Source organism: Pelophylax lessonae, assembly GCF_965119305.1.
Source record: "Pelophylax lessonae genome assembly, chromosome: 1".
In the NCBI taxonomy this organism is placed as follows: Eukaryota; Metazoa; Chordata; class Amphibia; order Anura; family Ranidae; genus Pelophylax; species Pelophylax lessonae.
The window spans coordinates 774,309,989-774,382,077 of NC_138768.1; the positions used below are offsets into that span (position 1 = coordinate 774,309,989).

The 72,089-nt window shown below is 45.7% G+C and overlaps 1 pseudogene across 1 annotated transcript; it reads right to left on the reverse strand.

The window, feature by feature from the left end:
• Positions 1-2,633: 2,633 nt before the first annotated feature.
• On the reverse strand, positions 2,634-30,503 carry LOC309544781 (annotated as a pseudogene). Its single transcript has 2 exons — positions 30,383-30,503; positions 2,634-3,213 (listed from the first exon to the last, which is right to left on the reverse strand). The product of its transcript is annotated as an uncharacterized misc_RNA (transcript).
• Positions 30,504-72,089: the final 41,586 nt, after the last annotated feature.

The window sequence follows — 72,089 nt, forward strand, 5'->3', positions numbered from 1 at the left end:
ACCCAGCTTTAAATTATTATTATTATAAAGGATTTATATAGCACTAACAATTTATACAGCGTTTTACAACATGAGGGCAGACAGTACAATTACAATACAATTCAATACAGGAGGAATCAGAGGACCCTCTAAGGGACAATACAATCAGTTTCTTCAGTAAAGAGTGCAAAGAGCAATTAGAAATGTAAGAAGGGTGGTAAGCCATAGCAAGTAGGCTTCTATTGGAGTAGGATAAGCTATTTCTGGTTGATATGGGTTACTACAGTTTGCACAGTATGTGACTTCTTAGGTAATCTTCCCAGATGCTTCTTCTCTTCAATGAAAGTCCTACAGAGGTAATCTGGGATGGTGGGAATTATATTTCCTAGGACATTTACTAGTGAGCCAAGGATAAGGAAAGTAATATATCTCAGAGACATTTTTCTGGGATTGAGTGGATAGTGGTATTTACAGGGTAAATAGTAACTCATGCATAGGATGACATTTCCTAGGTAGTGCACACTGCTGAATCAGGTTAGGAAGAGAAATATTTCTAGGTATAGTGTACTGCTATAATATTAGGGCACCGTTGGGGGCACTGTGTTGACGAGCTGTAAAGGGGGCATATGTATTTGTGGGGAAATCATTAAGAGATAGGGCACACCAGGGGTGTGGGCACAGGTAAATTCCCAGGAACCACTGTAAGGCATTATACTCTGTATCGGCACTGTACTCTTTATCTTGTAAAAATCTAAAAATCCCTCAGTCTGCTTTGTCTTCTGTAAAATAAGTGGGGGCTTTTAGAGGACTTATACAGGACTACTGCTGCAAACACCCCCCTGAATGAAATTTCGCTGATGACACCACCATGCAGCTCCAAGACCAACAGCATAAATTACACGTTTAGAGAAATTTTATTGATATGCATGGTGATCCATTGTGTCCCACTTCACCTCTTTTTATCAATTTGCTGTGACTTGGTACAAGATGGCTGATATTCTACTCCATACACAATAGGAAGGGATCTGAACTGCATATTAATACTTGTATTTAATAAGCATTCTTCCTCATGGGAATCATATAGAGTAGGCTGCAGAGACACTCAAATGTTTCATACTCATTTACAGGAATGGATGCACACTGTAGCATTATAAAAATGCTGCATTCTAGTGTACTTTAATGCATGTTTTACTGCATTTTAGCTTCTTTAAACACTCTAAAATGCATAAATGCATAAAGGCATGCTACAAGACAGCATTTTCCAAACAATACAGTATGCATCTAGCCTCAGTGATGTTAGTAGCTGCAGCGCCAATTACTGAATTCATACATTTCAATGTATGCATTTTAATACCTGCGGTGGTGCTTGGTAATCCAGATTGTTATACATGAATGTGCATTTTTTATGTGTTCATAGGTGTATTTGCATGTGTTTTAACACACAAGTAGAACACACTAAAGCGCTGATGATCTCCCTTTGTGAGATCATATCAGTCTATTAAGCATGACTGAGGGACCTGCAGAATGCCGAGGCTCCAGTTATCTATAAAACATTAAACACTTGACTCATCCCAACCTTCCTAAATGACCAGATGACACATTTTATTTGGAGTTGAATGGCCATAGCAGCCTTTTTATTACAAACCAATAAATACGACATTCACAAGAAAACAAGTTTAATGCATATGATACAGTCAATGCATACCAAATTAACAAACCTCAGCTTATGCCTGGTCCAAGGTCTTTGAAGGCCTATATACTCATGATTACCCGGGGTTGTATCTGCTACCCTATCAAAGGCCCCCAGCCGCAACTATACTGGCTCAGGGACAATAAACTACTTACGTACTACCAGATACAACCTAATTAATACCCCAATGTTACCATCGTATTGTTAGGAAGGGATACCCATACTTCAGATGGGCCCAACCCACAATTTTCCACAAACATTTACCCAGCACAGTTTTCAAAGACTCAATAGACCCCCTGCCTGCTACAACAAGAAAATAAAAGGACCAAAAAATGAAATGGCAAGCTAACAACATAAGAACCGAAAACCCACTAACAAATACCCCAGTACCTTAAGAGAGTAGGAGGCTCCTCCAACCCAAACCAAACAAGGGAGGGAGGGTGGGAGAAAACTTGACTGGGGTATTGCCCAATGTTTTCGGCTGCCCGGGCTAACACCCAACAACCCACACCTCCCTGTGTCCCAATAACTGACACACACACCTGGTATGGTTTAAAACAGCCAAGGCAGCCTATTTATTAACAAACATAAATAATAACCACATTTTATTACACCATTTTAAATATAAAACATCCAAAAACCAGCCTGACAACAAAACTACCTGCTCTCCCAATAGGTCTCCAGATTTTAGAAGGCACCCTTAAACTGACAAACCGGCTGTATCTGTCACCACCTTAGTGTCACCATAGGCCCCCAGACGCAATTACACCGACTCGGGGACAAACACTTGTAACTCCTCCCACCGATACAGCCAGTTTCCAACTTTGATTCTTAACACCACCACTTCTTAGGGCAGGTACACCCATACCAACGATGGGCCCAGACCCTATCTCTCCAAAGAGCGTACCAATCCCCTGCCCTCAAAAACCCAGAGACCTCTGCCACAGACGCCCAGCGTGAAACCTTACGCCTGGGCGTCCCCCCACACCCGCACAGCTCTGCGTAAACCCTCCTGCAAACCCAAGCACCACAAATCGATGCCCACCGCATTAAGGTGAACACAATCCCCCCGTAAAAACAAACCCACATCCCGCTCCTGCTCCACGTGCCAAACTACCAGGCCCCCATTACGGACCACAAATCTGGACACCTCCTTGTTGACCTTGATGCGGGCCTTGTTGAGCCTGTGCACCGACCTGGCCAAAAGCCACGGGGTTCGGGCCACTATGTCCGACCACACCACCACCGTGTCAGGAAAGAGGGTGCGCAAACGCAGGAAGTCGAACTTAATGTCCCGGATCAGCTCCCTCATGGAACGAAACCCCAGGTCATTCCCCCCCACATGCAACAGGAGCACGTCCGGAGGCCTGTCCAGCCTGGAGCAGCGGTGCACCTCAGGCAACACTCGGGACCACAGCATGCCCGGGACCCCAATCCATTTAACCCTGGCCTCCCTCCTAGAGAAACCCAACTGTCGACCTTCGCCCGTTTTGCCCCCCAGAACAAGTAAGAGTGCCCCAGGATCCACACCAAGCATTCAGAACCTGCAAAACACCAGAGAGGACAATAGCCACCAAGGGAACCACTCCCGCAGACAGAACAACGAACAGGACGGAAAGAGAAAACACACGGAACCCGAGGAGTCCACATACAAACACAACATAAGACGACACGAAAGAGACAAGACCCCCCCCATGACTCCCCAGGAAGGACACCCAGCACCCACCGACACCCTCCGGTCTCACAACAAATGCGGTCGGACATACAGCCGGAACCGCCCTGACTCCCAACGGCCAATCTTCTGAACCACTCGATCATCCAGACCCCATTGAGCTGCTTCCGTAGCCGCCCCAATGTGGAAGGAATGCGAGGAAAAGTTGGCCGTCTACAAACCGGCAGCCGCCAAGGACTTCCGGAAAATCGACACAAACTGGAAGCGGGATAAAGCCGATCCATCAGCATGCCGAAGCAAGGGCCCTGGTCCCGAGGGCCGTACGAGCAACCACTCCCGGACAGCCCGCACCGGGCACACCCGGGAGCCAGGAACCTCACCCAAGTCAATCCACCGTCCCACCCCTAGCTGATCCGTTTTGGACCGACGGACCTGCAAGGACACCCCGGCCCCCTTGAAAGATACATCCGATACATCCAGACCACCACCCCCCTTTCGGGACTGACACACCAACTCACCCACCCTAAAAGCCCCGAAGAAGGCCAACACGAAAGCCGTACGAAAGAGGGTTGCTTCAAATGGCGAGGAACAGACCCCACCTAAACACCCCACAATGGCCCCCAACATAGCAAAAGATACCGGGCGGCGTGAGTCTGGAGCCACCTTACCCCGCTTGAAGCCCCGTGCCGCCCGCCTTACCATAAAATCCTTGGTCACATCTCTGACTCCCGATAACTGAAAAAGAAACGCCAGAGCCGCCAATTTCCTGCTCAAAACCGAAACGGACGTGCCCTTTTCCACCTGCAGCTCGAGAAAACACAACACCGCACCCAAGCGATCTCCATCCGAGAAGCAGCCCCCAAGGTCACTCACCAGCCCATGCCACTCACTCCAAACCTTCTCATAAGCCGAACATGTAGACGGGCACACCGAGTTCCTGACCAACCCAGGTATCCAGCGAAGGCGATGCTCCACAAGTGTTCCGGACAGGGTAGCCCGTTCCGCTCCGCTTCCGGTGCCAAGACGCGAAACTTCTCCCACTGAAAACGAGACAGAGCATCAGCCACCGTATTCTCAACACCCGGCACATGCACCGCACAAACATAACAGTTCAGACACAGACAACGCAAGACCAAATGCCGGAGAAAACGCACCACCGGGGGAGAGGAGGCCGACGTATTATTGATGGCCTGGACCACCCCCATATTGTCACAATGGAAGCGGACCCGCCGGTTCTGCAAAGCCTCCCCCCACAGTTCCACCGCCAACACTATCGGGAACAACTCAAGAAGCACCAGATTGCCCAGTAACGCGGCCTCCCGCCACGAAGCCGGCCAAACCCCCGCACTCCACTGCCCCCGAAAGAACGCCCCGTAACCAACTGACCCAGCCGCATCCGTGAACAGATCCAACTCACCCTGAGACACCATGCCGTCCATCCAGAGCGACCGACCATTGTACAGCTCCAGGAACGAACGCCACACCAGAAGATCCGCCCTATGGTCCGGGGACAACCGCACAAAGTGATGAGGGGCCCATACCCCTGCCGTCGCCGCCGCCAGCCGGCGGCAAAAAATGCGACCCTTCGGCATAATGCGACAAGCAAAATTAAGCTTCCCCAACAGTGACTGAAGCGCCCGCAACTGAATCTTGCGACTCCCGAGCGCGGCAGCCACCGACGCGCGCAGGTCACTCAGTTTATCCAGAGGCAAGCGACACTCCATCGCCCCCGTGTCAATGACAATCCCCAAGAACTGCAAAGTGGTAGTCGGCCCTTCCATTTTGTCCGCTGCCAACGGGACCCCAAAAGACCCAAAGACATGCTGAATCGTGGATAACAGAATCCGACACACCGGGGAATCGGCCGGGCCCATCACCAAAAAATCGTCCAAGTAATGAATGATGGAAGACAACCCAGAAACGTCCTTCACCACCCACTCCAAAAAGGAACTAAAGGCCTCAAACAAAGAACACGAAATGGCACAACCCATGGGCAAACAGAGGTCAACAAAAAACTGACCCTCCCAAACGCAACCCAACAGATGAACACTGCTAGGGTGTACCGGCAACAATCGAAAGGCGGATTCAATGTCAGTCTTGGCCAAAAGGGGCCCCTGCCCCCAACTTGCGAACCCACGCAACCGCCCTATCGAAGGAGGCATAGGACACCGTACAAAGGTCCGGATCAATCGCATCATTCACCGAAACCCCTTTTGGGAACGAAAGATGGTGAATCATCCGAAATTTTGTGGGTTTCTTCTTAGGAACCACCCCCAATGGGGACACCACCAGGCCCCCCATCGGCGGGGATGAAAAGGGACCCGCCATCCTGCCCAGGGAAACCTCCTTGGCCAATTTATCGGATACCACCGCCGCATGCAGCTTGGCAGACCGTAAATTATCAGGCACCGGGGGGACACTCTCAAGCGCACTCGGAATCACGAACCCCTCGGAAAAACCCCGAAACAATAGGCGCGCCGCGGCCCGATCCGGATACCTACCTAAGAACGGCGCCATTTTTTCCACCCGAACTGGGGTCCTCCCCCTTTCCAGCTTCAGAGGGCTTCCCCTTTCCTTGCCGGAAGCACTTAGACCCAGGGTGCGTGCCCCCGCAACTGGAGCACTCGTGCCTGAAACGGCAAGAGCCCCCGAACTTGCAGGTCCCCTCGTTGAACTGCCAGCAGAACCCCTTGCGCTTGGAGGCCGACGGTGCAGAGGTAGAAACGCCACCCCCGCCCCCCCGGAAAAGGGGGCGCTAGAGCCCCGCGCCTGCGTCATAAGTTTCATCCACAGGCCGATATCCTTGTGGTCCCAATGCAACTCAGGGCGAACTGCCTTCCGTTGCCGGAACTGTTCGTCGTACCCCAACCAGGCCACGCCCCCATACACCCGCATCGCCTCCCCGATAGAATCGAGGTAACAAAAAAGCGCCGAACAACACTCAGGAGACTTTTCCCCGATGACGCAGGCCAAAATGTTAAACGCCTGCAGCCAATTCCCGAAAGTCCTCGGGATCAGACGATAACGCCGCTTCTCTTCCTCCTCCTTCTTGCTCTCCTCCGGCTTAAACTTATCCAGGTTAAATTTTTCCAGGGGGAGCAAGGAGAAAATCTCCACATACTCACCCTTCCAGATGCGTTCCTTCACTTCCGGCTTGAGATGAGCACCCAAGGGGCCCTCAAAACACACATAAACTTCGCAACGCGCCGCGTCTGCCAGACGCACGCTGTCACCGTCCCCCGCCGTCTTCTTGGGTTCAGCCACAGCCGGCGCCGCGGGAGGGACCGGACCCGAAACCTGGCTTCCGCCCGCCAAAACGGACCCCGAGCCAGTCGCCGCCCCTGGAAGCACGGGCGGCGGGGAGGGCCCGCCCGGCCCCCCAACCGCTGTCCCCAAAACACTCCCCCCCGGTCCATGCCGGCACCGGGGAACCCGCCAACGCCTGAGACCCACCATCCCCACAGCGCGACAGCACCGCGCTGAATCCAGACATAAAGGCTTGCAGGACATTAGCCACAAGCCCCTCCCCCCCACAGCAGGAGCACCCGACAGGGACCCCCCCCACCAACCACCCCGGGAACCCCCCCCAAGGCACACGGACCCCCCAACACAGAAACCCCAGACTGCACAGACGGAGAGACAACAAGAGAGCTGCCAGAGGCAGACTTACCAGGCTGTTCCGAGGCCCCCGGCCTCACAGCCACCGATCCCGATCCCTGCAGCTGACTCCGATCCTCCTGCTGGACATCTTGACCCGCCGACAGCTCACCATCTTCAGACCCGGTCAGCTCTCCCTCCGAACGGTCGTCCGCTGCAGCGCCACCGCCATCCAGCAAAGGGAGCTCCAGGCGCCGGCCAAAGACGTCATCCGCAGCTCCACCGCGATCTCCCGCCACTTTTCTCCTCCTCAACACCCGCTGGGCACTCTGTACTTGGGAAGCAGCCGCCGCAGTCCGCTCCGGATCCCCAGACGAGACGCCGCTCGCTCCACAAAAGGTACCTCCGCTTCTGTCCCTGGAAGTCCCGGCCGCCATGGCAGCAAGGCCGCAACCCGATGCCGAACTCCTCCCACGCCGAGCTCCGCTCCTAGCTGGCCGACCGCCAGCGGAGCAGGCCGCAACCGCACTTCCACGATGAAAGGGGGGAGGGGAGCGCGACACCGACCTCGCTCTCCCTCCAGGGGCCCGCCGGTGACGGGGATTCCTCCCAGCCCCCCCGGGAGAAGAGGCAGGCATCCTCTTTGCCGCAGGGGCTGAAGGGTCCCGAAAGGGGCTCCCAATGCGGCGCCCACCCCTAGGGGTCACCTCCGGACTCAAGCGCTCAGGGGGCCTTGACCGCCTAGCGCGCACTCTGTGGGGCACGGGCACAGCAGGTGCCCGGCCCGACCCCTGAAGCACCTCTGGCATCTGGGCACGTAGCCACTGAGGTCCGTTCGCCATCGCAGCAGCCCTAACGCTGGCCAACATGCTTTCCAAGTCCTCCATCTTGATTTGTGTCTCTTTTCACAGGAGAGATTCTCACCCTGCGCTGTCCCTTGCTGGAATGAAGCTACAAGCAATACTCCCCCAGAAGACCCTCTTGAGACCACACCCTGCCCCACCCTGACCTCCACCAATAAGGTAAGTCCTTTATTTACTTAAAAACTCCTGAACTTAATTAACCCTTAGTTCCGTGGCCTGTAAGTCCAAACCCCAGTCATGCAGGCCTTCTGCCTAGGCTGCGCCTCAGCTCCTGGCCTATTCCTGTCTGATGCTGTGATGAGCTCCGACTGAGTTTTGACTTGATTCCCTTCTCCTCTCTACCCACTACAAGACACATCCTCTGCCCTGAACCCTTCGATCTGGTAAACAGAATGCATCATTCTACATCACCCCACTAATACTCTGCCTCTTCTGCAGACCCCAGTCATGCTGGCCTTCTTCCTAGTTTCACTTAGCTCCAGGCCATATACTGCCTCTTTGGCTTAGGGAGCACGTCTGTGGCACTGCAGCACCTGTAATTTTTTATTTGAGCACAGAGCACTTTTTGTTTTAGCACCTAGATGAACTTTTTTTGAGTTATGAACTTTTTTACTTTAAAAATATGGACTGATATTCAGTTATTTTCATTTACATATTCCTGATTGTTTTGCACTTTGCACTTTCACTTTGTTTTTGGACACTTGATTTTCCAGTTTGTGTACATATAAATTGGTAATTGATCAGCACCTTATCACTTTGTATAGCTATTTTGCACATCATCTGAGATATTTTTGGATATTGCATGTCACTTGAATGTAAATTACTCACTAGTTGTAATACGTGATATTTAGGCTTCATGCACACTGGTTTAAAAATCGCTACTTCTACAGGAGTTTTGTGTTTTGCCTGTAGAAGCAGCTGAATGTTATCCTTTGCGTAAATGCACATTAAGATAATTAAAGGCATACTTTAAGCGCAACGTTTAGAGGCAGAAGAAAAAAACATTCTGGTTTGTGTTTCTGATTGGAGATTTCTGGCAGAAAAAATGCAAAACTCTCCTAATCTTGTCTAAACTCTGTACAAAAAATGCTCTATATGAGCATTTTTTTCTGCTAAGGGAACTGAAGTTTATTTAAGCCCACTGTGCATGGAGCCTTAAAGTGATTGTAAAGTCTCCATTTGTTTTTTCATTAAAATAACAAACATGTTATACTTAACTCCTCTGTGCAGTAGTTTTGCACAGAGCAGTCCGGATCCTCCTCTTCTCGGGCCCCTGGGTGGAGCTCCTAGCACCTCGCTCCTGTTGGGTGCCCCCACAGCAAGCAGCTTGCTATGGGGGCACCTGAGCTAAGCCGTTGCACCGTGTATCTATTCAGACACGGAACTGCAGTTCAGCCCTACCCCCTCTCTCTCCTCATTGGCTAACTGAGTTTGATTAACAGCAGCAGGAGCAAATGGCACTGCTGCTGTGTCTCAGCCAATCAGGAGGGAGAATCCCGAGGCATTCACAGACATGGCTGGATTGAGAGGGGGCTCAGGTAAGTATTATGGGGGGGGGGGCTGAAGGGGGCTGCAGCACACAGAAGGCTTTTTATCCTAATGAATAGAATGCATTAGGATAAAAAAACCTTCTGACTTTACAACTACTTTAAAGAGACAGCGCATTCCTTTTTTAAGTTAAGTTTATGTAGGTCAGGACTTTGTTCAGCAGCCCCGCTCCATTGGTGGCTTAGTGCAAGTTCAAAATTTTATATATAAACATCATACCTATCTATCTGATCCATTCTATCCAAGGACAATCCCACATTTTGAAGATTTTTCTTTAGAATATTTGAGCATTGGCGTTATAATGTTTCTGTTTTACACTTTTCACTGTGCTGTTTGGTCAGTACTTCACAGTTTTCCACTCTCCACACTGAGGTTGATTTACTAAAACCAGAGAGTGCAAAATCTGGTGCAGCTGTGCATGATAGCCAATCATCTTCTAACTTCAGCTTTGTTCAATTAAGTTTTGACAAAAAAAACCTGGAAGCTGATTGGTTTTTACACAGAGCTGCACCAGATTTTGCACTCTCCAATTCTAGTACATGAACACCACTGTGCTGTATATTCTGTTCTCAACACACCTTCACCATACCTCCCAACTTTCTGAGATGGGAATGAGGAAAACCTATTAGTAAAAGTATGTAGGCATAGGGCACAAATCCTGCCATGCCCCACTTATAGGAGAATCGTACATCTCTTTTTGATAGAGAAGTAGTGCATTTTATATATAACTATATATATCAGACCAAAATGAGGGACGAATGAGAAGGAAAGTGGGACAGAGGGATTTTGTTCTAAATGAGGGACAGTCCCTCGAAATCAGGGACAGCTGGGAGCTATTCACCTTCCCTATGTACCATGTGCTGTATGGTCATTATCCCACACTTTTCCAATATGTATATTATATGTATATCATACTTTAGATTTTATATGTCACACTGTTCTGCTCTGTGTGCTGATATTACATTCTACGTACTCTGCACACTGTACATTGCTTTTTTACATTTTATATTGAAAATCACTCCATTCTATACACCGTGCTGTATAATCTGTATTGTACACTTCTCCCTTCTGTACACTCTGCTGTGATTCACACCAATCTATTCTATACACTGTGCAGTACGCTATATATTCCACATCGTTACACTCTATACACAATGCTGTATATTGTATAATACACCTTACTCCACTTTGTACAATGTGCTGCAGAACTACCAGGCTGAGCAAGCCTACAGCTTGTCAACTTCCACATATACAACTTATTAGCTTTTACCAACCTTTTTCTCTCACAGACAGAAGGTGTCTGATTTCCCAGGATGAGAGCACTGACTGTCTGCTGTCTCAGGTGAGTTTAAATTAGCTCTGCTACATATTCCCCCCCCCGCTTCAACCCCAGGGTTGGAACACGGGACAGGACATCTACATTCCCCATCTCAACACCTGGCCTGTGTTTTACTGTGAAGGACTAATCCTGTAGAGCCAAAAAACACTGGTTCACCCGTCTATTAGTCTCCTTCTTTTGGGCCATCCATTTCAGTGGAGCATGGTCAGAGATGTATAGTAACTAAGTAAAACTACTTCACTACTGTACTTAAGTACCGAAAGGCGGTATCTGTACTTTCCTAGAGTAGAATTTTTTTCTCCTACTTCCACTTTTACTTCACTACATTTTTTCAATGATTTCAATACTTCTACGCCAATATTTATTTTTTCTGCTGCATAGTTAACTACTCGTTACAATTATAAAAATGACCACTACCAGAACAGTAGATGGCAGGTTTCATGAAGCTCAAAACATGTGTATTATCAGCGCATACGAAAATAAATGCTACTGTATGTATAAATAAAAGCTGCATTTGAAATAATAAAAAACAATATGATGTTCAAACTTTTGACTTCTTTCTTTAATAACTACATAACACAGTATATAATATGACAGCTTAAATGCCCACCGAAAACCAAATAAAGGTATAAGCTATCCCAAGCGCTTAAAATGAGGACCACTCACCAAAAAAATATATTGGCTATGCAGCTACTTAACTAAAACATATGGAAAAAGATATATAATAGATAGATACTCAACAATATCCCTATATATATATAGTAGCGCAAACTTATCAAGAAGCAAGTGCCAAAAAATACTGTGCCCACTGCACAAAAGTCCGAAATGCAATAAAAGTCACATAGGCAGCAGGAAAAGTTCAGAAATGACTCAAACAGTCCATATTCCTTCACTCTATCTCCTGGGATGATAATGTACAAAGAAGTGTTTCTCAAAAGGATCACCACCACCACCGTGCTCCAAGGGGGGAGGAGAATTGCTCACTCACCAGATGCTGTGGCCCAACCCACTTTCGTGTTTGAGCATTCAGGCTTATAATGATGGTAACTGGTCCAGAGTATCCACAACGGGAATCACACCAGCACAGTCAGAAAAAGCTCAGCAGCATATGGGGAAGAGAGAACATATTCCCAATAGCGTGATACCGTTTAAAAGGGTTTTATTAAATAAAAAAAAAAAACATAAGGTAGCACACTCACATGTCTTGTATGTCCTCAAACGCAAAAAACAGTCACAAATAGGAGAGGGATGCCCTTCGGGAGATGATGTCCAGGCTCCACGCTGTGGACGCCGCGCCTTCTGGGTAATCCGAACTCCTCTTACACAGCCTGGTTACACCGCCTGGTCACGCCCCGACGCGTTTCGTGATTTCCACTTCTTCCCCGGGACCGTGACCGCGGCGGCTTGGCGGTAACCTTAAATACCCATGCCCATCAACCCGCAGGGCGGGGCCAGGGTTGACATCATCGGCCATTGGTGGTTGCTCAGGTGTGTCTACCAATCACAGACTAGTTTTACAGGATCACTTCCTCTTAATTGACTAATCTCTATGGTACATTACCCTCTAACCCGGAAGTAGGGTGGAGCCGAGGTCCACACCATCGGTTATTGGTGGATGCCTGTAGAATACTGGCCAATAGCGGGCTAAGACAGCACAGTAACCCTCTATCTCGCCGCTATTCACTGCAATGGGCCGTCCTACGACCCGGAAGTATAACACACCGGAAGTTAATTGCACCCTTATGCTGAAAGCAAAAAAAAAAAAAAAAACACCAACCACTCAACCACCAATGGGCCAATGGTATACATACAAAATCCAAAGTGTATATACATAATAAAAACGCTGTAAATCACATCACTTTCCATTGGTAGTGACGATCGTGCTCTGACCAATCATAGTGATTGAGCTTTACGCCCAATCAGCTAAACTTCCTCCTTAGTTAACATATGACCCGGAACAATAATAGCACGGATTCCCGGCCGGATGTATGGACTTCATGACCCGGAACAATAATAACATAGAGTCCCGGCCGGATGTATGGACTCCACCCACCAGGAAGACCAAGAAGTTAATTATGTGTACTCAGTACACACTGCACAACAGCGCCATCTACCAATGGAAGTGTAACAGTGTAAGGAAAATTTGTATGGAAGTTTAATCCATATACCAAAAATATCATAATAATAGACAAAAACATGTCACACCAGAAAAAAGAACACGAATCTATTGGAAACTAATAGGCAAAACTAAATATATAAATATAAATATAAACATAAATAAGTAAAATCATTAAAATAACCCTAAGCCCATAACCAATGCTAGACAGCATGAGTCACAAGCCTAGGGACATTTGTGTGTGCGGACACTTTGGGGGATCACAGTCCTCCCAACGCACATCATCCAAAGATGAAAGATCAAATATAAAAGATCAAGTATAAAATAATATAGAATTGGAAACTAAAATCAATAATCACTAATAAAACAATTTAAATCCAACTCTATATTTAATCCTACAGGGCTCAAAGATTGGGTCTGGAATATCCATTTCGTTTCGCACTTTGATAGTTCCCTAACCCAATTGGCACCCCTCCACGGGGGTGTCACCCGCTCGACACCCCAGAATTGTAGACAACTGGGGTCCCGTTGGTGATGTGAGCGGAAATGGGCTGGGACACTGTGCTCTGTTTTGCCCTTAATAATATTGCTGATGTGCTCCCCAACTCTAATTGTCAAAGTGCGTTTAGTTCGTCCTATGTAAATGATTTTGCAGGGACACATTAAAGCATACACCACATGCGTGGTATCACATGTGATGAAATGCCTAATGTCAAAACTCTTGTCAATTGCTGCAACATAAAAGGACTCACGTCTCCTCTGATTTTGGGGGGTGTACGAACATGACTTACATCTTCCACATTTGTGAAACCCTCGTCTACCCGGAAAGAAAGAAGTATCCGGGGGGTTAAGGATCTTCTTCACCACCCTGTCCCCAAAGTTCGGGGCCCTACGGTAAATGAAGGATGGGACATCAGGCAACACAGGTCCCAATACGGCATCCATCTGCAAGATGTTCCAATGGGTTTTGAAGATGGCTTCTACTTTTTTGTGGTCCTCACAGTAATCAGACAAAAAACTCCATTGTTTATCGTCAGATCCATTTGTGGGTCTCGTCACATTCTGCAAGCATGCAGCTCGAGGGATATCCAGAATATTTTCAATCTCTTTCTCAAGAGATTGTTCGTCATATCCCTTTTGGATAAACCTCTCCTTAAGAACATTGGTTTGGGCGATATAGTCTTCAAATGTACAGTTCCGTCGTACTCGCATGAACTGGCCACGCGGTATATTACGCAGCCAGTTCGGGTGATGTCCACTTTGAATAGACAGGTAACTGTTTCTATCTGTAGACTTGAAGAAGACAGACGTAGTTAATCTGCCCAAACCCTTCTTTATGTTTACGTCCAAGAAGTGGATATCCGTTAAACTCCAATTGAACTCAAGTTTGATGTTATTTGTATTAGTATTCAAATAGCTCATGAAGTTCAATAATGAGGACTCTGTGTCGTTTCATACAAAAATAATATCGTCTATGAATCGACGATAGAAAAGAAGTTCTGGTCTCTCCCTACAAAATACATGTTTGTCCTCCCACTCTGCCATAAAAAGGTTGGCAAGACTGGGAGCGAATTTCGCTCCCATTGCCACACCTTTCTTCTGGCTGTAGAAGGACTGATTATACCAGAAATAGTTATGCCCTAGACAAAAGTCCAGGGCATTCCGGATAAACAATTTCTGGTTATGTGGTAAATCATCCCTCTTACTCAGGGCCCAATTAAGGGCCAATAGAGCATCATCATGTTGGATGATGGTGTAGAGGGATGACACGTCCGCCGTCACTAAGAAAGCGGACGAGTCATCCCCAAAGACCACATCATCCAACGATATGAGCAGGTCCTTAGTGTCTTTAAGGTATGCCCTTGTAGTTACGACACTGGGTTGGAGGAAGGTTTCCAAATATTGGCCCAACCTAGCGCACACCGACCAAATCCCGTTAACTATCGGGCGGGGCGGTGGGCAATTCGGATCCTTGTGGACCTTAGGTAGCGTGTACACTATCGGTATTCTGCATGCACTCGGGACCAGGTATTGTTTCTCTTTTTTTGTTAGCACATGGTTTTTGTACCCCTGGTCTACCAAAACTCTAAGGTCACTTTTGAAGTCACTAGTTGGATCCTTTGACAACAGTACATACGTGGTTTCATCTGCCAACATACCCTGTAATTGTTGGTGATAAAACTCTGGATCCATTATCACCACTCCCCCACCCTTGTCGGCGGGTCGGACGATAATGTCTATCCTTTGTTCAAGGGATTCCAACCCCTCCTGTATGTGTCTACTATTATTCTTAACAGAATGATCAATCGGTAGGTACTGGAGGTCTTTCAGAACTAAACTTTTGAATATTTCAACTGCCTGGTTATTTCTAACCGGGGGGTTCCATATGGACTTGTTTCTCAGACCACTATTCACCGCCATACCAGAATGAGTATTACTCACGGAATTAATGGGGTTACTAATAAGGTATTTCTTGATGTTAAATTTGCGTATGTACTTATGTGTGTCAATGTAAGTACTAAATTTGTTAAGGGTCCGTTTAGGGGCACACTTCAGACCCTGGTCCAGTATATGGAGTTCTTTGTCTGTTAGAGTGACAGAGCTAATATTGTAAATGCCCTGTCCTCTCATTCCCTCCTTCTTTTTCTGGCGTTGTATTCGCCGTCCCGCTCTGACTCCTCGTTGTTGCTTGGATACTGATTTGGGTTGGGGTTTGGGTTTCCCCAATATTCCCCTTGACGTCCCTGGGGTTGGGGTCGACTCTTCCCCCTCCCCCTGCCCCTGCCTCTCCCTAAAAAAGGTTGTCGGCGTGGGGTCCCATCTCCAGTTGCATCCTGTCCCACTAATGGTTGGTAGTAATTGTGGGTGTTCACATAATTAGGCTGGGGATAGCCTCTAGTGCCTCCCCTTTGGTTTCCAAGGGACCTACCACGTTGTTTATGGTGTCCCCTCCTTGGGGGTCCCGTCCACTGAGATGTTTCAAACGGGGTTTGGGGTCTAGTTGGAAACCTATTCATCACATTCGGTGTCCTGGGTTCATCTCCCTGTCCCATTGTTCCCGATGGAGCTCCGGATGCTTCCACTTCGGGGACTATGGGAGCTGGCGGAACTGTTCCATATAAAGAGGGTTCAGCCTTAACCCCCCGGATACTTCTTTCTTTCCGGGTAGACGAGGGTTTCACAAATGTGGAAGATGTAAGTCATGTTCGTACACCCCCCAAAATCAGAGGAGACGTGAGTCCTTTTATGTTGCAGCAATTGACAAGAGTTTTGACATTAGGCATTTCATCACATGTGATACCATGCATGTGGTGTATGCTTTAATGTGTCCCTGCAAAATCATTTACATAGGACGAACTAAACGCACTTTGACAATTAGAGTTGGGGAGCACATCAGCAATATTATTAAGGGCAAAACAGAGCACAGTGTCCCAGCCCATTTCCGCTCACATCACCAACGAGACCCCAGTTGTCTACAATTCTGGGGTGTCGAGCGGGTGACACCCCCGTGGAGGGGTGCCAATTGGGTTAGGGAACTATCAAAGTGCGAAACGAAATGGATATTCCAGACCCAATCTTTGAGCCCTGTAGGATTAAATATAGAGTTGGATTTAAATTGTTTTATTAGTGATTATTGATTTTAGTTTCCAATTCTATATTATTTTATACTTGATCTTTTATATTTGATCTTTCATCTTTGGATGATGTGCATTGGGAGGACTGTGATCCCCCAAAGTGTCCGCACACACAAATGTCCCTAGGCTTGTGACTCATGCTGTCTAGCATTGGTTATGGGCTTAGGGTTATTTTAATGATTTTACTTATTTATGTTTATATTTATATTTATATATTTAGTTTTGCCTATTAGTTTCCAATAGATTCGTGTTCTTTTTTCTGGTGTGACATGTTTTTGTCTATTATTATGATATTTTTGGTATATGGATTAAACTTCCATACAAATTTTCCTTACACTGTTACACTTCCATTGGTAGATGGCGCTGTTGTGCAGAGTGTACTGAGTACACATAATTAACTTCTTGGTCTTCCTGGTGGGTGGAGTCCATACATCCGGCCGGGACTCTATGTTATTATTGTTCCGGGTCATGAAGTCCATACATCCGGCCGGGAATCCGTGCTATTATTGTTCCGGGTAATATGTTAACTAAGGAGGAAGTTTAGCTGATTGGGCGTAAAGCTCAATCACTATGATTGGTCAGAGCACGATCGTCACTACCAATGGAAAGTGATGTGATTTACAGCGTTTTTATTATGTATATACACTTTGGATTTTGTATGTATACCATCGGCCCATTGGTGGTTGAGTGGTTGGTGTTTTTTTTTTTTTTTTGCTTTCAGCATAAGGGTGCAATTAACTTCCGGTGTGTTATACTTCCGGGTCGTAGGACGGCCCATTGCAGTGAATAGCGGCGAGATAGAGGGTTACTGTGCTGTCTTAGCCCGCTATTGGCCAGTATTCTACAGGCATCCACCAATAACCGATGGTGTGGACCTCGGCTCCACCCTACTTCCGGGTTAGAGGGTAATGTACCATAGAGATTAGTCAATTGAGAGGAAGTGATCCTGTAAATCTAGTCTGTGATTGGTAGACACACCTGAGCAACCACCAATGGCCGATGATGTCAACCCTGGCCCCGCCCTGCGGGTTGATGGGCATGGGTATTTAAGGTTACCGCCAAGCCGCCGCAGTCACGCTCCCGGGGAAGAAGTGGAAATCACGAAATGCGTCGGGGCGTGACCAGGCGGTGTAACCAGGCTGTGTAAGAGGAGTTCGGATTACCCAGAAGGCGCGGCGTCCACGGCGTGGAGCCTGGACATCATCTCCCGAAGGGCATCCCTCTCCTATTTGTGACTGTTTTTTGCGTTTGATGACATACAAGACATGTGAGTGTGCTACCTTATGTTTTATTTTTTTATTTAATAAAACCCTTTTAAACGGTATCACGCTATTGGGAATATGTTCTCTCGTCCCCATATGCTGCTGAGCTTTTTCTGACTGTGCTGGTGTGATTCCCGTTGTGGATACTCTGGACCAGTTACCATCATTATAAGCCTGAATGCTCAAACACGAAAGTGGGTTGGGCCACAGCATCTGGTGAGTGGGCAATTCTCTTCCCCCCTTGGAGCACGGTGGTGGTGGTGATCCTTTTGAGAAACACGTCTTTGTACATTATCATCCCAGGAGATAGAGTGAAGGAATATGGACTGTTTGAGTCATTTCTGAACTTTTCCTGCTGCCTATGTGACTTTTATTGCATTTCGGACTTTTGTGCAGTGGGCACAGTATTTTTTGGCACTTGCTTCTTGACAAGTTTGCGCTACTATATATATATAGGGATATTGTTGAGTACATAACACAGTACTTGTACTTTTACTTTCAGTACTTGAGTAGCAATTTTTTTTTCAAAACTACTGGTACTTTTACTTTCAGTACTTGAGTAGCAAAATTAAAAAAAAAAACTACTTGCAATACTTAAGTACAAAAAATGTTGAATACTTTAGTACTTCTACTCAAGTCACTTTTTGATCGAGCACTTCCACTTCTACTCAAGTCACTTTTTGATCGAGCACTTGTACTTTTACTCAAGTATGGGTTTCGAGTACTTTATACAACTCTGAGCATGGTCAGTTATTAAATCAAACTGGCGCCCTAACTAACAGTACATTAGTGCATCCATGGAACACTTTATGGCTAAACATTTCTTTTCAACTCAGGTACACCACAGGGTGTTCTTCCCCATTGTGTAACTGCGACAATACTGCCCCTACTGTATGCCTACATCAGACGCATCTGTCTGAACCAAATAATCCTTGGAGAAATCTGGGGAGTATATCACTGGCTGTGCACAAAGAGCATTCTTCAGGACTTGGAAAGACTGCTCTGCTACTGGGGACCATTTCATGATTACTGAGTCTTTCCCTTTTGTAAAGTCAGTTAGTGAGGCAGCTAGAGTTGCAAAATTCAGGATAAACACAGGGCTAAGCGTAGGCGTAGGCGTAGGCCCAGGGCTAGTGAGACTCCCAGTCAGTGCTATGTATCACTATATCGTCCAGATAGGCTGCTGCATTCTGTCGGTGAAGTCTTAAGGCCCGTACACACGTACCGATCGTCGGCATACAAACGTCGGTGGACGAAGGATCTGCCGATTGTACGCGTGTTAGTATGGTGCCTCCGACAGATGTCTGCGCACAATCCGCGGACAAAAGTCTTTCTTGCAAACATGAAAATATTTGTATGCCGACACCAGAACGGACGATTGTTCGCCTGTCAGTACACAATTCTGCCGACACACAGCTACAAATCCCAACACGCATGATCAAACCAAATGAGTTCCCGGAAGAATTTTCTCTAGTAAACTCAACATTTTATTCAGAAAGAACTTTCGGCTCGCGGAAGTCCAAGAAATAGGTGAAATGCGGAGCACATGCTCATCTTGATAAATGTGAGAAGAAGGAAGATGCTGCTCATAATGCCATACTTTTCTAATAAAAAGGCATGTGTTCTGTTATGATGAAGATAATGTTTGTCTATTCTATCTGTTCTATCAAATTTTAGAATTAAATAATTTGAACTCTTCACCATTATTTTTGTATTTTCACACCAAAGATCTAACTATTGATATGACCCTTTATTCTTTTATGAATTAATGTCTAAAACATATTTTTCAGGTTATGCACAATATTAAACATGTTAACAAATTCAGATAGGCCATTTTTTATTTTAAATTTTCTTTATTTTTTGGATCTCAGCAAAAAAAAAACAAAGCAAACATCAATACTTTCCGTATAACTAAACATAAAAAAGGTCCATTTGGACAAAATTAAACTAGAAACTGGCAAACAGGGGTAAAATAAATAATAGGGGGTTACAAAAATTAAAGTTGCTGGTAACTGAAATCAGGTTGCCATGAGGGCAGGTTTGGATCCTGCTGGCCATATTGCCACTGGCCATGTGGCATTTGGCGAGGTGGTGGGTGTTGTGGAGGTGGAGGTGGAGGTGGAGGTGGAGGGCACGGGTGCTCCTGGCATGCGTGGCTGTGCTCAGTAAGTATGCCGTTTTCTGCGTTTTGCAGCACATCCAGAATAATTTTTCTGGCATACTGACACTGCCTGAGGTCCACCTTATCCAGGATTTTGGCAGTCATATTCCTGAAGGACTCATTGGCCTCCGGTTTCCGACGTAGGGCTATGGTGGCCTCCTGGATAAACTCGTCGGTGATGTCATCCACGTGCTTCCTCTTTTGCCTCCGTTTGGCAGGAGGAGGTGGTGGTGGAAAGAGTTCCGCAGGCTCCTCAGGCTCCACAGGCTCCCCAGGCTCCTGGCTGCAACCTGGCTCCTCCTCAGTGACACTTCCCTGTTGATGAAATGAACAATTGATTAGAATGTTATAGTGTATATAAAAATGCATGTTTGTTATATTATTGTGAACAAATAGCAGACTTTACATACAGTGGCATATCTAGGGTCTCCAGTGCCCTTGTTGAGGAGCTGTATTTGGCAACAACCCCCCCCCCCCCCAAGATCAATGTAAAACTGTAACCCACCCCCCCCAAAAAAAATTAAAGGGCATTAAAAGTTTCTAATTTGCCCCTTGTTTGCCCAGTGTAGAGCTCTCTAGTGGGCAATCATTGTCTCAGGTGTGAAAAAGAAAGAGAGGGTTGAGAGCTAGAGAGAGGGAGAGAAAGAGGGGGTGTGAGAGAGAGAGGAGGGGGTTGCAGAGAGAGAGGGGCCTGAACTTGCAGAGGACTTGATGTAGGGCATTGAGGGTGAAGCAGTGCAGGGAAACAGGAATAAGGAAGCCACCTGCCTTGCTGACCCAGAGTGAGAGACCAGAGACATGGAAGCAAGGATGGATGGATCATTTGCAGGAGCTGTTAGTTTTGTATTAAAAAAGGTTGAGCCAGAGGAATGCTGAGGCTACAGCAGTGTTTGTTAGGACCAGAGGTGTGCTGGGGATGCAGCAGTGTTTGTAAGACCAGAGGTGTGCTGGGGATGCAGTGAGAGGCAGTCTCAGTCTCCTGGTCTTTTGGCTCAGCTGCTCTCAATGTTTTACACCTGCATGAAGCTGCTCTCAATGTTTTACACCTGCATGAATCCGCCTGCAAACTGGGGGTTCTGGGGTGTGCAGGCTGAGTGGATTGTTAAAATAAACAATAAAACAATGCCAATGTTTTTGTGACCCACCCCCCTTGGCCTGCGCCCCTGGCGGTTGCCTGTCATGCCAACCCCTTGCTATGCCCGTTTACCTAAAGGGTCAATTATGGTTTAGCTTATAATTTTGTTACATGATTACATTTTAGCAGACAATATATTGTGAAATGCCATACCTGAGTAAAACTCTCCTCCAGGAAATCCTCATCCTGGCTTGGATCTACCGACACTGAGCCCTCTGCCGAAGTAGAAGGCAGTGTTGAAATTGACGGCCTGGATTCCATGGTGTCTGCCAGGAACCGCATGTTATCAAAGTACCACAGCCGTGGTACATATACATTCCGTGCCCCTGCTCCAGACTGGGTGGACTCCTCTATTTTTTTTAACTCCCGCCTGTAGGCAGTGCGAATACTGTTTATTTTTTTGCGGATATAAGTAAAATTTGCCCCAGGACAGACGGGCTTGTAGAAGGCCACCAAATGTTCCATGGCCTGTTTTCTGAGTTTTCGATTTTTATAATCTGCGGACTTGACTTGCCACAAACAGGGCAGTTGCCTGAACTCATCAATAAAACTTATTAAAAAGTTGTGGGTGGTGAAATTGTCCACCATATTGCAGGACAGTATATGCCTGCAAGACACAAAACAACACAAAACATATTAAAATAGCATGTATTTTGGCACATAATAAAGATATTCCTAATAAAAGCTGTATAGGGCCCAAAACACACACTTTCTATTAAAAGAGTCGTACCTTTGTTTGTGGGGAAAAGTCGTGATTCGCCGCTCGATCGTGCTCCAACTCTCGATATGTCCGCTAGCGAATCGTCGGCCGAACGATCTGGCGTCCTTTAAATACAGCGCAGGCGTCAACTCCTCCTCCAGTGGCGGGCTTGTGCAGGGGTGTGTACGTGCCGAAGATCAGGCCTACATGCGACACTCACACCTGAGGCAGTGGAATAATCATTGTTTAATTAGGAACCATGTCTCAACAATCTGGGAGCTCAATTAGTGGGGGCCGAAGTGATTGGGCCACCCGAAAATCAAGGGCTACACCCATGTCAAAGCCAGAAATGGTGGAGATGGTCTCCATTTTAGAAAAAATGGATTACGATGGAAAGTTGGCAAATTACGATCGGCCCAATGCCAGGAAAGATGGCATCATGGACAAGGTGGTGGCCTGTTTGGTCAAAAAATTCGGTGTCGAGCGATCGAAAGATCAGATTCGGAAACGGTGGTCTGACCTCAAACACCGTGAGCAGGATCAGCTTTCCCAAATCCATCGGATTTTGAAAAAAAGTAAGTTTTATTTTTTCTTTATTTTTTTAATCATGCAATATGTTTTTTATAATTTTGTGTATGTTGTATTAACATGTCTAGATTATAATGTCTATGTAAAAAGTTAGATTACTCATTTTAGTTGTCATGTCGTGATTTGATCGATCTATTGTTGATGTTTTAGTATATGACATTAAAAGTCAGGAAGCCATAGTTAAAAATATATGTATTGTGTTGCAACGAACGTTCTTTCCTGCACGAATCTTCTCAGCAAACATTCCTATTAATCACAGATTATTATTCAAACCTTTAAATAGGAGAAAAACGTAAACTCCGTGCCAAACTATGGGAAAGGAGGAGGAGAGGTCTGGCAGCTCCATCGGCAGTTGCCGAACAAGATGAGGACATGGGCACAGAAGGTGGCACAGATTCCACTAAAGGTAATTGGTTCCTATGCACTGTCAAACATTAATGTACCATATTTTTCGTAGATAACCATGTACATGTCTTCATATTTGTTACTAAAAGAGCTATCAAGCAGGGCACCATGTCCTAACAAATGTACCTCTTGTGACTTTTATGATATGGCCAATGTTTTGTATTATGTAGATGAAGACATTATTCCGGAAATAATCCTGGTGGAGCCAACAAGTGATGAGACACCAGAGCAACAAGAAGGTTGGTAGGCACAGATTTTTGTGTAGTGGGATCATAGAAATATGTGTATTTGCAATGATTGTTTAACCTTATATTCTTGTATTCCCTTACAAATTTACATTGCAGATGTTGCATCATGCCAGGATGTGGCATCCCCAGCCAGGTCAGAAGCCCGATCTCCTGGCAACTTGCCAAGCAGCATGGAAGCCAGTTCCGAAACTGTGGAGGAACCAGGACCAAGTGTCCAAGAGCCAATTGTGTGCCCACGTAGGTTTTTTCAGAATGATTTTTATCAGTGTTATTTTTAGCCTCCAATTTACAACACTAGTTCCCTATGGGAGCCTCTTTATTTGAATGGAAGTCGCACCGTAAGTCGGATCAGGATGCTCTGACTTGCGGGGCCACTTGCGTTGTGAAGAATTTTGAGGGGGAACTACACCCAAAAATTGAACAACCCACCGTGGGTGTCCCCCCAAGTTCACAACCAGGCCTTTTGTGTGTGGTATTGAGTTTGAGGGTATGCCCACAACAAAAAGACAGCGTGGGTTACCCCCAAAACCCCTACCAGACCCTTATACAAGCATGCAGCTTGTCAGGCCAGGAAAGAGAACGAGCAAGCGGACCAAACACCCCCTGGACCACAGCAGGACACATGCCCTCAACATGGGGGGGTTTTGTTGCTTTGGGCCAGGGGGCCTCTGCACCGCACACCCAAAAGCACCTTACTCCCATGTAGAGGAGGACAAGAGCCTCATCCCCACAACCCTGTCTGGTGGTTTTGGGGGGTCATGCGGCCAGGGGGTTCCTAGGACTTTGGAAGCAACCTTTAACAAAGGGTGGCCCCCAGATCCCAGACCCCAATCACTATGTGAATGGGTATGGGGTACATAGTACCCCTACACATTAACCACATAAATGGAAGTGTATGTGAATAACGACAGGAGACGTTTATGAAATGTTCTTAAATATCTTCATCCGGTCTTCTCCACTCTGCTCTTTGGATCTTCTCCTCTCCACTCTTCTGCTGTCCAATCTTCTGCTCTTATGTTGTCTGCTCTTTTGCCCTAGGCTCTTCTTCTTCCTCCTGTCCTCCTCCAATGCTGTTGCCGTGCATTCTGCCCGTCTCTGGTCTCTGCATCTTAATATATATACATTACAACCATGCCCTCACAATGACGTCATCATGCGTTCACACCCCTAATGAATATATAGTAAGCTCAGGAGACCGGCAGAATCATCAGCAACAGCATCGGAGGAGGACAGGAGGAAGAAGAAGAGCCTAGGGCAAAAGAGCATAAGAACAGGGTAGGTATTAACTCGAGAGGAATTTAAGATTACCTGGACACCAAATGTTTCTCTATTATTATGACCTCATGTAGGTGATTCACATTGACTCATTTTTTTTTAATTTTTACAGACCATGTTTTACATAGTTGCACATTAGCCAAATTGACCCGTGAGGCTCTCCAATGCTGCGCAGACCTGGAACAAATAAAGGAGACTGCAACGGCATTACAAATCAAAATGCGCAATTTTGTGGACATGATTGGCAAATTTTAAGCCACAATTTTACTAGGTTTTTAATGTTTGTATTGGGATGTTCCTGATGTTACAATTTTTTTAGAATGTTTTAGGGCATTTTAATTACACTCAGATGTTAAAGAGTGTACCCAAGTTTGGGAAAAGCACTTTACAACACCCTAACCCTAACCCTAACCCTAACCCTAACCCTAACCCTAACCCTGTGAATGTTTGATACTAAAACGTTTTTACATTCAACAATGTGTGTTCAATTCTTTATTAGACTTTAGTTGGGGGGTCGAGGTCTAAAGCTGTGTAAAGAAGCACTAAATGTATGATGGCTGTCCTATTCCCATATTTACATGTTAATGAAAGCATTTTGGTCACTGCCATATGCGAGTTGCTGGAGGTGTCAATGAAATGTTAAAGATACCCCCAGTTTTAACGCATATCACAGTGCGATCTGACATTTCACACAGGATCGGATCACACAAGTTTGAACGATTGTGCGATCCTATCCTGATGCGGCTGAATAAATGCATCATGTGCGACTTTTGTGCGAGTGCAGTGCGAATTGAGCCATACAAACTGTATAGCTGATTTTCGCATGAACATCTGATCGCATGTAATAAAGGAGCAGTGCGCTACGATATTACATGCCATCAGATGTGCAGTGTGAATTGAGACATACACTTTGTATGGCTACATTCGCACTGAACACGCATACAAGTCGCACATGACCCTTTATTTCTGATGTATCTGGATTGGATCGCACAGTGCTTAACACTTGTGGAATACAATCCTGTGGAAAAAGTAAGTGGCGGGTCACCCTTATGCAATGCTGGAAGGCTGCAAAGTCGCAGACTTCCCGCATCGCATAAGTGTGACTCAACACTCAAGGTACTAGCAGTCCTAGGATTCAATATGGCATTGATATTGCCAGTAGCAATCAGTGTAGGGAGATCAGTGTAATCTATAGTGTATTGCTTGTTCGTTGCTCTAGTTCACTTTCCATTACCTATATATATAACACTTTGAGATGAACAATGATCAAGTTTCACATAACACTGACATATCCTAACATTGGTGGGCAGTGAGAAGGATGTCATAAATGAACACAACATAACAGGTGTAGGTACTTTGTTAATACCCTAATGTATTATATGAAATATATAGTATGGGCAACTTCTGGACAATGAACACCAATGTAAGGTGACATTAGATGAACCTTGGGTGTGACCTAGTTCTCAATGTGACAGGGTTTGTGTACATTTTGTGGGGTGCAGAAGGCCCTTGTATTTACACCACTGGCTAAAAAATAACACATGGCCATCATCACTTTGGATCAGCTGGTGAGAGACTACAGTCAAGAAACACACTGATGAATGTATTAACCCTTCCAAAGTCACACATATATAACACATGATTAACCCAAATAATTGTGTTTGGCATATGTGCCCAAATGATTATAATCCACAATACAGAATCATTGCAATTTTTGTTTAATGTGTTGAAAAATAATATATCTCTGACATTTATCTTGTGTGTCCAATCTTTAACAAGATTAATGGGTGTGTGACAGTGATTGCTGCCAGGACACAGCTCCTCTCCCCACGAAATAGTCCAGATATTCCTGGCGGATCTGACGGGCCCTGTGTGATGCCAATGCTGACCGTCCAACTTCCATTGACGTCATGGACTCCACTTGGTTAGAAGGTTGGGCCTCTCCACTTGTACCTGGCATAGCAGGGTCAGTATCCAGTTGCTGCAATACATAATTTTGTGCATTCCTGCGTAGGAAGTTGTGCAAAATGCAGCAACACAAGACCACATTATCCACTTTGTACAGTGCCAGGTTTATGGACGTCAGGAATATCCGGAACCGGTTGGCCATTATCCCGAAGGCATTCTCCACAACTCTGCGAGCTCTGGACAACCGGTAGTTGTAAATCCTTTGGTCTGGGGTGAGGTTCCTCTGAGGGTAGGGCTTCATGAGATGCTCCCCAAGCGCAAAAGCCTCATCTGCGATAAACACAAAGCTCATACCCTCAACAGTTTGCTCCCTGGATGGCAGGTTCAGAGTGCCGTTCTTTAGACGACGAGCGAACTCCGTCTGATCAATAACTCCCCCATCCGAATTGCGGCCATTTTTGCCAATATCCAAAAAAATAAACTCATAGTTTGCATTAACTATGGCTAGCATGACTATACTAAAAAAACCTTTATAATTATAATAAAATGTGCCGGAATTCGGAGGGGGGACAATGCGGACGTGCTTCCCATCAATAGCACCCCCACAATTGGGAAAATTCCACTTCTCCAGAAATTGATCAGAAATCTCCAGCCATTGCTCTGCGTTTGAAGGAAACTGTGGGGAAAAAATAAAAAAAAAAAAAATAAATAAAATTAGTGCTTGAGCACATCACATTATTAATTACACACACAGTTGTCTGTTAAATGCTTATGCAACTTGCTAAAAAAATATACAACAGGAAGGCAAAGGTTTGGATATGGGGATGTAACATCTACATACATTTCTTTTCAACCTCCTATTGTTCTTATATTGTAAAGGGCCATACACACTAGAAGATTCTCTGAAGACTTTTTCGTGCAGATTTAACTTTTCTATGTAGTGCAAGGGCCTACCAGATTGCATAGGATTTGAAAGTGTTTGTTGGACCTCATATTATTTGGTTTTGGTAAATCGGAAGGATAAATTGTTCTGACAATCTTCTAGTGTGTATGGCCCATTATACTCACCAGCTAGAGCTGAGATTTACAAACTACGGCCCTCCAGCTGTTGCAGAACTACACATCCCATGAGGCCTTGTAATTCTCTGACATTCACAGACATGACTAGGCATGATGGAAATTGAAGTTCGTGAACAACTGGTGGGCCATAGTTTGAAGACCTCTGAACTTGAGCTTTGGTATATGCTGACTTTGAGATTTAGCATGTGGGTGGGGGATGGGTAAGTAAAACTGGGCATTTATACATCAATTAGGGCTTGTGGTCAGTGAAGGTTTTAACATCATTACATAAACATACAGAATCATAGGTGGGAATGGATGGACTGATGTATTTTAGATAAATCATTAACTAGGTACTAAAACATTGGCCAAGGAATAATTGTTTGAGGGAAAGCAATAAAATGACCCAAATTCAAAATACTGTTAACAGGCAATGCGTTTAGGGACACATAGGAGAGAATGGTGGGGTGGTTAGTGGGTAATTTTACAAATGGTTAAAGATAATCTACATCTTTACTACTATGTGCATGCGGACAGAGGGTAGTTTACAAATAATGGCCTGTGTCAATTGCTGTACATCCAAAAACATCATAATTCAGGTGAAACTAGTAATACATGTAATGTAATGTAAAAAATCAAACATACCTTGATATAGTCCTTCTGCAAGACCTTGATGATGGCAGAGCAGGTCTCAGGGATGATGACTCCAAGAGCTTGGGGGGAGATGCCTGTGGTGAACTTCAGATCCTGCAGGCTTCTCCCTGTTGCAAGATACCTCAACGTCGCAATTAACCTTTGCTCAGGAGTAATTGCAAGCCGCATACAAGTATCCTGCTTCAGAATATAGGGGGACACCAGGGCAAGAAGACGGTAAAAGATGGGATCCGTCATCCTCAAATAATTCCTGAAGTCATCAGGATTATTTTCCTGGAGCTCCCTCAGCAAGGACATATGAGAAAATTGATCACGGTTAAGCAACCAATTTTTCGTCCAGGAGGTCCGCTTCTTCTTCCTATTGCTCGTACGTCGTCTCAGAGCCAAAACTCCAACACTAACGACAGCAACGGACGAATTCACGGTCGCCATAATAAATTCTCGAACGATGTCTCGGAAAATAGCGAAATGTCGTCAACCAAACAAATGCTACCGAAATCAGCGCGAGATGCCCAGAAGGGTCACGGCCAAACACTCACTTCCTCTTTTGTAGCGGCGAACGTGCGTGGAACGTAGTGACGTCATTTTCTGTCGGAAGACAAATGTCCTGGGCAAGTTTGGAGCACTTTTCAACAGACAAACAACAAACACACCAGCCGCGAACATTTGTAGGACGTTCCGTCGGCCGACGATCGGTACGTGTGTACGGGGCTTTAGGGTCCTGTCCATGGCCCTCTGACATGTCGCAGGGGCATTTTGCAACCCAAAAGGCATTTTTTTTTTACTGAAATTAACCCTCTGAGGTCACAAACGTAGTCTTCTCTTTGGCGCTACCAAGTCAGGGGTATTTGCCAATATCCTTTGGTCAAGTTCAAAGTGGTCAGATAGCGGGCCTTGCCTATATGTTCGTCTACCCTGGGTATTGGCTACGTGTCAAACTTTGTCACTGCATTAAGCTTTCTAAAGTCATTACAAAACCTCCAAGTACCGTTCGGTTTTGGGACTAACTCAATGGGGCTATACCAGTCATGTCTATGACATCTAGCTTCAGCATTCTTTTTAACAACATCACTGAGGTCCTTTCTCCTAGCTTTAGGAATTCGTTACGGTTTGAGCTTGACATGGACCCCAGGTTCAGTAACATGCTGAACCGCTGAAGTCGTACTAGGTAACTTTGAAAATTTCTCTCTATTCCTTATCAGGAACTCTCTAGTTTCCTGTTTTTGGGAATAAGACAGGGTGTCGTTAATGGTGACCACAGGGACCAGAGGGGACTCAGTACTCCTAGGCGTTACAGGGACAAATCTCACAGTCAGTGCCAGCCTATCCTTCCAGGGCTTTAACAGGTTTATATGGTAGATCTGCTCGGGCTTCCTTTTACCTGGTTGATACACTTTGTAATTGACCTCCCCAACTCTTTCAACTATTTTGAAGGGACCCTGCCTTTTAGCCAGGAATTTGCTCTTAACAGTGGAAACTAACACAAGGTCCCTGTCACCAGGTGGGAAAACATGGAGTCGGGCCCCCCTGTTGTATATTTTCTGTCGGACTGCTTGGGCCTGCAGTAAGTGTTCTTTTACCATAGGCATGATCGCTGCAATCCTGTCCTGCATTTGAGTGATATGCTCACTGACACCTTTGTGGGGTGTCTGCTCCCCCTCCCAGGTGTCCTTAAATATGTCTAAGAGTCCCAGAGGGTGTCTCCCATGAAGCAACTCAAATGGAGAGTACCCCGTAGAGAACTGGGGTACCTCCCTAATGGCAAACATCAAGTACGGAATAAGAAAGTCACAGTTTTTTCAAACCTTGTTAACAACCTTTTTTAACATACTCTTCAATGTTTTATTGAAGCGTTCCACCAAGCCATCAGTTTGAGGGTGGTACACTGAGGTTCGCAACTGCATCACCTTAAAAACCTTGCACAAATCTCTAGTTATTTGCGACATAAACGGGGTGCCCTGGTCCGTAAGGACCTCCTTAGGGATCACAACGCAACTGAACACCATGAACAACTCTTTGGCAATGTTCTTAGTAGATGCAGTGCATAAGGGAACTGCCTCCGGGTAACGGGTAGCATAATCCATGATTACAAGAATATGTTTCGGACTTGGGGAGTGGACCCACAAGGTTCAAGGCGGTCTTCTCAAAGGGCACTTCAATAATGGGTAAGGGCACTAAAGGACTTCGGAAGTGGGGTAGTGGGGCTGTCATTTGAGACACAGGACAGAATTGACAATAATTGTCAATATCTTTCTGTATGCCGGACCAGTAAAACCTGCGTAACACCCTGTCAGTGGTTTTCTCAACCCCTAAATGACCTCCTAGCAAGTGTCCATGGCAAGTTCCAGCACCACTTGTCTGTAGGGCTTAGGGACCACCAACTGTTCAACAATTTCATCATTCTTTTTATCTACATGATACAATAAATCCTCATTGCTGCTGAAAAAAGGAAAACAGGGCCTGTCCCCTGGTTCAACAGGTATACCATTAACCATTATCACATTTTTCCAAGCCCTAGCTAGGGTAGGGTCCTTTCTCTGATCAGTACCAAAGTTTTCCTTGTGCACATTAAGTTCAGCAAACTCTAATGTAGCCTCAGGGTCAGCAGAAGGCTGTCCACCTTCACTAGCTGTGGGGACTTCCTCAGGCTCCCCCAGTTCTCCAGTCATAACCGAGAAAGGAAAACCTGGGGAACCCTGAAAGGAGAACCCACATTGACGGTGCTGGCCAGATGTTCAGGCTCTGCCACTGAGTCAGTTACTGTGACAGAGTCGGGAGGATCCCACAGTTCCCAAAACTTAGGGAAGTCTCTACCAATGAGGCCTTGTGCACTAAGTGGGTCGCCTTACCTGAATCAGTTTTAAAGTTAACAGTAGCTATAGGATACTCCCGGGTATCTCCATGTTCACAGATCACAGCAACTTTTTTTAGTATTAAAATTCACAGCTTCAACCATCTCCCCTTTAACCATAGTCACCAGTCTACCCGAGTCCAGCAAGGTCATAATAGGATTATTATTAACAGTCATTTGGCACATGTGTTTTCCTACATTCGGCACTGCAGCGCATGAAACAGCAGAAAACATAAACTGCCTTCTAAGACATACGTCACACTGCATGGGTTCATCTGTCAATGAACAGTTTGCTGCAACATGTCCCAGTTTCTGGCAAAAGAAACACCCGATGTTTCCCCAGTTTGGTTTTCTGACAGGCAGTGGATTCCCTTGTTTGGGATGCCAAACTTCAGCCCTGGCACCAAAAATCCTCCCCCCTATCTCTTTGCCATGCTGACCACCCACTTCCCCTGGAACAGTCTTACCGGTTGCCTGGGGAGATGGTGGCTTTGGGTGGAAAGTCCTTACAGCTCTAGGGGTGGTGACCAGGCTCTCTGCAGCATAGTACCTCTCAACGAGCTCCACTAAGTTGTCTGCCGACTTGGGGTCTCCTTGACTCATTCACTTCTGCAAGGAAATTGGTAGTGACCTCAGGAATTGGTCCATGACCACAGGCTCCACTATTTGTAGCCCAGCCATTTCCACACTAGGTGGATTAGGTCAAACATCTGTGATCTTGAGGGCCTCTCGTCTCAGAAAGACTAGCTGTTGACCCGCTGTGCTCGAACAGCCAAGGTGACACCGAGACGCGCCAGGATTTCCTGCTTGACATTCTCATATTCTCTTGCATCTGCGGATTCCAAATTGTAATAGGCTTTCTGCGATTCCCCAGTAAGTAAGGGGGCAACCAGTCCTGCCCATTGGATTTTGGGTCAGCCTTCCCTCTCAGCGTTTCTCTCTGAAGTAACCAGAAAGGCTTCTGGGTCATTGTCAGCAGTTATCCTGGACAGGAAGTGACCCACATGGATGACTGAGGAGCTTTCTCCAACCCCTTCCGCTTTAGCAGGAGACTTTTGTGCAAGCACCTGCACAACCTCAGCCAGCACCTTTCTGTCCGTTTCTGCAGCACTGGCCAATTTTTCAAACATCACCTTGGTTTGTTCTTCTACAGCACCAATCTGTTGTTGAAGTAAAGAGTTTGCTTGCTGCTGTGCAGCGTTAGATAACACCAACTGTTTAAGGATTTCCTCAATGTTTAGTCACTCCAGGTACTGGCCCTTTAAGTAGCATTGATTTCCCAGGATGAGAGCGCTGGCTGTCTGTCTTAGGTGAGTTTAAATTAGCCTGGGGGAGGGGACCAAGATACGAACTGGATCATGGATCAGAGATTCCTGAACATGTATGAGAGGAGCCTAGGAAATGTATAAACCCCCAACAGGACTTTTCTCGGCTCTCTCTGGGACGCTCTGCTACAATTTATATTGTATGTTTTGAATATACTCTACATTGCTGTACCATATACGTTTTACTATGGTGTAAAATGCATGCCACGGCAAACTATGGGTATGGCCACATTGCGCTGATAGTAGAAAGGCTTGAAAGGGGTATTGTTAAAAGGAAACATGAGCCAACTGGTTGTATACGCAGCACACATGTGCCACAGTCCTTGTATCCACAAAATATGTTTTAATTATTGTGCCACAACAAAAGTCTAGAAACACATTGAAACCTCAGCACTAGAGATGAGCTCATGTGTCCTACAAACTCATTTGTAATCTGAATTCTCCCATTTGTACGCCAATGAGCTTATGGAAGCTGAAGCCAGCCTTGGGGTACAAAGAAATGGGGGTTTGGCGTTTTAGATTAGAAGTGAGTTTGAGACTGCTGAATCTCATCCCTACTCAGCACGAGACTATAAGGCTGACAGGTTGGCTGATCATACCTTAAAGTGTAACTTTAGTCAGAAAATGAAGTGCTACTAGATAACTTCAGGCTGGCCTCTTTTGCAGATATAGCTATGTAAAATTTTAAAAATAAGTGCCAATACTGTTTAACCACTTGCCGACCAGTCACATTGACTGTACTGCGGCAAAGTGGTTCGTTATCGTCCAGCGACGTAGACCTACGTCGCTGGACTCCTCCCCCTGTAGGCGGCGCTTGCGCACCGCCGGAGGCACGCTCCCGCTGTTTTCAGTCACAGCGGGAGTCGGGCCAGGGGAGGAGCGGCAGCGATCGCCGCTGCTCTTCCCTGATCATCGGGGAATCTAGTTTGGAGATCCGCCCGCTTGTGTAAACAGATCGGGCGGATCTCCTAAGTGACAAGGAGTGACAGATTGCAGTGTTCAGCATAGCTGAACATGCGATCTGTCCCTGACTCACTCAGTCACCTCCCCCCACACACGTCAGTAAGGCTCAGGCATACATTAACCCCTCCCTCTCCAATAAAATTAACCCCTTCCCTGCCAGTGTCATTTTTACAGTAACAGTGCATATATATATAGCACTGATTACTGCAGTAATGTCACTGGTACCCCCAAAAGTGTCAAAAATGTCAGTCAAGGGTCCGATCTGTCCGCCGCAATGTCGCAGTCCCACAAAAAAAATCGCAGATCGCCGCCATTACTCGTTAAAAAAAAAAACACCAAAAATGACAGAAATCTTTCCCTTAGTTAGTAAACGCAATAACTTTTGCGCAAACCAATCAAAATACGCTTATTGTGATTTTTTTTACCAAACATAGGTAGCAGAAAACAAATTGGCCAAAAATTTAAAAAAAATTTGATTTTTACATTTTTTTGGGGGGAATTTCATATAAAAAAATGTTAAAAATATTGTTATTTTTTCAAAATAAACGCTATTTTTTTGTTAATAGCACAAAAAGTAAAAATCGCACAGGTGATCAAATACCACCAAAAAAAAGCTCTGTTCGTGGGAAAAAAAAGGACGTAAATTTTGTTTGGGTACGGCGTCGCATGACCGCGCAATTGTCAGTTAAAGTCGCACAGCGCCGAATCGCAAAAAGTGGCCTGGACGTAAGACAGCAAAATCCTCCGGTGGTAAAGTGGTTAAAATTCAGTAATCCACTGTCTCACTCTGCTCTGCACATGCTCAGTCGCTCTCTATTTTTCGGCACCATGCAAAATTTGTAGAGTCCGATCTGTTGACAGCCTAACAATTTACTGCTGTTCATGGGCTCTGGGATTCAGTGAAATGGCAGCCTCCGGCAAGAAGATACAGGAGAAATGCTGGAGGCAATTTATAGCACACTGATTTTGGTTGCATAATTATTAATGGGGAATGTATGTTCCTTACTAAAGAACATTATTTATATCAAGTTGTTATGGCCAAAGTTCCACTTGAAGAAAACATTTCAAATAAAAGTTGAGCACTGCAATTAGCAACTGTTGAGAACAAACACCTTGGTAAGGATTGTGAAAACGTATCCCTGCTGCAATAAAGAGCCTGCCTAATCACATTTTTAAAAAATGTTTTACATTTAGTTCCACTTTAAATTGACGGGTTTCGTTTAGCTTTAAGCAATTTTGCCTTTTTCTTATTACTCAAAATGGCCATAATCACAAGGGGGGAGAACTTAGCACTGAAAAGGGTATTGCCTGGTAGGAGTGGAATTTCAGTACTTCCTAGAGTAAAAAATAATATTGAAATATATGTATTCATATGTGGTGTATTTACAGAAGGATTTAGGTAATTTGGTCTTACAAAGCGGTGATCCACGTACCAAAGAGATTAAGATTTATAGCGGAGAAATGAGTTTTCCTTGACAGCTGCCACCTGTCTCATTAAACTTGCACAGGTCACTAAGTGTCCTCTAACTTGGCAATGTTCGAGACAGTGGTAAATCTTGGCCCTTCCTATATAGAGGACTTGGCAACAGAAAGCGCAGTGTATGTTAATGCAGATATTGGACAGTGAAGGTTAAAGTTCTTTATGCTGAGGAGATTCCTTGACACAGTGTTTTTACACTGCGTTCTACATACAAAATATTACTAGTATAAAATATTATCAAGAGATATTTGAAGAGATGTATGACTGAGTGTGGGCAGGGGTTAGGCGCCTGTCTGGGGGACAATTTGAATGCTTGGACTTAGAAGCGAGCCGCAATGACACTCTTAACTCCTTGCTCTCTGTGCTGACGTGGTTACACTGATGACACTTGTACACTTCAGATACTCTCATGCATAGAGGACACCACTCCCAGGTCTGCAGTATTTTGAGGTCGGTACTGCTGAACCTGCACTGGGCTCCACCAAATCAGGAATGCAGCGCTCTCTGCTTCGCCAACCATTGTGCTTGCTCTCTTCTCCTGGGGCCCCTCAACTATCTTCTGGGACTCCAGGGTGGGCCCCTGGTAGGCACTCTGTGCTGTGGGTCAGGTCCCAATGAGTGGTGAACCAGCTGCTAGTAGAAGTGCCAAGCACTTAACCCCCTCCACTACCAGAGGAACCGTCACCCCTGCCAGTTGCCCATATCAAGGCTGATTGGCTGGCTTAAGTAATGCCAAAAATACTGTAGTCCTTAGCAACAACACATTAACTTCCACTGGACAGAACTCTGTTTGTTAGAACCATGTATTGCATCTTCCTCTAGCTCAGTCTCCTTTTAGTGTTGCAAGCCCTGTTCTGTGCATGCACCTATTTAGGAGACTTCAGACCAGGCAAAGCATGTGAACAAACAGGATCCTTGTATTTGCTGATAACAGTCTAGTTCTCACAAAGCATTTTCAACACTGATCCTGTGCATAGCTTTTCTAACAATCCATGGAGTCTGCATACTTTATACAGAAGGCAAGTCCAACAAGCATTTCCTTTTTATGGCAATAGCCCATTAGGGCAATAATCCACAAGAGACACTGCAAGTCCCCTACAGTCCAATTGTACACAAAGGCAGTAAATAATTAGCAGCTACAAGTCCATAAGGTCCCCAGGCTTGGTGTCCTCTCCAGGAACCCTGATTAGGATCCTATCATTCCCCCTCCCCCAAAGGGGGTGACCTCTCTAGCAGAGTAACCCCCTACATTTTGACTGTGTTTCTCCAAGAATCAACCCATGGGCTTGGAGGCAGCCCCTTTTATGTTGGTTGACCTGTAGGGGGTGGTAAAGAGCTGAAAATGACGGGAACTGACATTAACCCTTACAGTCTGGTTTCCCCTAGCTTTCAGGTCATTCTGAGGACACAGTGACAGGAAACAACAAAACATTTTAGCATTAAGCACCTGGCTGTTTCAGTTAACAAAAGGAAATAAGCTCAGCCAGGGGAAACAAGTGCATACATAGGCAGATACATTGTGCCTGTGTTCATAATGCCGTGTAGGCACCTGCCCACATGAGTAGTGGTATTATTAGGCAACTCTCTGGACTTGGTGAGTATGGTCAATGCTTATCACTTTTAAAGCCCATCTCCTTGAAAAAATTAATCCTTCCACGACCCCCCCCCACCTCCCCTTCCTTCGTGCACTGTAAGGCCCCTTTCACACATACGGTCCGTTCAGTTCATCAGTTCAGTCGCGTCAAAATGTATCAGTTTTCCATCCATTTTTCATCCGTTTTTCATCAGTTGTCATCCGTTTTTCATCAGTTGTTATCCATTTTTCATCCGTTTTTCATCATTTGTTATCCGTTTTTCATCCGTTTTTCGTCAGTTATCTGTTTTTCATCCGTTGTCATCCGTTTTTTATCCGTTGTCATCCGTTTTCCGTCCGTTGTCATCCGTTTTTCATCTGTTGTCATCCGTTTTTCGTCCGATCCGTTTTTTTGACGGATGAAAAATAGGGCATTCATACGTTCAAAAAAATGGACATTGACGGAAGCGGATGAAAACGGATGTTAACTGATGATCATCCGTTGTCATCCGTTTTTACATAGAGATACATTGATGTCCGTTTTTCATCCGTCAACGGATGGATGAAAAACGGACAAACGGACAGCATGTGTGAAAAGGGCCTAAGGCTCCTTTCACACACTCCGTCCAACGGGGAGTCTGTTTTTCTCAGCGGGGATCGAGCCGCCGATCCCCCGCTGAGCAGCAGGAGGACAGCTGTGTCTCCGTGCTGTGTGCGGAGACACAGCTGTCAGTTCCCCATGCATCTCTATGGGGGAAATCAGATGGGAACGGACCGTCGGTCCGTTCTCATCCGATCCCATCCGATCCGCTGGACGGATGGAAAATAGGGTTTCCATCCGTCCAGATTTGACAGATCGGATCGGGTCGGATGTCAGCGGACATGTCTCCGCTGACATCCAATGCCCTATAGGAATGCATGGGGGGACCGTTCAGATCCGCCAAAAAAACGGACAGGCGGATCTGAACGGTCCGCCTGTGTGAAAGGGGCCTAAGGGTTAATTGCTCACTTAGGTCTAGGGGACTGGAAACAGCAGCTTTACTTTTTCTTACCCAATCCTCCCCCAACAGGAGCACTGTCCTCTACTCTCCTAATCTCCGGCAGTGGACTTGCGGACTTGACTTTGGTCTATGGGCTCTGCATTGGGCCTCATGATAACAAAGGACCTGCAACTGCTGAAAAATAGAGAAGAAGAGGCTATAGGGCAGGTCTTATGGCCTGAAGGGTGATTGTGGGAGTGGAAGATTGTGTAAGTAAAACTGTTTTTTTTTTTTGGTCCCCTAGATGTAAATGAACATTAAACCTTTGCAGCACAGGAGCAGACCCACTTCAAGGGAGCATTTTTCCTTTCCCTGAAATCCGACTGTAAAGCAGATGGAAGCAACATATGAATTACAAATAGTATCCAGAAAACAATGCATATGTGCTTAAGTCAGGAATTTAAGTGCATCTTATTTTTAGCTGTCTGTAATACATTTAACCCAGAATCAGTGTTTCACAAGTACACAGAGGGTTTTTCATGAAGCCTGTGCTATGTAAATATCTATCTTTGTTCCCTGTGCCACTTATTACATTCAGACTTCTGAATCAGATTTTAATCTGATTGGTGGTTTTGAGAGATGCCTTTTTGTTATACAGTATTTGTTAAAGAGGTTGTAAACGCTACCTATAGACTTTTGCCCATAGGTAAGCCTATAAAAAGGCTTACCTATAGATACTGTAAATATCTCCTAAACTTGCACCTTTTAGGAGATATTTACATTGCATGCAGCCGATGACGTCAACGGCCACCCGTGCCGTTCCTTCAGAGCCCTGTGCCGTGAACTGGCGGCTCCCGCACGCATGTGCATGTGATGTCATCGCGCCTCTGGCCAATCAGATGGCCGAAGGACGCAAACCAGGAAGAAAGACGGCCGGAAATGTCTGCTGTGTTACGGTGAGCGGGCAGCACTGCGAGGGCTTTGTTTCAAGGAAGGTATTTCATAATGAGCTAGTATGCGATGCAGCTCATTATGCCTTTGTCTTTCAGGTTTTTTTTTTTTTTTCCTGAGGTTTACAACCTCTTTAACTCAAGCTTTCTGTAGGTGAAAAACAGAACAGATCCTGCAGTGGGTATGTATGGAAATGCCTCCTCTGCATCCCAAACAGGGATTCTCAGACCACAAGATTGCAGATAAAAGGGAGTGGGTTGGGGGAAAAACAGAATTGCTGAGCAGGAAGGCGTCATATGTATCTTAAATATTAACTTTCAATTTTTTTTCCTATGTAACTTTAACATGAGCTATCTAGTAGCATATACAGTATATTGTCAAAAGTATTGGGACTCCTGCCTTTACATGCACATGAACTTTAATGGCATCCCAGTCTTAGTTTGTAGGGCTCACTATTGAGTTGGCCCACCCTTTGCAGCTATAACAGCTTCAACTCTTCTGGGAAGGCTGTCCACAAAGTTGAGGAGCGTGTCTATGGGAATGTTTGACCATTCTCCCAGAAGGTCAGGCACTGATGTTGGACGAGAAGGCCTGACTCGCGGTCTCCGCTCTAATTCATTCCAAAGGGGAGGTCAGGAATGTGTGCAGGCCAGTCAAGTTCCTTCACCCCAAACTCGCTTATCCATGTCTTTATGGACCTTTTGACAATATAGTATATGTGTTAGTGACATAGATACACATCCTTAGGTTGAATGCATAGAGTTTAGAGTTAACCTGTTACCAAAAATTGGTGCAGTAGCTATTATGTTCCAAATTTGCATTTTTAGTCTATTGACTAAAGCTGCAAATTTCTTTCTGTGGGCTGGGATGGTTTTCTCCTGGTGGGGGCGGGGAGTCCGCCCCCGCTGGCTGAGGACAGTGACTATACTAGCTGCTAGCGATAATCACATGCAAAATGCGGCAGGCTGGTTGTACCCAAGTTGATCGATCTATCAACTTGGTACATTCAGCCTGCCCATACATAGTTCAAATATTGAACCAGCTATGGCTGACCTTAGCCCTTAGATCATGGGTACTCAACCTTTGGCCCTCCAGCTGTTACGGAACTACAGGTCCCATCATGCCTCAGCTTTTGGGAGTCATGTTTATAACTGTTAGCCTTGCAATGCCTCATGGGACTTGCAGTTCCGCAACAGCTGGAGGGCCACAGGTTGAGCACCCATGCCTTAGATTTTATCACTTTAACTCCAATCTGTTTTCATCAGTGGCTAATAGTGTTGAGCGAACACGGACTGTATTATTCGTGTTCGTACCGAATAATTGGATTTTTTTTACCCGAACACGGACACGGACACTTTACTGTATGTTCGGGTAAAAATCCGTGTTCGGTCGTTTTATTTCCGGGTTTTGCATGCTTTGGCGCTCTTTTCATGGCGGGCTTTCAACAGCCAATCAACAATCGTTTAACTGGTGTGCCTTAAGCCATCCCAGCCATGCCTGCAAATGTCTTAGTAGCTGTGATTGGCCGTCTGAAGCATGTGACCAAGTCTTTATAAGTTCGAGGCAGCCGCCGCAGCAGCGTCATTCTGCTGCTTAGCTAAGGGACAGAGCACACATCAATGTGCTGGCTGCTGATTAGGGACAGATAGGCAGGAAAAAACCATTTGTGTCCGGATAGAATTGAGGGACAGGTCGGAGTGTTTAGGCAGGGCGAGTTGTAGGCATTTTAGGGATAGAGTCTGCTGAATTATAGGGTCAGTGTCTTCTACAAACTACAATCGATATTGCTGTGTGGGGGGTGGGGTGAATCTGCACTCAATCCTGATCTACGATCTCTTCTCAATCCTGTTAGGGACAGAGTCTGCTGAATTTTAGGGAAACTGTGTTCTACAAACTACAATCGATATTGCTGTGTGGTGTGGGATTGGAGATAGGCAGGTGTCAGTGATCCACATCCATTTTTCTGTGTGTGAGCTGCAGTGAACACAATCTTTTTGGGCTGCAGTGAACACAATCTTTTTGGGCTGCAGTGAACACAATCTTTTTGGGCTGCAGTGAACACAATCTTTTTGGGCTGCAGTGAACACAATCTTTTTGGGGTGCAGTGAACAAAATCTTTTTGGGGTGCAGTGAACACAATCCTTTTTGGTGTGCAGTGAACACAATCTTTGTGGGGTGCAGTGAACAAAATCCTTTGTGGGGTGCAGTGAACACAATCTTTTTGGGGTGCAGTGAACAAAATCCTTTTTGGGGTGCAGTGAACAACATCCTTTTTGGGGTGCAGTGAACACAATCTTTTTGGGGTGCAGTGAACAAAATCCTTTGTGGGGTGCAGTGAACACAATCTTTTTGGGGTGCAGTGAACACAATCTTTTTGGGGTGGAGTGAACAACATCCTTTTTGGGGTGCAGTGAACAAAATCATTTTTGGGGTGCAGTGAACACAATCTTTTTGGGGTGCAGTGAACACAATCTTTGTGGGGTGCAGTGAACACAATCTTTTTGGGGTGGAGTGAACAACATCCTTTTTGGGGTGCAGTGAACAACATCCTTTTTGGGGTGCAGTGAACACAATCTTTTTTGGGGTGCAGTGAACAACATCCTTTTTGGGGTGCAGTGATCAAAATCCTTTTTGGGGTGCAGTGAACACAATCTTTTTGGGGTGCAGTGAACAAAATCCTTTGTGGGGTGCAGTGAACAGAATCTTTGTGGGGTGCAGTGAACACAATCTTTGGGGGGGTACAGTGAACACAATCTTTTTGGGGTGCAGTGAACACAATCTTTGTGGGGTACAGTGAACAGAATCTTTGTGGGGTGCAGTGAACACAATCTTTGGGGGGTACAGTGAACACAATCTTTTTGGGGTGCAGTGAACACAATCTTTGGGGGGTACAGTGAACACAATCTTTTTGGGGTGCAGTGAACACAATCTTTGTGGGGTGCAGTGAACACAATCTTTGGGGGGGTACAGTGAACACAATCTTTTTGGGGTGCAGTGAACAACATCCTTTTAGGGTGCAGTGAACACAATCTTTGTGGGGTGCAGTGAACAACATCCTTTTAGGGTGCAGTGAACACAATCTTTGTGGGGTACAGTGAACAGAATCTTTGTGGGGTGCAGTGAACACAATCTTTGGGGGGTACAGTGAACACAATCTTTGTGAGGTGCAGTGAACACAATCTTTGTGGGGTGCAGTGAACACAATCATTGTGGGGTGCAGTGAACTCAATCTTTGTGGGGTACAGTGAACACAATCTCATACTTCTGAAGATTTGAGGGTGCTGCCTGTTCCATACTCCCCCTACTCCTCATCTAGCCTTTTAGGGGTACAAACAATAGTAATTGGGGCCTAGTGTGGTTGTGTACGTGTGATATACATACACTTTTTTTGGATCATATTTTCTATTCCGCTATTTAATCAAAAACCTTTGGGGATCAGTTAAATTGGGGGATAGTCTGTGTTGGTACGTGTGAGAGAGATCCACCTTTCCAAGTTGTTGGGGTTCATCTCATACTTCTGAAGGTTTGAGGGTGCTGCCTGTTCCATACTCCCCCTACTCCTAGCCTTTTAGGGGTACAAACAATAGTAATTGGGGCCTAGTGTGGTTGTGTACGTGTGATATACATACACTTTTTTTGGATCATATTTTCTATTCCGCTATTTAATCAAAAACCTTTGGGGATCAGTTAAATTGGGGGATAGTCTGTGTTGGTACGTGTGAGAGAGATCCACCTTTCCAAGTTGTTGGGGTTCATCTCATACTTCTGAAGGTTTGAGGGTGCTGCCTGTTCCATACCCCCCCTACTCCTCATCTAGCCTTTTAGGGGTACAAACAATAGTAATTGGGGCCTAGTGTGGTTGTGTACGTGTGATATACATACACTTTTTTTGGATCATATTTTCTATTCCGCTATTTAATCAAAAACCTTTGGGGATCAGTTAAATTGGGGGATAGTCTGTGTTGGTACGTGTGAGAGAGATCCACCTTTCCAAGTTGTTGGGGTTCATCTCATACTTCTGAAGGTTTGAGGGTGCTGCCTGTTCCATACTCCCCCTACTCCTAGCCTTTTAGGGGTACAAACAATAGTAATTGGGGCCTAGTGTGGTTGTGTACGTGTGATATACATACACTTTTTTTGGATCATATTTTCTATTCCGCTATTTAATCAAAAACCTTTGGGGATCAGTTAAATTGGGGGATAGTCTGTGTTGGTACGTGTGAGAGAGATCCACCTTTCCAAGTTGTTGGGGTTCATCTCATACTTCTGAAGGTTTGAGGGTGCTGCCTGTTCCATACCCCCCCTACTCCTCATCTAGCCTTTTAGGGGTACAAACAATAGTAATTGGGGCCTAGTGTGGTTGTGTACGTGTGATATACATACACTTTTTTTGGATCATATTTTCTATTCCGCTATTTAATCAAAAACCTTTGGGGATCAGTTAAATTGGGGGATAGTCTGTGTTGGTACGTGTGAGAGAGATCCACCTTTCCAAGTTGTTGGGGTTCATCTCATACTTCTGAAGGTTTGAGGGTGCTGCCTGTTCCATACCCCCCCTACTCCTCATCTAGCCTTTTAGGGGTACAAACAATAGTAATTGGGGCCTAGTGTGGTTGTGTACGTGTGATATACATACACTTTTTTTGGATCATATTTTCTATTCCGCTATTTAATCAAAAACCTTTGGGGATCAGTTAAATTGGGGGATAGTCTGTGTTGGTACGTGTGAGAGAGATCCACCTTTCCAAGTTGTTGGGGTTCATCTCATACTTCTGAAGGTTTGAGGGTGCTGCCTGTTCCATACCCCCCCTACTCCTCATCTAGCCTTTTAGGGATACAAACAATAGTAATTGGGGCCTAGTGTGGTTGTGTACGTGTGATATACATACACTTTTTTTGGATCATATTTTCTATTCCGCTATTTAATCAAAAACCTTTGGGGATCAGTTAAATTGGGGGATAGTCTGTGTTGGTACGTGTGAGAGAGATCCACCTTTCCAAGTTGTTGGGGTTCATCTCATACTTCTGAAGGTTTGAGGGTGCTGCCTGTTCCATACTCCCCCTACTCCTCATCTAGCCTTTTAGGGGTACAAACAATAGTAATTGGGGCCTAGTGTGGTTGTGTACGTGTGATATACATACACTTTTTTTGGATCATATTTTCTATTCCGCTATTTAATCAAAAACCTTTGGGGATCAGTTAAATTGGGGGATAGTCTGTGTTGGTACGTGTGAGAGAGATCCACCTTTCCAAGTTGTTGGGGTTCATCTCATACTTCTGAAGGTTTGAGGGTGCTGCCTGTTCCATACTCCCCCTACTCCTCATCTAGCCTTTTAGGGGTACAAACAATAGTAATTGGGGCCTAGTGTGGTTGTGTACGTGTGATATACATACACTTTTTTTGGATCATATTTTCTATTCCGCTATTTAATCAAAAACCTTTGGGGATCAGTTAAATTGGGGGATAGTCTGTGTTGGTACGTGTGAGAGAGATCCACCTTTCCAAGTTGTTGGGGTTCATCTCATACTTCTGAAGGTTTGAGGGTGCTGCCTGTTCCATACCCCCCCTACTCCTCATCTAGCCTTTTAGGGGTACAAACAATAGTAATTGGGGCCTAGTGTGGTTGTGTACGTGTGATATACATACACTTTTTTTGGATCATATTTTCTATTCCGCTATTTAATCAAAAACCTTTGGGGATCAGTTAAATTGGGGGATAGTCTGTGTTGGTACGTGTGAGAGAGATCCACCTTTCCAAGTTGTTGGGGTTCATCTCATACTTCTGAAGGTTTGAGGGTGCTGCCTGTTCCATACCCCCCCTACTCCTCATCTAGCCTTTTAGGGGTACAAACAATAGTAATTGGGGCCTAGTGTGGTTGTGTACGTGTGATATACATACACTTTTTTTGGATCATATTTTCTATTCCGCTATTTAATCAAAAACCTTTGGGGATCAGTTAAATTGGGGGATAGTCTGTGTTGGTACGTGTGAGAGAGATCCACCTTTCCAAGTTGTTGGGGTTCATCTCATACTTCTGAAGGTTTGAGGGTGCTGCCTGTTCCATACTCCCCCTACTCCTAGCCTTTTAGGGGTACAAACAATAGTAATTGGGGCCCAGTGTGGTTGTGTACGTGTGATATACATACACTTTTTTTGGATCATATTTTCTATTCCGCTATTTAATCAAAAACCTTTGGGGATCAGTTAAATTGGGGGATAGTCTGTGTTGGTACGTGTGAGAGAGATCCACCTTTCCAAGTTGTTGGGGTTCATCTCATACTTCTGAAGGTTTGAGGGTGCTGCCTGTTCCATACCCCCCCTACTCCTCATCTAGCCTTTTAGGGGTACAAACAATAGTAATTGGGGCCTAGTGTGGTTGTGTACGTGTGATATACATACACTTTTTTTGGATCATATTTTCTATTCCGCTATTTAATCAAAAACCTTTGGGGATCAGTTAAATTGGGGGATAGTCTGTGTTGGTACGTGTGAGAGAGATCCACCTTTCCAAGTTGTTGGGGTTCATCTCATACTTCTGAAGGTTTGAGGGTGCTGCCTGTTCCATACTCCCCCTACTCCTAGCCTTTTAGGGGTACAAACAATAGTAATTGGGGCCCAGTGTGGTTGTGTACGTGTGATATACATACACTTTTTTTGGATCATATTTTCTATTCCGCTATTTAATCAAAAACCTTTGGGGATCAGTTAAATTGGGGGATAGTCTGTGTTGGTACGTGTGAGAGAGATCCACCTTTCCAAGTTGTTGGGGTTCATCTCATACTTCTGAAGGTTTGAGGGTGCTGCCTGTTCCATACTCCCCCTACTCCTAGCCTTTTAGGGGTACAAACAATAGTAATTGGGGCCTAGTGTGGTTGTGTACGTGTGATATACATACACTTTTTTTGGATCATATTTTCTATTCCGCTATTTAATCAAAAACCTTTGGGGATCAGTTAAATTGGGGGATAGTCTGTGTTGGTACGTGTGAGAGAGATCCACCTTTCCAAGTTGTTGGGGTTCATCTCATACTTCTGAAGGTTTGAGGGTGCTGCCTGTTCCATACCCCCCCTACTCCTCATCTAGCCTTTTAGGGGTACAAACAATAGTAATTGGGGCCTAGTGTGGTTGTGTACGTGTGATATACATACACTTTTTTTGGATCATATTTTCTATTCCGCTATTTAATCAAAAACCTTTGGGGATCAGTTAAATTGGGGGATAGTCTGTGTTGGTACGTGTGAGAGAGATCCACCTTTCCAAGTTGTTGGGGTTCATCTCATACTTCTGAAGGTTTGAGGGTGCTGCCTGTTCCATACCCCCCCTACTCCTCATCTAGCCTTTTAGGGGTACAAACAATAGTAATTGGGGCCTAGTGTGGTTGTGTACGTGTGATATACATACACTTTTTTTGGATCATATTTTCTATTCCGCTATTTAATCAAAAACCTTTGGGGATCAGTTAAATTGGGGGATAGTCTGTGTTGGTACGTGTGAGAGAGATCCACCTTTCCAAGTTTTTGGGGTTCATCTCATACTTCTGAAGATTTGAGGGTGCTGCCTGTTCCATACTCCTCCTCCTACTGCTCAACCATCCTTTTAGGGGTACAAACAATAGTAGTTGGGGCCTAGTGTGGTGGTGTACGTGCGAGATACATACACTTTCTTTTTGATCATATTTTCTATTCCGCTATTCAATTAAAACCTTTGGGGATCAATTCAATTGCGAGATAGTCTGTGTCGGTACGTGTGAGATCCACCTTTCCAAGTTGTTGGGGTTCATCTCATACTTCTGAAGATTTGAGGGTGCTGCCTGTTCCATACTCCTGCTCCTACTGCTCAACCATCCTTTTAGGGGTACAAACAATAGTAATTGGGGCCTAGTGTGGTTGTGTACGTGCGAGATACATACACTTTTTTTGATCATATTTCCTATTCCGCTATTCAATAAAAACCTTTGAGGATCAATTGAATTGCGGGATAGTCTGTGTCGGTACGTGTGAGATCCACCTTTCCAAGTTTTTGGGGTTCATCTCATACTTCTGAAGATTTGAGGGTGCTGCCTGTTCCATACTCCTCCTCCTACTCCTCATCCATCCTTTTAGGGGTACAAACAATAGTAATTGGGGCCTAGTGTGGTTGTGTACGTGCGAGATACATACACTTTTTTTGATCATATTTCCTATTCCGCTATTCAATAAAAACCTTTGAGGATCAATTGAATTGCGGGATAGTCTGTGTCGGTACGTGTGAGATCCACCTTTCCAAGTTTTTGGGGTTCATCTCATACTTCTGAAGATTTGAGGGTGCTGTCTGTTCCATACTCCTCCTACTCCTCATCCATCCTTTTAGGGGTAGAAACAATAGTAATTGGGGCCTAGTGTGGTTTTGTACGTGCGAGATACATACACTTTTTTGGATCATATTTCCTATTCCGCTATTCAATAAAAACCTTTCTAGGGCAAGATCTTAAATTACAGAAATATGAGGAGACCGTCAAATAAGGGCCGTGGCCTGGGTCGTGGTGCTGCTGGTAGAGCTCCTGTTGCAAGGAGAGGACGTGGTCGATCTGTGCCAGCTACACGCACAAGTGAAACACCTTCCTCAAGTGTGAGTAGGCGACAGAACCTGCATCAGTATTTGGTAGGGCATCAAACGCCCCTAGAAGTGATGAGGCCAGAACAAGTTGAGGCGATAGTAGATTGGTTTGCTGCTGACAGTGCCTCCAGTTCCTTCACATTGTCTCCCACCCAGTCTACTGCAGAAAGGTCAGAGTTGGCACCTGCAGCCAATGTCCAACCGTCTTTCACCTCACCCCCTTGCAAATCAGGCCAGCAGTCTGAGCCCCAAGCCATACAGCAGTCTCTTATTCTTTTTGAGGACTCTGTCAGCAGGGTTTCCCAGGGCCATCCACCTAGCCCTGCCCCAGAAGTGGAAGAGATTGAGTGCAGCGATGCCCAACCACTTATTTCTCAAGATGAGTACATGCAAGGATCATCGCAGCACGTCTCCGATGATGACGAAACGCAGGTGCCAACTGCTGCGGCGTTCAGCATTGTGGAGACCGACAAGGAGGGCAGGGGTGAAGACTGGGTGGAAGATGATGTGGAGGACGATGAGGTCCTCGACCCCACATGGAATGAACGTCATGCAGGTGACCTGAGTAGTTTGGAGGAAGAGGCGGTGGTCGCACAGAGCCACCAGCACAGCAGAAGAGGGAGCAGGGTGCAGAAGCGGAGCGGCCGTGCCCTAGACACTACGCCCGCTACTGCCCAACGCAGCAAGGGAACGAGCGCACCAAAGTCAGCTCAAAGGAGTTCTCTAGCGTGGAAGTTCTTTAGAAAATGTGCTGATGACAGGACACGAGTGGTTTGCACCCTGTGCAATCAGAGCTTGAAGCGAGGCATAAACCTTCTCAACCTGAGCACAACCTGCATGATCAGGCATCTAAGTGCAAAGCACGAGCTGCAGTGGAGTACACACCTTCAAAACCAAGAAACGTCTCTGGCTCATCCTGCTTCCTCTTCTGCTGCAGTCTCGGCCGCTCCAGCCACATCTGTAGTGATACCGGCACCTGCCACCCCGCAAACAGACGATCTGTCAGCAACACCACCACCTGGGTCACCAACAACCATCTCCACAATGTCCCGTGGAAGCGTTCAGCTTTCCATCTCCCAAACACTTGAGAGGAAGAGGAAGTACCCCCCTACCCACCCGCGATCCCTGGCCCTGAATGCCAGCATTTCAAAATTATTGGCCTTTGAAATGCTGTCATTCCGTCTGGTGGAGACGCACAGTTTTAAAAACCTTATGTCGGTGGCTGTCCCACAGTACGTCGTGCCCAGCCGCCACTACTTTTCCAGGCAAGCCATCCCTTCCCTGCACAACCAAGTGGGGGAAAATATCAGGTGTGCACTGCGCAACGCCATCTGTGCCAAGGTCCACCTAACTACGGATACGTGGACCAGTAAGCACGGTCAGGGGCGTTATATCTCCCTAACGGCACACTGGGTAAATGCAGTGGCGGATGGGCCTGAGGCGGATAGCAATTTGGCGCATGTCCTTCCACCACCGAGGATTGCAGGGCGCTTCAGTTTGCCTCCTGTTCCTAACTCCTCCTACTCCGCTTCCTCATCCTCTACCGCCTCCTCATCCGGACAGCGTAACACCTTCACCACCAACTTCAGCACGGCCAGGGGTAAACGACAGCAGGCAGTTTTACAACTTGCCTGTTTGGGGGACAAACCACACACCGCGCAGGAGTTGTGGAGGAGCATGGAACAGCAGACAAATGAGTGGTTGCTGCCAGCGAGCCTCAAGCCCGGCCTGGTGGTGTGCGATAACGGGCGAAATCTCATAGCAGCTCTGGGCCTAGCCGGTTTGACGCACATCCCTTGCCTGGCGCATGTGCTGAATTTGGTGGTGCAGAGGTTCCTTAAAAACTACCCCGATATGTCAGAGCTGCTGCAGAAAGTGCGGGCCGTTTGTGCGCACTTTCGGCGTTCTCACCCTGCTGCTGCTCGCCTGGCAGCGCTGCAGCGTAACTTCGGCCTTCCCGCTCACCGCCTCATATGTGACGTGCCCACAAGGTGGAACTCCACCTTGCACATGCTGGAAAGACTGTGCGAGCAGCAGCAGGCCATAGTGGAGTTTCAGCTGCAGCACGCACGCGTGAGTCGCTCTGCGGAACAGCACCACTTCACCACCAATAACTGGGCCTCCATGCGAGACCTGTGTGCCTTGTTGCGCTGTTTTGAGTACTCCACCAACATGGCCAGTGGCAATGACGCCGTTCTCAGCTTAACTATCCCACTTCTATGCCTCCTTGAAAAAACAATTCGGGCGATGATGGAAGAGGATGTGGCACAGGATGAGGAGGAGGAGGAGGATGAAGAGGTAACATTTCCAAGGCTTTCAGGGCAGTCATTCGCAAGGGGCTCCGAGGGTGGGTTCCTGCACACGCAAACGCCAGGGACGCAATTGTCCAGCAGGGGCACAGTTCTGGAGGATGAGGAGGATGAGGAGGAGGAGGAGCTGGAGGAGGAGATGGAACCATGTTCACAGCAGGGTGGCACCCAGGCCAGCTCATGGCCATCACTGGTGCGTGGCTGGGGGGATACAGAGGACACGGACGATACACCTCCCACAGAGGACAGCCTTTCGTTGCCTCTGGGCAGCCTGGCACACATGAGCGATTACATGCTGCAGTGTCTCCACAACGACCGCCGAGTTGCCCACATTCTAACTTGTGCTGATTACTGGGTGGCCACGCTGCTGGATCCCCGTTACAAGGACAACGTACCGTCCTTAATTCACTCACTGGAGCGCGATCGCAAGATGCGCGAGTACAAGCGCACGCTGGTAGACGCCATGCTGCTGGCATTCCCATCTGACAGCGGGGCCACAGTGGAAGCACAAGGCAGAGGAGGAGGAGGAGGAGGAGGTCGCCAACGCAACCAGGGCACCGCCAGCACCTCAGAAGGCAGGGTTAGCATGGCCGAAATGTGGAAAAGCTTTGTCAGCACGCCACAACAAACAGCAGCACCAGCAGCTCAGATGGAACGTCTTAGCAGGAGGCAGCATTTTACCAACATGGTGGAGCAGTATGTGTGCACACGCCTACATGTAGTGAATGACGGGTCTGCCCCCTTCAACTTCTGGGTCTCCAAATTGGGCACATGGCCTGAGCTTGCCCTTTACGCCTTGGAGGTGCTGGCGTGCCCTGCAGCCAGTGTATTATCTGAACGGGTATTTAGCACGGCTGGGGGCGTTATAACAGACAAGCGCAGCCGCCTGTCCAGAGACAATGTGGACAAGCTCACGTTCATTAAAATGAACCAGGCATGGATCCCACGGGACTTTTCCGTACCTTATGCAGAATAGCAATGGATACCGACCTTACCCACCCATTGTTCCATTTTTGCTCTTTCTCACTCTTTTGGGGTGTACCCTCATTTAAAATTTTTGAAAAGAAGCAGTGTTGGCTACCTCGTCCTCCTCCTCAGGGCCAGATTAATGTAGGGGCTATTGGAGCTGCAGCTCCAGGCCCCTACCTTTTATATAGGCCCCGGGTTGGCCATATTCACTGTTACCGCTCTTCTGTCACTTGTAAACACAGAAGTCTGGCTTCTATGCTCGCTTCCCCAGGCAGCACCCTCAGAACCTCCCCACACAGCGTGAAGGCCGGACAAGGAGGGACAGTTGGCGATGCATGGATGTGTTTATGGGCTTCAGAGACAGCATCCCATGTTGAATTAGGCATGCATGGCTGCACCCTTCCTCCTCTGGGTGCATGGCAAGGCACGGCCCTTAAGGCCCTTCAAAATCCTCAGCACCAAGCCCATGATGCTGTTAATCCGGCCCTGGTCCTCCTCCACCGCCGCTTCCACCTACACCGCCCATAGGTGTGCGCAGCCTATTGCATTAAGGTGTGCACCCCAAAGTTGAAATACACATGCATGTGTTTGCCAGCAGGGAGAGTAATGTATCGGGGCCATGTACCTGTAGGCAAGGAGAAATAGAGCAGAGCAGGTCCCAGGGAGATCTTTCCCATCTCCTCACTGGCAATGCTATGTGCCCTAGGTGATTAGGGTGTGCCCAGGCACACCCAGCACACCCTGTGCGCACGCCTATGTCACCGCCACATCCACCACCACCTCAACCTCCCTCCTACTCCATATGGGCCTCGTCCTTCAGAGATGAAGAAGAACATTGTTTTATTTTTCTGTTTTTTTTTGTTGTTTTAAGTTATTTCCCTATCCACATTTGTTTGCAGAGCACTTGCCATGCTCTTAATTACGTTTTGCTGCCATTTGCAGCACTCTAGCCCTTTCCTTTGGTGTTTTAGAGCCATTTTAGTGCCTTAAAGTTCGGGTCCCCATTGACTTCAATGGGGTTCGGTGTCCGGGAAAAGTTCGGTAAAAGTCCGGGACACGGACCCGGACTTTTTTTTAAAGTTCGGCCGAACCCGTCGAACACGGACATCTAGGTGTCCGCTCAACCCTAGTGGCTAATACAGTATGGCACTCTTCTCTTTACTTTACCTTCCTTCCCTTTTGTATACACTTCCCCATAGGCGTCCTGTATCATGGGGCTTAAGATGTGTTTTGGGTCTCCGAGAATTTCTTTATGCGTTGAAACCAACAAATGAGTCCAAAGCTGGCCATAGATGGGTAGAATGTTGATTGAAAACTCTTAGAAAAAGAAAGTCCTAAGACAATTTGTTTTTCTTATCATTAGTGGGTCAAACTGATGTTTGCTTTCCACTGCAGTGACTAGCAAATTTGAAGCAACAGGATGGACATTTTTTCTTGAACAAACTAATTTTGAGAACTCTGAAACAATTCTGGGAAAAAGGTCCAAAACATCAGAATATTAGTGGGAGAGCTTCATTAGCATCTAGCTGGACAGATGGAAATCCCTACATAGATGATTTGGATGTCTCTATAGGGGGAAGCACAGTGAATGGGATTAGTTGATGTTTGTAGTGTGAATGCAGTTTAGGTGAGTAGGCGGCGGGTTTGGTAAATGAACTTAAGAATTGTGAATTGTGAATTGCTTGAATTGCTCAAGCTCATGACTAAGACAAACCCTAGACAGGTAAGATTATGTCATAGTTCCAAGAGCAGTGGCCTTTTGTAATCCGTCTTCAGATTAGAGAGTTTAACTAATTAAGCACATTAGGGCATAGCCACTCGCTTAAATTTTCTTTGTTTGGGCTCACTGAAAGTTCAATAAATCACATGGTTTTCCCTCACAGAGATCTTTCAGAGTTTTCAGCCACAAAATGATAAAAATTTGCCTCCTGGCTTACACATGCAGCACTGACACTTTAGCCTCACATTTTGGGCCTTTTTTCTGTATCCTCCAGATACTCTCCCCACACAAGCTTTGTCCATACACCTAGTAGCGCCTTACTGTACTGGTTCCCTCCTATCTTCTAGGTGGAGCCCTAATGGGTAGAGACCTCCTTTCTCAGCTGGGGTGGAGCTTAAACATTAGTCATGACTCTACTAAAAGCTCTACACACACCTGCACAACCAGTGTGTTGGTAGTCTGCAAAACAATGTCCCAGGATTGGAAACTTCATCCCTCCCAAGTCTCTGGACTCCAAGTCCCAAACCAACTTTAACCATCTATTGAGGATGCTGAAAAATCAGTTTCCTCTGAATATGACCCGCATTCTGGAGCCCCTCAACCTGCCTGGTGGGGGCTACTTGCCCTGCACATGGGGGTACCGTTCACGTGGAGCTCGCTCATCAATGCCCGGGACTAGACGGCAACTGCAGTCATGTGAAAATCAAGCATTAAGGCAGTTCCCCAACTTAGAGATGAGCCATAACACTATGTGCAGTAAAAGTGCAAAATTCATCTGAAAAGGACCTTCCCATGTCGCTACACACTGTAACTTGATGTAGATTGCATTATGAGGGACACTGCTGAGCCGTGCCCTCTCCAGCGGTAAAGCCTACCTCTGTTATCTCACTCTAAGTAACAGAATGGGTTCCCACCATGCACCTAGCACAGACCTCATGCATGCACTTGTTTACTCATTTCTTCCCGTACCTTTTGACCAGGTCATTGATCTCCGTAACGTGGGTTTGGCTTGCTACCGGAGGACCTGTCACCTTTACCAAGTGCCGCGCTTAACAAATGGTAGCTCTGTATCTTGAACTAGTGTCTGGGTACTCCTAGCAACTATACTCTTTCCTGGCTTCACTTGCAGAGTAGACCTTTGTAGTAGCTAAGCTTTATACCCCACATGTGCTTTACTGACCCAAGTTCTTACGCCAGAACCAACATTCACCCCTTTGGATGACTTCAAACTAGCCCCAAAACAGTTAATGAAATGTTACTGAGCATTCAGCAGCACAGTTCAACAGCACAGCACACAAGTCCAGCCCTAACAAACTAATGCAGGCTTATACCTTCCAGGCTTATACCTTCAACAGCACAGCACACAAGTCCAGCCCTAACAAACTAATGCAGGCTTATACCTTCCAGTGAAGCAAAGTCTATTCAGCAAAAGTCCAGTAATGGTAGGTTTCTAATCCAGGGAGAATCCCAACAAGGTGGCCCAGGAGGGGGCCGCATTCTCCAGCAGGACTAAATGGTGCAGCAGAGCTTCCTCTGTAAACCCCACGTGGAAGAGAGAGAGTACTCTGAGCCCCCCCCTGGTATTTATGTGGCTTGCAGGAGGGGGCAGAACTCAGAAAGCCCTTGAAAGAGTCTAGACACAGTTAACCCCATCCCATCCTGAGCAGTGGCGTAGCGTGGGGGGTGCAGGGGGGGCCGGCCACACCGGGCGCAACATCGTGGGGGGGCGCATCCGCAGTGTCACTCTGTCTGACTCTGACATACACAGTTCACACACTGTCTGCAGTTGCCTCCATCTTTAGGCTGGGAGATTGCCAACGCGGCCGCCCTATGGCTGTAAATGGCGGGTCGGAGCGGGGCTGGACTGTGCCTCACCTGTCCAGTGGTCAGTGGCGGCTGGTGCGTTGGAGGCGCAGGGGTGCGACCTTCCCTATCCAATCGTCCGGCCCCCTAATCTACATGCGGGGCGCCGGACGCATGGAGTTCAATGGGGTTTTTTTTTTTAATCACCTGATTAGAGCCAGAGGCTGTAATAGGCTTCAGAAAAGGGTGGACCCGGGGCGCAGATCAGTGTGCCCCGAGCCCACACATTGTGTGACAATAGCGAATGAAAATTTGCTATTGTCACACAGATCCTCCTCCTGGCCAATCAAGAAAGTGGGTCCGAGACCCGCTTCCTGATTGGCCGAAAGGCGAACGCATGCCATTGGCTGAGGAGGAGGCGGGACAGGGAGGACTCGAGGAGACGCGGGGAACTGAGGAGAAGCCGCCGCTGCAGGTAAGTCACTCTGCATTGAAAGGGGGCACGATGATCTCTCGGCATTAAAGGGGGCACGCTCGTCTCTCTGCATTGAAGGGGGCACGCTGGTCTGTCTGCATTGAAAGGGGGCACGCTGGTCTTTCTGTATTGAAAAGGGGCACGCTGGTCTCTCTGCATTGAAAGGGGGCACGCTGGTCTCTCTGCATTGAAAGGGGGCACGCTGGTCTCTCTGCACTGAAAGGGGGCACGCTGTGGTCTCTCTGCATTGAAAGGGGGCACGCTGGTCTCTCTGCATTGAAAGGGGGCACGCTGGTCTCTCTGCATTGAAAGGGGGCACGCTAGTCTCTCTGCATTGAAAGGGGGCATACTGGTCTCTCTGCATTGAAAGGGGGCACGCTGGTCACTCTACATTGAAAGGGGGCATGCTGGTCACTCTACATTGAAAGGGGGCACGCTGGTCTCTCTGCATTGAAGGGGGCATGCTGGTCTCTCTGCATTGAAAGGGGGCACGCTGGTCTCTCTGCATTAAAAGGGGGCACGCTGGTCTCTCTGCATTGGAAGGGGGCACGCTGGTCTCCCTGCATTGAAAGGGGGCACGCTGGTCTCTCTGCATTGAAAGGGGGCACGCTGGTCTCTGCATTGAAAGGGGGCACGCTGTGGTCTCTCTGCATTGAATGGGGGCACGCTGGTCTCTCTGCACTGAAAGGGGGCACGCTGTGGACTCTCTGCATTGAAAGGAGGCACGCTGGTCTCTCTGCATTGAAAGGGGGCACGCTGGTCTCTCTGCCTTGAAAGGGGGCACGCTGGTCACTCTGCATTGAAAGAGGCACGCTGGTCATTCTGCATTGAATGGGGGCACGCTGGTCTCTCTGTATTGAAAGGGGGCACGCTGGTCTCTCTGCATTGAAAGGGGGCACGCTGTGGTCTCTCTGCATTGAAAGGGGGCACATTGGTCTCTCTGCATTGAAAGGGGGCACGCTGGTCTCTCTGCATTGAAAGGGGGCAAGCTGGTCATTCTGCATTGAATGGGGGCACGCTGGTCTCGCTGCATTGAAAGGGGGCATGCTGGTCTCTCTGCATTGAAAGGGGGCACGCTGGTCTCTCTGCATTGAAAGGGGGCACACTGGTCACTCTACATTAAAAGGGGGCACGCTGGTCACTCTACATTGAAAGGGGGCACGCTGGTCTCTCTGCATTGAAGGGGGCATGCTGGTCTCTCTGCATTGAAGGGGGCATGCTGGTCTCTCTGCATTGAAAGGGGGCATGCTGGTTTCTCTGCATTGGAAGGGGGCACGCTGGTGTCTCGGCATTGAAATGGGGCACGCTGGTCTCTCTGCATTGAAAGGGGGCACGTTGGTCTCTCTGCATTGAAAGGGGGCACACTGGTCCCTCTGCATTGAAAGGGGGCACACTGGTCACTCTGCATTGAAAGGGGGCACACTGGTCATTCTGCATTGAATGGGGGCATGCTGGTCTCTCTGCATTGAAAGGGGGCACGGTGGTCTCTCTGCATTGAAAGGGGGCACGGTGGTCTCTCTGCATTGAAAGGGGGCACTCTGTGGTCTCTCTGCATTGAAAGGGGGCACACTGGTCTCTCTGCATTGAAAGGGGGCACACTGGTCTCTCTGCATTGAAAGGGGGCACGCTGGTCACTCTGCATTGAAAGGGGGCACGCTGGTCATTCTGCATTGAATGGGCGCACGCTGGTCTCTCTGAATTGAAAGGGGGCACGCTGATCTCTATGCATTGAAAGGGGGCACGCTGGTCACTCTACATTATAAGGGGGCACGCTGGTCACTCTGCATTGAAAGGGGGCATGCTGGTCACTCTACATTGAAAGGGGGCACGCTGATCATTCTGCATTGAAAGGGGGCACGCTGGTCATTCTGCAATGAATGGGGGCACGCTGGTCTCTCTGCATTGAAAGGGGGCATGCTGGTCATTCTGCATTAAAAGGGGGCAATGTTTGTTTTCATAACAAACAATACATGTGCTTAGGGGGTAAGGGTTTCTTTAACTAATCTAGTAGAAGAGACTCGAGTGCTAAAATCCCGCGGATTAAGGGGCGCAAATTACTTGCCTTGCCCCGGGCGCTGACAACCCACGCTACGCCACTGATCCTAAGCAGCCTGTAACTGTCTGTATAACTATACAGTGCAATGAATACAACAGCAGAAATACATTCAATGACACCCCACAAGCACCTGCTTACAGAACAAAGACATTTTGTACACCATGGCAGGGCACAGTACTGTCACACTATATAGAAAACATACATTCACCTATTACAATCTTACATCTTCAAGAGGAAAGTTAATATAGGTAAAAACCCATAGCACTGAGAAATAGGAGCATGTAAGATCATTATAGAGACTAATGGAGTTTGTGAAATGTTTACATAAAGGACATCCATCACAAAAAATGTCATCTAATTAAGCTAGCCTATACTGGAAAGTGGCAGCATTACAGGGAAATCCTCATATGTGCTATCTAATAAAATTGTGAAAAAGGGCTTGCTTCAGCACTCTGTTTTTGCCTGCCTTGGCTGTAGTCATCAGGGTGGTTAGGATTTTTCCATTCCATGAGGGAGTGATTGATTTCATCCTCTTGGATTGCCTGCTATTTATGCCTTCCTTCCATTTTGTGTACACATTACCAGAGGCTTCCAGTATCATGGGACTTAGGGGTCTTTAGGGTCTGCAAAAGTTTATTTGCAATGGAGCAGAACACATACAGTTCAGGCAGGCACTTTGGAGTTGATAGACAACAAATTCCTAAAAGTATTTTTGGGGAGTACATAATATGATTTACTGTGGTATTAAACTTAAATGATTCTAAAGGTACCTGTTCTTTTTTTTAAACAGCTCAGCTCTGCCCCTCCCTCTCTGCACACACACTCTCTCCTCACAAGCCAATGGCTCCTGCTGCTGCCTCTCTGTCCAGTGAGGAGAGAGAGAGCTGAGAGAGCCACTGCTCTCAGGTACAGTGCTGGATCAAGATCAGGTAAGTATAACGGTAACTGGGGGGAGCTGCATGCAGAGAATGCATTAAAGTGGTTTCAAAGCCTAAAGGTTTTTTTAGTTTCATGCATTTCTATGCATGAAGCTAAAAAACCTTCACTGTGCAGCTTCCCCCTCAGCCCCCCCCCTTTTACTCACCTGATCCTGATCCAGTGATGCGCGCAAGAACAGAAGCTCTCCCAAGTCTCTGCCTTTTCATTAGCTGAGACACACCAGTGAGAGCCAATGGCTCCCCCTGCTGTCAATCACAGCCAGTGAGGAGGCAGGGCTGATCCACGCTCTATGTGTCCCATAGAACACACAGAGGTGGCTTGGAGGCAAGCACGCACAAGTGCCCGAGGGCAAGAAGCTTGCTATGGGGGCACTCAGCAGGGTGGGGGGCCAGGAGCGCCGGCAGGGGAACCAAAGAGGATCAGGGCGGCGCTCCTGCAAAACCATTACACAGAGCAGGTAAGTGTGACATGTTTGTATATTTAAAAAAAAAAAAGCTGAACCTTTATAAGGTAAAAAAAATGTTGCCTCTAGAACCACTTTAATGTAATACTTTGTGACTTTCACATTTTCACACGCTCGTCTTCCATATTTTTGTTATTGTATGGCTGATGATGTCACGATCTCCGACTCCACCAATCAGAGGATGCTTTGGATGCATTGATAGATTGCAAAGCTGCCTATAAATGGTTGAGTGCAGCTCAGCTTGATGCTATTTTGCTCCCGGTGTGAGACAAGAAGGTCTCACCTCACAACCAGAACACAGCGTTGTATACTGTATGTAGCTAAAGCTACATACAGTTTATTCAACACGCCCAGCGGGCGCCTATGCTAGTGAAGGAAATAGCTAGCTTGGGCCAGTTTGGCCCAAATGAACTATTTAAAGTTAAAGTAAACCTGGACATCAGCTACTAGGGTAATAAAAAAAAAAAAAGAAAGAAAATAACTATTTTCTAAACAACTTACAGTCTATCTAACACTTTTAAGTGGTCAGGTGCTGGTAAGGTCCAGGACTTTGCCCAATCAGGGAGCAGTGTAGTGTCAGTATAGTATTTCAGCATAGAGTAGTGTGTCAGTATAGTGTGTTAGTGTAGTGCAGTGTTAAACACAGCATTACATAACATTTAGTGCTGTATACAGTGCTGTGTGTGTATATATATATATATATATATATATATATATATATATATATATATATATATTTCTTTTAAGGTTGTTGCGTGTTTTTTTTTTCCTTTTTTTTAAATTGTCAGCCGCAGTTTTTTCACTGTGAAGCCGGTGTTCCCCCTTTTTAATATTTTTTTTAATTTTTTATAGTTTTTACATTTTTTACAGCGGCAGTTCTCAATTTAAAGTGCACCAAACTCCACTTTTCATTCAAAAAAGTGTATCTAATCACACATGTCCCAGTTTCTATTAAATTTGGGTAATAAGCCCCCCCCCCCCCATAATTTCTGGCAGTCCAATAAAGGGTAGCAGACTTTCCCATGGCACTATGAGAGGGGCAGAAGCGTGAACGTGGTCTGTCCTCATGCAGGGCATCGTTGCCTCTGTTTAGTGATGTTGCCCATGCTATCCAGCCACAGCATGCAGAGGAAGTGGTGGACTGGCTTACTAAACCCTCCTCATCCTCTGTTACCCAAGCTGACACTAGTGAGAAGTATACCACAGCTGCCAGAGCATCTTATTCTGCCTCCTTGTCCACAGCTACTCCTGCTATAGCCCTGGCATCATGCATGGAGGAGTCAGCTGAAATATTTGAACACAGCTTCAGCCACTTACTTCTTGATGATGCACAGGCATTCCTTGATTCTGATGTTGGTTCTGAGGTTGAGGAAGGTAGGAACATGAGCCTACAGAGAGGGGATAAACAACAAAATGGCAGTCATGTTTCCCCAGCCACAGCGTATTGGCAGGTTAGCTCCAGTGATAATGAGGATGAAGGGGCTGCTGATGATGAGGTCACTGACGTGACTTGGGTACTGAATAGAGCAGAGGAGGAAAGTGAGGAAACAGCACAACTCCAACGAGGCAGGATGTCCTTCAGAGGCAGCGCTCATGGAAGAGTAGGGAGAGTATGTATGTGACACTTGTAGTCACATCGGCTAACACATTTCAAGGTTTTTCCTCTTTTTCTGAGCCTTGTTTAGGTGTCTCTTAGTATTGACAATAAACTTTTTAGTTAGGATCAGTGCTTCTCTGTTTATTGCTGCTGTATATAGCTTTCTTGTTCCCCACGAGGAACAAGAAAAGGGAAACCTTGAAACGCCTTAGCCGATGTGACTACAAGTGTTGTGGAAATTCACATATGGATTTAAACTGATGATTTTATGATAATGCTATGACACAAGTAGCGGTTTGTGAGGATATTCACCTCTATTTTATTAAATAAAAACATGTATTGAGGATAATGCGCAAGGCCTACATGCTCTCTGTGTTCTTCAATGCTTTCAGTTCATTTGGACTTCCCCAGTCTTTGGAAGGCAGTGAGGTGTGCATTATCCACATATACTAACATATAAGATAAGAGTCTGATAACACATAAGGACTTCCATCACAGCTTAAGAGAGTGAAAATTTTGATATGCTCATTTGGGTACAACATGTTTTACAAGGCATTTAACCTACCACCACTCAGCCCGTTGGAAAGCCACACAAAAGGGACACAATTCTTCTCCTCCTCAGTCCTCACCTTTCATGTCTACCCCTGCTATATCTCATGACCTCTCAGCAGCCTCCACTGACAGGGATGATGGTATAGCAAAGGGTGTCACAGGTCCTTGCACCACGTCTGCCAGCAGCATAACACCAGCTGTAGAGTATTAGATAGCATATTTCTCTGCTCCAACTGCTGCATCAAAAAAAAAAAAAATACACTCCCTGCCACCCACATGCCCAGCGTCTAAATTCCAGCTTGTCCAAATTACTGACTTTACAACTCCTGTCTCTCCATCTGGTGGATTCTGCCCCCTACATCCGGCTCAGATCACTGCAGCCCTCTCCCCTTCTCCCGCAGTCTTCTGGAACACATCACATGTCCCAGAAGACTACGAGACCATTCACAAGGCGCAGAGCGGCACTAGGAAATTGACTGTGAAGCCAGAAGGCTTTACTTCCTGTTTCCCTTATCCAAGATTCTAGCGCCTTCACCCGAACCCGAATATAGATTTGGCTTGGGTAATGACATTGGGATCCCTGAACAGGTACAAGTGTCCCTATATTAAAAGTCAGCAGCTACAGTATTTGGGGGGGGGGGGGTTTGAAGCTCCTCTTTAAGTTGTAATTTAAAGATCCATGTAGGCAGCTTGTGGCACTATGCTAAGCTGCTGAATGTGGAAGAGCTTTGATATTTTCACTTTAAAAACCCTAAAACATTTTTTATTTACCTTGTTATTGGGCACCCTATTTAATTATACATACCATTGTTTGTTAAGTTTACTTTTTGAGCATTGCTGCAACAGGGGTAAGGGAGAGCGCACTGTGAATATGCGGTTTTGGACCAGGGAGAACGTTTACTCCTATGATGCTGAGAGCAAGCATCCATATGGAGCACCCTAGCAATAATGTAGAACAAGGAAATAATAACTACATGGGAGATTTTCATCCAGTTTTTGAGGATGCCACAAAAGGTTTACAAATATGGCATTTACATTCATTAATGTATTTTAATAAGCTGCTTAGTTTTCTAACCTACCAGGGCCTCTTGTCTGCATGGTCACTTTTATGCAAAATGTGAACTTAGCCTTTAAACAAAGCTTTCGTTTGTGTCACTGTACCTACCTAGTATTGCTAGCATGAACCTCATAATTGCTGGTACTAGCTTCACAATAAACAGTATAATTCAAAGCCTACATGTTTTCTCTTTCATAACACAGTGTGGCATAACTAAAATTAAATGTTGATCTCAGCTGATGTCCCCATGGAGAGCTCTAACATTGAAAAGCTATCACGCAGGATGCTGGAGGTAGAGGAAAGGTCAGCATTGTCACTGGGACAAAATTACTGTAAACACACATTTTCCACACTGTGTAGAATGATTTCATTTTGGGTCAAGTGTCCTGTATTGCATTTACGAGTGCCGCTTAAAAATCACTTTGAGCTTCTGTTTTGCTCCATATGTCTAAAAAAAATGTCCTAAATAATAGAATGTAATCAACAAAATGAATTTCCAAGTCAAAATTCACTATTTTAATACTCACTCTTCACTGTTAATACATTTGCTTTTCACAGGAAAGAGCAGTATACCAATCAGCGACTGGTATGAGCTAGCACAAATCCATTAGTTGGTTTAGATCTCTGGTGTCCACCCTGCTACTCAAGGGCCAAATGCAACCCTTTGGTACCTATTGCTCAGCTCTTGGGCCCCAGCAACCAGTGTTTCCTATCTCTAGGTGCTTACCTAGAGCCAGTGAAGAAAAATTATTCATTAGACTGGCTTTAGCTGGGTAAATGGTTTAGTTTATTTCTTTCATGGTTTCATATTTGTTTCCTTTCCCATCCTTCCCCTTAATTTTACTAACAGAAATGTAAATTGTGGTGCCAGTGATTTTTAAGGGTGACTGAAATGTAGCACAAATGTTGAAGATTTAGTTTGTAAAGGGGCTCCTGTAAAACATCTTGGATCTCTTACCATCTCCTGTAGCATGTTGGTAGTCTTTGACAACCTCTTGTAGCGTGTCTGCAGTCTCTAAATATCTCCTGTAGGATGTCTGCAGTCTCTAAATATCTCCTGTAGGATGTCTGCAGTATCTAAACTATCTTGTGCAGGATGTCTGCAGTCTCTCACCATCTCCTGTAGTCTATCTGCAGTCTCTAACTATATGCAGTCTCTGACCATCTACTGTAACATGTTTGCAGTCTCTCACTATCTCCTGTAGCATGTCTAGAGTCTTTGACCAATAATGCATGTGTGTTCAAATGCCTGGCCTGTGTGTGAGGATGAGGTGGTCATTATTTACAATGTTTTAACAAATTGACCTGGGATTTACCCCCATTCATGACCAAGCCATTTTGTTTGCTATACGGCACTGTGTTACTTTAACTGACAATTGCGCGTTCATGTAATGCTGTATCCAAACAAAATTTATAACCCACAAATATTTTTGACATTTTGTGGGAACCAGTAACACTAATACAGTGATCAGTGCTAAAAATATATACTGTCACTGTACTAGTGACACTGGCCGGGAAGGGGTTAAACACCAAAGGGTTAAATGTGTACCTAACCAGTGTTTATGTGTTTACTGTGATGTGCTTTCACTAAGAGATGTGCTATTTTTTTTCCCCTGCTTTACAGGGAAACAAAAACTGGCACACCCCGCTGACAGGACGGAGCTCTGTATTTACATACACAGAGCTCTGTCCTATCTTCCTATTCGCCAAACAATGGGTGGCAGCAGTCATCCATTGGCCAGCAACCGCTGATTGAGACTTGTGTTGTGACTAATCACAGTACAGCCTGGGTGCCAGATAAAAAAAAAAATATGTATGTGATTCTGCATAGCAGTAAAGCTACAGTGTGCGGTCGGCAAGTGGTTAAAGGACATTTTAAGGTGTCTGTGTTTATTTAATTTTAATTTTTGGGAACGAGTACCCCTGTACTCATACCCCTGTGCGAGGGTTAGATGTCTGGAACCCATAAAGGGGGCTTCCAGATTCCTGTAAGCCCCCCTTACAAACCCACACATATAAAGTACCTTGAAAGGAGGTGGAAAAGTTGGTTGTGCCCCTTGCAAGGTACCCCTAATGTTGAAAGATATGTGACCTGGTCTAGTTCTGGGGGGCAGGGGGCCTGCACACTTACTGCCCTCCCTTTCCTGGCTACCCAAGCTGCATGTCTGAATTAGAGTTTTAAGGAGAATCCCAAATTAGGTTTTTCCTGTACTTTTTGTTTTCTTTTATTGTCACTTTTGTTTGTGAACATATTTATTTTTTCGGATATCATGCACTGACTAATTTAACTTGTATTCCATTATTCGTTCGGAAATTATTCTACTTGAACGGTAACCTCTCCATTTTGGTTGTAGTTGTTTGAGCCAGGAGGTTGAACTCTTGGTATCTGCCTTTATTATTTAGGACCTGCCTACTTTTATTTTACTATATTTCCTATTTTAATGTTTATTTTATAATGTTCACGTTCAGGTTGATAAAATTATGTGAGGCTTCTTTGAATCACTATTCCTTCTCTCAAATAACCAACTCTCATCCAGGAAAACTCTCACTCTTATTACCTAGCTGTGCCATTGCCTTGTGGGCCTGCTTGTCTCCATTTAAGGGTTTACTATATTTTTTGAGTGCGACCCAATGTTGACCCCTCATTGTACTCCCTGACATTTGGGTCATATTCCCTTCCCTCCAAATCTACTACCCTACTTTAGCTCCTACTCCCCTCTTTTCCCCACACTAATTCCTTACTCCTTCCCTATCTGCCTTTTATGTAACCTCTTCACTTTCACCCTTGGGTTCACTCTGGGAACCCTGTCATTCTAATTCCCCTATACACCTAAGATTCCAATGGTAATTACATACTTAAATGCCAAGGGGTTGAACCAACCAAAAAAAGGCATTTACATTTTCCTAAGCTATACGTGCAGACTTGTCTGTCTACAGTAGACACAGTTCAGCGCTACCAAGCACAGTGCTACCTATCCCCAGTTTTATTCTGCTAACACTACTACTAAACAGTGAGGTGTGCCTATATTATTTAGGTGCTATTTTCAACTTATCTGTGCGAAAGAAATCAAACATCCAGATGGCAGATATTTATTACTAGTAGTAATAAATCCTGGACAAACCAGTCTCAATTAGGGCATACTGTGCCCCTAACCAGAACCAGGCTGGTGTCCTAATGCATCTCCTCCAGGTAATAACTGTACACTGTACAGGAACCCTTATCCTTTGTGGTGACTCAAACCTGACCATGGGTCCTGATATAGATGCAAAGCAAGATGTTCCACAAGCTACATTTCCGGACTTGTCATCTTCTTGCAAATTCGCCTTAAAGATTGCTATTTTCATATGGCTCCCTCCCCATTGACATAACAAACTCACCAGCCCTTTAACACTTTACACCTTCCCACACTGGGACAAACTAAAATTCTCCAACTATTTACTGTCATCTTATCTACCACTCTTATCTTTCCTATGTTCATCCCAGGTTACACCAATCTACAGGCATGCAAATCATGGCAACAAATCAACCTAACCTGTGCCACTGGTCTTTCTGGCCCTACTGGAATAGTATCTTTTGCTACCCTCAGAGAAACATTTATCATACCTTTGAAATCTATTTTTCAATACCTCCAACCTAAAGGCTTAACCCATCTTTTACAAAAAATAATAAATGCACATACTGTAGATTTTCTTCCAGAAAAATGTGCATGCATTATTTTTGTTGCCTAAAGAATGGAACTATATCCTTCCATAAACACCTTGTTTATTTATTAAATAATAAACCTGAGAAATGCACGAGAAGCCAATTTAACCACTTTACCGCTGCTCACTAGAGCTCTACTGCGGCAAAGTGGATCGATAACGTCTGGCGACGTAGACCTACGTCGCCAGACATTCCCCTCTCTCGGCGGCGTGGGCGAGAGGTTCGCTCCCGCTGTATTCAGTCACAGCGGGAGTTGGGCCAGGGGAGGAGCAGCTCTTTACCGATCGTCGGGGAATCGAGTGTGGAGATCCGCCCGCATGTGTAAACAAAGCGGGCGGATCTCCTAAGTGACAGGCAGTGACAGATTGCAGGGTTCAGCATAGCTGAACCTGCAATCTGTCCCTGTGTCACTCAGTCACCTCCCCCCACACATGTCAGTAAGCACCAGGCATACATTAACCCCTCCCTCTCCAATAAAATTAACCCCTTCCCTGCCAGTGTCATTTTTACAGTAACAGTGCATATTTATAGCACTGATTACTGTAGTAATGTCACTGGTACCCCCAAAAGTGTCAAAAATGTCAGTCAGGGGTCCGATCTGTCCGCCGCAATGTTGCAGTCCCGCAAAAAAAAATCGCAGATCGCCGCCATTACTCGTTAAAAAAAAAAAACACCAAAAACGACAGAAATCTTTCCCTTAGTTAGTAAACGCAATAACTTTTGCGCAAACCAATCAAAATACGCTTATTGCGATTTTTTTTACCAAAAATATGTAGCAGAAAACAAATTGGCCTAAAATGATAAAAAATTTTGATTTTTACATTTTTTTTGGGGGGAATTTCATATAAAAAAATATGAAAAATATTATTTTTTCAAAATTGTCGCTGTTTTTTTGTTTATAGCGCAAAAAGTAAAAATCGCACAGTTGATCAAATACCACCAAAAGAAAGCTCTATAAAAAAGGGCATAAATTTCGTTTGGGTACGGCATTGCATGACCGCGCAATTGTCAGTTAAATTCGCATAGTGCTGAATCGCAAAAAGTGGCCTGGACGTAAGACAGCAAAATCCTCCGGTGGTAAAGTGGTTAAACTGGTCTCACATACACTATGTTACCAATTGGGACACCTGCCTTTACACGCACATGAGGTTTAATGGCATCCCAGTCTTAGTCCGTAGGGTTCAATATTAGTTGGCCCACCCTTTGCAGCTATAACAGCTTCAACTCTTCTGTGAAGACTGTCCACAATGTTTAGGTGAGGTCAGGCACTGATGTGGATGCGAATGGCTGGCTTACAGTCTCCCCTCGAATTCATCCCAAAAGTGTTCTATCGGGGTGAGGTCAGGACTTTGTGCAGGCCAGTAAAGTTCCTCTACCCCGAACTTGCTCATCAATGTCTGTCCATGTATCAACATTTGATACTGTATGCTTAAGTTTCCATTTTTCGAAAACCTTATTGAAAACTAATACAATTAATAAAATAAAACAAGTAGTGTGAAATGTAAGTAAACACCATGAAAATTTAGCATATTTGAAAAGATTATATTTTCTTCAAACAGTACAGACAATATACAGGCGATTGCTGACTGTGTGAACAAGCACGGATAGCTGTGGCTGCCCCCAGGTTGTCATTGCCGTGCATGGGCTGTTCACTTGCTGCTATCCACACACAGCTGTCAATCCCAGGAGCAGGAATCAGTAGATACCTGTTACTGGGATTTGCAGCATTGCTAAATGCTTGTGTGATTGGTGCCTTAATGTCTGCACCACAGCACTGCGACTTCAGGCATTGCACGCAGCTGCAAGGCAGATACAGCACAACCCCATTCACTTGAATAGGTTGTGCTCGGTGGGTGATATTGCCCACTAAATGCGATAGGGAGTACAATTCTTGCTGCATTGCGAAGCAAAGAATGGTGGCTGTGGCAACTATACAACCTGGTCAGCTGTCTTTTTTTACTGCCCCCCAACAGCAAGTGAGAACTTAGCTGTATCGAGTATGCAGGTGGAACTGGTCTTATTTAATTAGAAATGTAGGGTCTGGTGTTCTTTTTTTTCTTGGTGTTTGTGGTGTCATCATGTCAGCATTAAAATCGCGCTCTAAAGCCCCGTACACACGTACCGATTGTTGGCCGTGAATTTTCGGCCGCCGCCCGATCGGCCGATTATCGGCTTGTTAGTCTGATGATTCCGACAACCGACTGCGACTTTTCGGCTGAACAAAATCTGGTGTGCATGCTATAAAAATTTTGTTGGCCGTCAGCAGAACGGCTGATTGTTCGTCAGTCAGTACAGATTTCGGCTGACAAAAATCAGTTGAGCAAGACTGGGCATGCTCAGAGAAGAAAAAACACACGAAAAGTAGACCAGAACATGACATCACTTCTGCAGTTGGTTGTTGTTGGCCGACACAATTCATGTGCAGTCTAGAGCGCATTTCAACCAACAAAACAACACTGGACAAAAGACGGCCGATCGGTCGGCCAACAATCGGTGCGTGTGTACAGGGCTTAAGACCCTCAGATTGAAATTTTGTGGATGGCCCTCAGAAATAAGTTTGTGGAGGCCTGTGAAAATAAGGAAAGTAATCGAAAAAAGTGGCATAGGTTTTCAACTACTGCTAATTTGTTCAGTACTGCCCAACCAAGCAAAGTCAACTTAATAGCTCACTGTTTGATGCCAAGAGAAATCTAAAAAAAAAAACAGAAGTATATATACTGATACTTTTATTGAATAAATAATTGCAAGTGCAGTGAGGCTATGCTGTGTTTTTCCTAGCAAAACATCTTTTGTATTTTTATTTTTTGTATTTTGATAAGCACAAGACCTCTGTAGAGAAGCAAAGAGCCTGCACATAAATGTACCCCTTTCATTCACCTGTACAGAAGATGATGTATTTTTAGAAGCACATTAGCATCACTTCCTACTGTGCAGAAGTTGGGGGTTAATGAGAAGGACCTAACAGTCTTTTAATTAAGACTAATTTAACCCTTATTTTAGGAGGTCATTCACATTCTTTGCTGGGTTTATCCTGCCATGGGTGATTAGTATTGTGATCGGAATCTAGATTCCAAAGACAAAAAAAAAAAAGAAATGTGTAGTAGAATGCTTTCATATTAAGATTGAACAGTACAGCTTTTGTTTTTATACATGAAAAAAACAGGTATTTAAGGAAAATGAAAAATCCAGATTTGATTCTTATGAACATTCTGTTGGTGTCTACATATTCCATTGAATTCATCAGATTTTAACCTTTTAATTGAATAGTAAATTAGATTGAGACCCAATCACTAAAATCTCATATATGCTTTAACAAGTTAACATTATTTTAAACCCATTTTTAGTATTTTCATATCTGCAGTTTTCATGAAAAGAATACTAGTGGTCTTGTTATGGGGCAGTTGTGCCTCTAAAGGTTATTTTTTCATTATCACCATGTCCCACATTTCCTTTGTAGAGAATTCAAGTGGTCTTGCCAACACATACTGCACAAGCATAGTCCTGACCCTGTGTTTACTTTATTGCCCATAACCTTCAGGCAGCCATGAATAGCAGGTACCTTGATGTCCCTGAAAATACAAACAGATACCCTGAAAACTTCCCCAGCCTAATCCTAAAGCCTGGTTACATAGTTACATAGTTACATAGTAGGTGAGGTTGAATAAAGACAATAGTCCATCCAGTTCAACCTGTGTAGGTGTGTGTGGCTGTAATCATCTCACATAGCCCTTAATGTCCTGATCCTTGAGATGTAAGTCTAAGAGTCTTTTGAAAGCCACCATACTTCCCGCAGAAACCACCTGTTGTGGTAGAGAATTCCACAATCTTGTAGCCCTAACAGTAAAGAACCCCCCTCGTTGCCCGAGGTTAAAACGCTTCTCCTCTAATCGCATTGTATGTCCTCGAGTCCTCATGCAATCCCTTCGACTGAACAGCTTTTTTTCTAAGCTGAGATCCCCATTAAGATATTCATAAATTGCTATCATGTCCCCCCTCAGACGTCTCTTCTCCAGGGAGAATAAATCGAGTGATTGCAGATGCTCTTCATAGTTAAGGTCCTCCAATCCCCTAATTAGTTTAGTTGCCCTTCTCTGGACTCTCTCCAGCTCCAACACATCCCTCCTGAGGACTGGCGACCAGAACTGGACAGAATACTCCAGATGCGGTCGGACCAGAGTTTTATAAAGTGGTAGGATTATAGTCTTATCTCTGGAATACATCCCTTTTTTGGTTGTTTGATCATGTCTCCAATGCCTCACTATAGGTTATTGAAGATGTGCACAACAAGGTTAGAGCTGCACAGTAATCACTGTGTCCCTGCCGGGAGAACACAAGGGCTCCTCGGGAGGTATTCCCCCAAATTGTTCCATCTATGGCAGGCTTTAGATGTGTATGCAGGTTTACTTTGGTGATAATAATGATTTCTGATTTCAGCAATGGCAATGACTTTTATCCGGTAGTTAGATGTTTTTCACAGAGTATACTGGACACTATGGTCAAACAATCTAACCCACTAATAGCCCACATACTGCGAAAATGTATGGTGTACACAAGTATATAATAGAGTGTGCCACGTGACTGTTTATGAATGCTGTCCTAAAATGGTCCATGAGACCCTAAGTACAAATGATCTTTTAATTAAAGCTTCATGTAGGATGAAAATATTTTTGGAGTTTAGGATAGTGTGAGAGGATTAAAATGTCAGTCCACCAAAATCCAAAGTTCAATGTCTGCTAGATAATGGAGAGACAAATTTAGTTAGCAGATGTTTATATCTGTGGTGGTAATATAACTGCAATTAAGAATCCAGGTCGGCTAAAGACCAATCTGTCCAGTTGAAATTTCTACTAGGGATTTACTATACACCCAAAGACTGCATCACATCAACCCAACTGTTTCCTCTATTTGTAACAAAAGGCCCCTTTTATCACATGGTGTGGGGCTGTCCTCAAATCCTGAATTATTGGTGTCAGGTGGTAGGTAGACTAACGGTATTGGATTTACCCTTACCATCAAATCCAAATTATGTGAATTTTTTTTCTATGCATACCACTAGGCTAGGCAAAAAATACTCCTTAAGTTGATCACCCCCCCTCCCCGTCCCACTATGGGGAGTGGCATACTGCTGTTCAAAACATGCTTCCCATATACTAACTGACATACAGTACAGTATATGAGTAGAGACTGCCCTCCTGAGTGTAAAACAAATGTTTATTCTTTCTTACTTCTGTCCTTAAAGCATGTTACCTGTTTATTTACTTTATTTATTAGTGAGTGGTCACGATTTTTTTATTAATGAGTGGTGCTTTTACTGTATGTTGTTATCGTCATAAACTTTAAATAAAGTTTTACTGTACTGTTAAGAAGCTAGGTCTCTGCACCTACTGTGGTATTTATGAAATGTGAATAACTTGGGTAGGGTTTAAGGGGTCAGAGGGCAGCAACTGACAAGAGAAGGGGAGAGGGCTTACTAAAGCAAAGTGAGACCTTTAACAGTTCTCTGGGAGCTCCCAATAAGTATACTACAACAGAAGAAGCATTCTTCACATTGCAAGACTAAACTCTTTTCTAAGTAACCCAAGCACCAAGTTCTGTGAATGAACTAGGCCTCGGATTGATCATCCCTCCATCAATGACTCCTAAAACCAAGACATGGTTTTATCAGCATTGTGCCTGTTAAACTGTGGACAGAAATCACCCACCCATCTTATTCCTCTGGCCTCCTGATCACTAGACCTGGTTGATTTCTTATTTAAATTCTGACTTTGCCTTACTGCTTTTCCTTAGACTTCAATACAATCTTGAGGCTGCGTTCACACTTATGCGACTTGGATATGGGTTTCCCATCCTTTAAGGATCCGACGGATAGAAAGGTGGAATCTGTGGCCCGCAATATGTACTTCCTGGCCGGGTCTGCACTAAGACCGGTGTTTACTATTGCCCTTGTGTCACAAACCTTGACAGAATGGGCTAAGTTACTACGCCGTGACCTGGAGGGGGTACAAATCCCCCCTGCCTTTGCTGATGGACCAGTTGGTGCAGGGGCTACAATTTGTTTGCGATGCCTCGCTGGATGCGGCTCCAATATTGGCACGACTGTCAGTTTCGGCGGTGGTCCTCCGGCGTACACTTTGGCTAAAATGCTGGTCTTCGGATCAGACCTCAAAGAAGGCCTTGACTGATCTACTTTTTTAAGGTGATCGCCTGTTTGGGGCTACCCTTGATGCCATTATCAAAGGTCTTACTGGGAATAAGAGTCCCTTTCTCCCACAGGCTAACAAGGGTAAGGACTCTCGTTGTAGACGGGGTCACTCTTTTTCAGCACACAAAAAGTTTTTTAGTCCCTCAGGGAAAAGTGATAAAGGATTGAAGTCCTACAAGGCCTCCTCGGGTGGCTCCAAGTGACCCTGGTCTTTCAAACAGAAATCCGTTTTTTCCAGACCTGCGGATAAGGTGCGCCCTCACCCGTATCTGGGGTGGGGGGATGTCTTTGCCGGTTCCCAGACCTGTGGCTATCCCGGATACAGGACAAGTGGGCTCACGAGGTGATACGGTCCGGTTACAAGATCGAGTTTCGATCTGTCCTGCCGGTAAGATTTTTTCCTTCCAATGTACGACTGTCTTCGAATTGCTTACGGGCTCTCTTTGGGGCGGTACAGGGCCTGTTACAACAAGGAGTAATAGTTCTGGTTCCGTCTTCGGGAATGTTTTCAGGGCTTTTACTCAAACCTGTTTACGGTCCCCAGGAAGGAAGGTAAGGTGCATCCAATCCTGGACTTAAAGGCACTGAATTGCTTTGTGCGAGTTCAAAAATTCAAGATGGAATCCATTCGCACAGTGGTGGCTTCCCTACATCAGAAGGATTTCCTGGCCTCCATAGACATCAAAGATGCCTACCTTCACATTCCGATATGTGCAGGACATCAACGGTTTCTCCGTTTTGCCGTGGGAGAGGATCACTATCAGTTTGTGGCATTACCCTTTGGTCTCGTCTCTTCTCCTTGACACAAAGGTGTTGGCTCTGGTCCTGTCGTTGTTACGTCAGCGGGGGATATCGGACTTGGGTTACCTGGACGATCTGCTTCTCCGTGCAGAGTCTTCCACGGTGCTGGTGACAAACTTAGAAATCACCATGAGAACTCGGGAGGAGTTCAGGTGAATTCTGAACCCTCAGAAGTCGTCCCTGGTTCCTTCCATGAAACTGGACTATCTGGGCCTGACTTTGGATTCGTCCTCAGCCAGGGTGTTTTTTCCTACGGAAAGACTTCTAAAGCTCCAGACTGCGATTCAGCTATTGCTGTCCAGTAAATGGTTGTCCCTTCAGACTTGTATGAGAGATCTGGGACTGATGGTGTCTTCTTTGAGGCGTTCCCTTTCGCTCAATTCAATCCAGAAGGAAATCCTTCTCAAATGGAACAAAGATTCAAATTCCCTGAACAACCAGCTCGAGCTGAACCTGGTGGCTTCGGTCCCCGACGCTCAATCTAGGAAAATCCTTCCTCCCCCTATATTTGGACAGTGATCAGCCAGTCTGTCCGGGTGGGGAGGTGTTCTAGGCAAGCTTTCTGCTCAACTGGTCTGGTCTCTGGAGGAATCAAGGTTACCGATCAATTTTCTGGAGCTGAGAGCGATCAGGCTTTGCCTAGTCCACTGGATGGAGTACCTTCAAGGCTGTCCAGTGCACATTCAATCGGACATCTGCTTTCCCCCCTCTCAAGTTGCTGCCAAGAATTCTTCGCAGGATTGAGGCGGAAGGGATTCCGGTCATTCTTGTGGCTCCGGACTGGCCTCGCCGAGCTTGGTAAGCCAACCTGTTCAGACTGACGTTCCTTGGAGACTTCCTCTCAGGGAGGATCTCCTGTCTCAAGGGCCGATCTACCATCCTACTTTA